Source organism: Gymnogyps californianus, unplaced genomic scaffold (assembly GCF_018139145.2).
Source record: "Gymnogyps californianus isolate 813 unplaced genomic scaffold, ASM1813914v2 HiC_scaffold_60, whole genome shotgun sequence".
Taxonomy (NCBI): domain Eukaryota; kingdom Metazoa; phylum Chordata; class Aves; order Accipitriformes; family Cathartidae; genus Gymnogyps; species Gymnogyps californianus.
In genome coordinates this window covers 297,490-369,458 of record NW_026114453.1, presented here as the reverse complement: position 1 = coordinate 369,458, position 71,969 = coordinate 297,490, and the positions used below count along the sequence as shown (strand labels likewise).

The window sequence follows — 71,969 nt, the reverse complement described above, 5'->3', positions numbered from 1 at the left end:
TACTAGAATTTTGCATTTCTAGTGGAGAAGTAGTATTTGTGGATACTACAGCCACTGTGCATTATGTTCACACCATAGTTTATTACATTCACATAGTTGACTTCACAAATAATATCAATGAGTCACCATGGCCCAAGACAAAGAGTTATGCCCGTATTAGTGGTAGGAATGCATTAAGATCAGAAAGCAAAGTTGTGATTCTTTTGCCTGTTTGATACTGGTTCTCCAATAAATATTTTGTCCATGCCTTTAAATTGTTATTGAATCAGGTTTTTTTTTGTTAATATATTTTTTTAATGTACAGTAAAGACTATTTGATTTATTTCCCACAGAATCATGAAAAACAGAGATGGAAAAGAACTGCTCATTCATCTGTTAATTTTTTTGTCAAGGTGTGACTGTTCATCTGTGGTGTGATTTTTTGGGGTGTGTGTGTGTTTTTCTGTGCTTTTTTAAAAATTATTATTATTATTATTATTTTTAAACTAATGCTCTTTCCAGTTTAGTGCTAAATGACTCACGTGCTGGAACTTCCCTACTTGCCTTTTGAGACTGTTCCATAATTTAGAAAAAAATTAGGAAGTGTTTTCTGATAATTACCTTCCATGTTTTTTTGCCTTTGTCCTGGTTTCGGCTGGGACAGAGTTAACTTTCTTTTTAGTAGCTGGTACAGTGCTGTGTTTTGGATTTAGTGCGAGAATGATGTTGATAACACTCTGAGGTTTTAGTTGTTGCTAAGTAGCGCTTATCTTAAGCCAAGGACTTTTCAGTTTCCCATGCTCTGCCAGCAAGCAGGTGTGCAAGAAGCTGGGAGGGAGCATAGCCGGGGCAGCTGACCTGAACTAGCCAAAGGGGTATTCCATACCATGAAACGTCATGCCCAGTATATAAACGGGGGGGAGTTGGCCGGGCGGTGCGGATCGCGGCTCGGGAACTAACGGGGCATTGGTCAGCGGGTGGTGAGCAATTGCATTGTGCATCACTGTTTTTTTTTCCTTTCCCCCCCTTCCTTTTTTGGTTGCATTCCTTTTCATTACTATTATTATTATATTTCATTATTACTATTGTTAGTATTATATTTTACTTTAGTTATTAAACTGTTCTTATCTCAACCCACGAGTTTTACTTTTTTCCCTTTCCTTTCCTCCTCCTCACCCCACTGGGAGGGGGGAGGGGGAAGCAGCTGCGTGGTGCTTAGTTGCTGACTGGGGTTAAACCACGACAGCCTTATAGCTTTTCCTGTAAATTATATATTCATTTAATTTAGGTTAAATTGATTAAATCTGTGTTAGAGAAGGAAGGGGCTCTGGAGGCTGAGTGTCAGAATACAAAAGTGCTCATTTGCAAATGTATCTTCAGAAGTGTAATTGCCCAGTTATGTTAACAATTTGTTTTTTATTTTTGGACATAATAAGCATTCTTCTAATTAAAGGTCTATTTTATGCTTCCATCTATCTTCTGAAAGTGTGATCATACAAAGAAAAACTTTTTGTATTTGATACATGTTCAGTAAATAAGCTAGATTAGTTGATCTCATTTATTCCTTGTTATTTAACTTGAATTTTCATTCATTGGTGAAAACACTGCATTGGTGTCTTAGCTGCTATCAGTGATTAAAAATATTGACTTAATAGGTGTGTGTGGGGTTTAGCTGGCATCAACTAAGTAAGAAATTCATATCTATAGTAAGCATAGGCACCTATCTTTCCCCTCTAAAGACAATAGAATCTTTCTGTGAAATTGAAACAATACTGTCATACAGAAAAGTCTGAGTTGCCTTTGAGCTTTTCTTGAGGTAGTATATGTTGATTATTGGTAAATAAGTAAATGTTTTGTAAAAGCACAGTACCCATTGGTCATTTCATGCATGAAATTCCTAGAATAAAAAGGGGGGAAAAAAAGATTCCTTTAAATCCAGGATTTTTTTATTACAGGAACCTAGATATAGTTATTTTAGCTTTGACATGATGCAGCTTTGATTCCTTTATGAATTAGAGCAATGCACAGCATTTTAGGGTTTCTTAAAAACAAGGATAGTTCCAACTCTTGGTGCCATAGTGCATAGACACCCTTTACACGAAGATGCCCATGCAGAGGGATGAGGTAAAAAGCACATGAGAGGCAGGTGGCAACATCAGGTGAAGGATTGTGCTCTGAGGTTAGGTGAATCTGGGTGATGTCTATATATGGAAGATGCAATAACTAGTCCACACTAATTCTCTGTAGTGTGCTCAAATCATCTCTGGATTGGGTACCCTATACTAATTGTGAAAGTTAGCTCCCTTGCACATGGACACCCTCAGTGCTTCAGAAAGTGTCCGCATGGGAGGCAGATTAAGTGCAGAGTTGCTATTATGCAGTGAAATCATATCTCAGATGACAGTGCACCAACCTCCTTGTGTAGACACAGCGTATGTGATGAAGGGCTAATCCAGTTTCATATCCAGAACATTTCTGTTTTTTTTTTAGAACAGGTTTTCTGATTTCTTTAATAATGTAGTTTGTTCTTAATATAATTCACAGATGGGAGTCTTTCAAAGGCAAAAAATATAGTGTAGGAACATAGCTGTAACTGAAAACTAATAGGAAATAAGTAGCAAATGCTATCTGGCTTTGAGCTAACAGTTTCAGAAACTTTCAGATGTAGGCATTTCTTCAGTCTTCTGAAGCTACTATCTAATTAAAAACTGAACTCTCCAGTCAGTCCTGTGAAAGAAGTCTGATAAGAAGAGCTGGAGAACTTGTTAATTTTTGTGTTTAATGAAATAAGACCCTAGTTCAGACTCCAGAAAGCACAAGGCCTGTGGTTGATAATGCGTTGGCAACATCTGTTTCTGAACACCTGGTAGTGAGGTAGAAGGTATTGTTTCTTAGACTGCTTCAAATTAAGAAGCAGATAGCTTTGCTATGACTTAAATTTTAGTGTACAAGAAAAAAAATTCTACCACCAGCGAGATTAACAATTAAACTAATGACTGTGAAGGTAAATTGAACAAAAATGTCATGCTATTCGAATCTTCTTTATTGCCCCACATAGAAACATAGAGCAGATTTACAACTCTGTGTGCTCTTCTCTTTAGAATGGCTTATTTTTTATGCTGCAGAGTTGTATGTTAAGCAAAGTAATTCTCAGTGTAGCAGATGTAGCGTTGAGAACTGCAACATGGTGAGAAATGTCAGTGGCAGTCTGTACCATCTTTGCTGTTAGATGCACTGGATGAATTGAGATTGGAGCTTGAAAGTCATTTTCCTTTCATGTGACTCTTAGTGTGTTTTGATGTACTTTTTTCCTCCCTAAGCTTATGTTTTTTAGAAGGAAAAAATACAGTTCTGATTAATTTTCAAGTAGGTCACATTGAATAGCTGACATGACTCTACAAATTTCATGTAGTAGTTCTGCCTCTTAATGAACATAATTTTTATTATGTGACAAATTTAGTCTAGTATGTATTAGGAAGAGAATAGGAAGGGTGTTTCTAGTGCAAAATATACTTAAGAGCAAATAAAAAGCAGTGGTTTTAGGGAAGAGAATTAACAGCAGCAGATGCATGGGTACATGGAAGCCAACTGGCTGAAGCAATTTTGCAGTCAGAATAAATGAGTAAAATGTGCTGTAGGTGAATCAGTTTTTTACTGGGGAGTAAAAAGGAAATGTTAGTAATCTAAGTATCCATCTGTTATCTTCTCCAGCTTTTAAAAAAGCTGTCACTTATCTAACACTTAGCTAACATTAAACTGAGTAGTTCTTGAAGCTAATTGCAGATATGCATGGCATCAATGAGGCCTTACCCAGGGGCTAAGAAGCTGAGTGTGGGGAGGGAGACAGAGCAGAGTTCCTGCTCCAGGGCTTGCCCCACAGGGCAGGCTGGTCTGCCTGCAGCAAGCTGGGTGCCTGGTGGCTCCTCCCACCAGCCTTCCCACTTATTTGGCAGAGAAGGTGCTCCAGATCTCACCAATTTACCTGGTTGTCTGGTGCCGTGAAATAGCCTGTCTTAAAACACTTCTATTTCTCAGAAAATTGTCAAATGGACAGTGAAATGGACACAACTGAGAAGGTGAGTAACTTGAGGCAGAAGAAGGGCTGGGAATGAACAGGCAAGAGACTACCCACTGAATCCAGATATATCCAGAATAGTTTGTCTGACTGTGTCTCGAGTAACAAACTGAAAGAGGCTAGGTATGATGTCTTGGTCCTCTCTTTGCCATCTCCTATACAGTTGAAAGAATTGGTTTTGTCTTTATGGAATTTGAAAATACCAATTTATTTTTAATAAATAATTTTAATAAATAATTCCCAATGGGGAAAACATGTCTTTGGCCGTAAGCTGGCAGGACTGATCGAGAGCTTTAAATTAGAATCAATGGGGGAAGGGGATACCAACAGGATTGCAGTAGGTAAGCCAAGGGTTGGCATGGCATCACCTGAGGGTGGCAATGCTAGTGGGAACATTTACACTGCTCCTGGGAGCACGGAGGGCTCAGGAGCACATCTGAAATGCTTGTACACCAATGCACGCAGTATGAGAAACAAACAGGATGAACTGGAAGGGTTGGTCAGCTCCCAGAGCTATGATATCATTGGCATTAGTGAGACTTGGTGGAATGAGTCCCACGATTGGAGTGCTGGGATGGAGGGCTACAGGCTGTTCAGGAGGGATAGGCAGGGCAGGCGAGGTGGAGGTGTCGCACTATATGTAAGGGAGAGGTTTGGCTGTACAGCCCTTACAGTTAGTGATGATGTGGTTGAGAGCCTCTGGGTGAGGATTAGGGGGATGGAAAACAAAGGAGATGTTGTAGTGGGTGTCTACTACCGATCGCCCAGCCAGGATGTAAGCACTGATGAGTTATTCTGTAGGCAATTAGGAGAAATTTCAGGATTGGTAGCCCTTGTCCTTATGGGAGATTTCAACTTCCCAGACATCAACTGGGAATATCGTACTGCTGTGACAGGCAGGTCTTGGAAATTCTTGAAGTTTGTAGGAGATGATAGATAACTTCTTGTCACAGGTACTCAGTGAGCCAACTGGGAAAGATGCCCTCCTAGACTTGCTATTTGTGAAAAGAGAAGGACTCGTGGGGGATGTGATGGTAGGTGGCTGTCTTGGCCACAGTGATCACGAAATGGTTGAGTTCAAAATTTTCAGTGTAATGAGAAAAAAGGACAGCAGAGTTGCTACCCTGGACTTCAGGAGAGCAAACTCTAAGCTATTCAGGGAGCTACTTAGCAGAGTCCCCTGGGAATCTGCTTTTGAGGGCGTAGGAGTCCACGAGTGCTGGTCAGTCTTTAAGAACCACCTTTTAGAAGCACAGGAGCAGGCGATTCCACTGTGTCATCAGTCAAGCAAGTGGGACAGAAGACCAGCTTGGCTGAACAGGGAACTCCTTGTGGAGCTCAAGAGGAAAAAGAAATTGTATGATCTCTGGAAGCAAGGTCAGGCTTTGCAGGAAGATTACAGAGCCATGGTTCGTATACGCAGGGAGAAGACACGAAAGGCCAAAGCTCACTTAGAGTTGAAACTGGCCAGTGTTGTGTCAGATAACAAGAAGGGCTTTTTTATGTATGTCAATAGCAAGAGGAGGTCTAAGGAAAACATTGGACCAATACTTGATGAAGATGGTCATCTGACTAATAGGGATGAAGGAAAAGCAGAGGCATTCAATGCTTTTTTTGCCTCAGTCTTTAATAATACTGATAGACCTTGGGCTGCCCGGTCCCCTGAGTCAGAGGACCACGAGTGTGGGAACAGTGATTTTCCATTTGTGGGCACTGAAATAGTAAGGGACCAGCTGTATCAGCTGAATGTTCACAAGTCCACGGGGCCGGATGTGATTCATCCCAGAGTAGTGAAGGAGCTAGTGGATGTTACAGCAGGACCCCTCTTGATCATCTACCAAAGGTCTTGGGAGTCTGGGGAGGTCCCCACTGACTGGAAGCTAGCCAATGTTATTCCAATCTACAAAAAGGGCATGAGGGAAGACCCAGGGAACTACAGACCTGTTAGTCTAACCTCAGTTCCTGGAAAAATTATGGAGAAGATGATACTGGGTACTATTGAAAGGCATTTAAAGGACAATGCAATCCTCAGGCACAGTCAACATGGGTTCACAAAGGGAAAGTCCTGTTTAACTAATTTGATATCCTTCTATGATAAGGTCACCTGCCTAGTGGATGAAGGGAAGGCGGTGGATGTAGTCTTTCTGGATTTTAGTAAGGCTTTTGATACTGTCCCTCACAGCATCCTTCTGGACAAGTTGTCCAACTGTGGGATGAGCAGGTACGCGATGCACTGGGTGAAGAACTGGCTGAAGGGCAGAGCTCAAAGGGTTGTAGTGAATGGGGCTACATCTGGCTGGCGACCAGTCACCAGCGGTGTTCCTCAGGGTTCAATTCTAGGGCCAGTTCTGTTCAATATATTTATCAATGATCTGGATGCAGGAGTTGAATGCACCATTAGCAAGTTTGCTGATGATACCAAACTGGGAGGTGCTGTTGACTCTCTTGAGGGACGAGAGGCCTTGCAGAGGGATCTGGATAATTGGAGCATTGGGCAATGGTTAATGGGATGAAATTTAACAAGTCCAAATGCCAGATTCTGCATGTAGGACGGAGTAATGCCGGGCACAAGTATAGATTGGGAGAGGAGTGGCTGGAGAGCAGCCCTGCAGAAAGGGATCTGGGGGTGCTGGTTGATGGTATGCTCAATATGAGTCAGCAGTGTGCCCTGGCAGCCAAGAGGGCAGACCACATCCTGGGGTGCATCAAACACAGCATAACCAGCTGGTCAAAAGAGGTGACTATCCTGCTGTATTCAGCATTGGTGCGGCCTCACCTTAAATACTGTGTGCAGTTCTGGGCCTCACAATTTAAAAAGGATGTTAAGGTAGTTGAATGTGTCCAGAGGAGGGCAACAAAGCTGGTGGAAGGGCTGGAAGGCATGTCCTATGAGGAGCAGCTAAGGACTCTGGGTTTGTCTAGTTTGGAGAGAAGGAGGCTGAGGGGCGACCTCATTGCTCTCTACAGCTTCCTGAGGGGAGGGGAAGTGGAGAGGGAGGTGCTGATCTCTTCTCCCTGGTATCCAGTGACTGGATGTGTGGGAATGGTTCAAAGCTGCGCCAGGGGAGGTTTAGACTGGACATTAGGAAGCATTTCTTTGCCGAGAGGGTGGTCAGACATTGGAACAGGCTTCCTAGAGAGGTGGTCGATGCCCCATGCCTGTCAGTGTTCAAGAGGCCTTTGGACAATGCCCTTAATATCATGCTTTAACTTTTGGTCAGCCCTGAAGCGGTCAGGCAGTTGGACTAGATGATCATTGTAGATCCCTTCCAACTGAACTATCCTATTCTATTCTAAATGTTATTCAATGTATTACAGTATGTGTTGTGTGTATGTATATACATGCAGTAGAATGTTATACATGATATAAATATATTTAATATGGTATAATAATAGTATGCATATGTGAAAAATATTTCCTGTTCAGAACAGAAGGATCTTTAGTTTGAGAAATATTTAGCACAATACATTCCACTGGAGCATTTTTGAAGTTTTAAGAAATGGTGTTATAAGCTAAGATGATTTCTCAGAAATTACAAGAGCAACAAAATTAACTGTTTACATTGTGAAATGTTTTTAAAGACATTTTGTTAGCATACTTTTGGATAAGATTGAATAGCTAGTGACACAAGTTTACCTATACATTTTATTCATGAAAGTTCTTTAAATTGTTGGCAGACGGAGTTTGCATCTTGAAAATCATATCCTATCTGTGATGTATCCTGTTTTTAAGAGGATGTGTAGAAGTGTAATTTCTAACTACATGCTATATAGATATTTTCTGTCTGTTGTATGCGAATAGAATTTTGAATAGCTGTAGTTAATATTAACTAGAAGTTCATTGTTGGGTTCAAATACTGGTTATTTGGGGTCAGAGTACACTTGTCATGTGGCCTGTGTACTTCCCTATAGCAAGTCACTGACTAAGAATTGAGATGTATAAAGCTTCTTTCACATTTAGTAGATAAGCATTGCAAGTTCCTTATGATTTTGTCAGCAGCTTTCAGTTTGAGGAGCTGAAATGAGCCTGTTTCGCATTTGCAGGTGTGTACAATTTGTCTTAAAACTAGTTGGAAAAATAACTCATAGCATCTAAAATTGACACCTCTCTTCTAGGCTTTTTCTCCTCACTGGATACCTATCAATGTAGGTAAGCCATATGCCACTGTATACATGGGTCATTTCATAGGAAAGCCAAATCATTTCAAGTTTGCAATGGTTGTATTGGCAGTAAAACTCTAGATGGCTTAGTCAAGATTGAGGTCTGACCCATAAGGCATTTTCCAAATGGGCATTTTTAGCAATAAATGCCTTGAACTTTTCATAGGTACACAGGGGATACAATTTGGTGTTTCTTGGTGTGATAAGCAGGACATTTCTGAAGAGACAATTTAACTTCCTGTATATTCAGATTTTAGAACAGTAGTAACTGTTCTGTTGAGAATACATACTTTGTTATAATAATGTTTCTGGAACAGTTTGAAACTGCCTATGTTCACAGCAGTTTGTATCTTAACTAGGTCAATAATACCGATATCTCCATTGAAGTTGCATTTCGGTGTTGGATATCTTTTATGCACCATGTGCTTTTATTTTAAGCTAACTCTATGTTTGCTTGGCTATTTTTCTATATATGTTATGGAGTAGTCTTTTTTTCCTGAAAATATTTGTTTTAAAATAATAATTAAAAAAAAAAATCTGGTAGAGATGTGTATTTTTTATTTGGTAAAGTTGTTCTTTCCTTGTGTATAAAAGGATATCCTGCTGCACCATTTACAGTATTCTTTGAAACTTCATTCAGAAGCAACACATTCTCATAATATGATGGTCCTTCATGGCTATGAATTTGTTTTGAGCTTAATTTGAAGTACAATCTATTCTCAAGTTACTTAAGGAAATAATGAAAACTATTTCAATATAAGTAGGGAGGAAAAAAAAATTACTCCAAATGACCAATGATCTCAAAATAAAACCCTTATAAGAAAATCTCTAATTAGAAGTAACTTCAGTCATAATGTTCAAAACCTTATCATAAAGGAAAGGACATGAATAAAATGGATCACTGTACAGAATCAAGACCTATGCTTTTAGTGTTTAAAAATGCACGAAAAAGTATAACTTAAACTTTGAAGAAGTTTCTTCAATGTTTTTATTCTTAACTTGAAACTAAACATGGAGCATTTTAGGGGAGCTATGGGAAAGTTATGAGGAAGTGAAAAAAGGTTTTCAGCCTTATTTAGCCTATGTTGTGCTTTGTCTGGCAGAGTTACTTGCAAATCGGGTTTCTTGGGATCTGAGAGTACAAAAGAGAATTGGTGCATTAAAAGCATTGCCAAAGTTCCTAGAAGTGCCTGCCCTGCTAGGGGGAAGGGAGGAAGAGGGCTTCTGCAAGTGCATCTGGCCTGGTGAGATAAACATGGCTTTCAGAGCAGCTTCAGTAAGTAGTTTGAACCCCTCCCTTCAACTTTTCAAAAATGTCACCATTATTTCAAAGAATACCTATCAGGGTACTTCCAACAATGATTTCTGGAAAATCCCTAGTTCTAGTTAAGGTGTGAAGTTTTCAGAATATGGAGATGCTTTTTTCTCTAGATTTAGAAAAGCATCTTTGCTTGACAGCTGTGCTACAGGACTGTGGTCAAATAGTATTTAAACCTTGCTACCTTGCTCTGTAAATGGACTGGGTAATTTTTCCATTGAGAAATATGAAGTGTCAATAAGCAGAATTCCTTAAGAAGTTAAAGGGGTGTATGGTCAGTTGTCATTTTCCATTAAGACAGTGAAAGTTAGGAATAGATCAAACATAGATGGCTGCTGGAAAATTGGATGCCAGTTCTTGATGCTGGTTCACCTAACAGAAGTTAGAGAATTTCAGCCTCACTTGAATTTCTGGTATACGCCATTTTCACTAGTCACTGTAGAATCATAGAATCATAGAATATCTCAAGTTGGAAGGGACCCATAAGGATCATCGAGTCCAACTCCCTGCTCCTCGCAGCACTACCTAAAACTAAATCATATGACTAAGCATCATCCAGACACTCCTTGAACTCTGACAGGCTTGGTGCCGTGACCACTTCCCTGGGGAGCCTGTTCCAGTGACTGACCACCCTCTCAGTGAAGAACCTTTTCCTAATGTCCAATCTGAACTTCCCTGAACGCAGCTTCATGCTATTTCCTCGTGTCCTATCGCTGGTCACCAGAGAGAGGAGATCAGCACCTCCCCCTCCACTGCCCCTCTTGAGGAAGTTGTAGACTGCGATGAGGTCACCCCTCAGCCTTCTCTTCTCCAAGCTGAACAAACCAAATGACCTCAGCCGCTCCTCCTAAGTCTTGCCCTCGAGACCTTTCACCATCTTGGTCGCCCTCCTCTGGACACACTCTAATAGTTTGATGTCCTTCTTATATTGAGGCGCCCAAAACTGCACACAGTACTCGAGGTGGGGCCGCACCAGTGCAGTGTAGAGTGGGACAATCACCTCCCTCGACCGGCTAGCTATGCTGTGCTTGATGCACCCCAGGACACGGTTGGTCCTTTTGGCTGCCAGGGCACACTGTTGACTCATATTCAACTTGCCATCAACCCAAACCCCCAGATCTCTTTCCGCGGGGCTTCTCTCCAGCCTCTCATCCCCCAATTTGTACATATAACCAGGATTACCCCATCCCAGGTGCAGAATCCGGCACTTGCTCTTGTTAAATTTCACATGGTTGGTGATTGCCCAGCTCTCTAGTCTATCCAGATCTCTCTGTAAGGCCTCTCTACCCTCGAGGGAGTCCACAGCTCCTCCTAGTTTAGTATCATCAGCAAACTTACTTTATGTACATTTGATTCCTGCATCCAGATCATTTATAAAAACATTAAAGAGCACTGGCCCCAAAATTGAGCCCTGGGGAACCCCGCTGGTGACTGGCCACCAGCCTGATGGAACCCCATTTACTATAACTTTTTGAGCCCGACCCATCATCCAATTGTTCACCCAATGTATTATGGACTTGTCTAGCTGTATGCTGGACATTTTGTCCAGAAGGATACTGTGAGAGACAATATCAAAAGCTTTGCTAAAATCCAAAACCCCCACATCTACTGGCTTCCCTTGGTCGACTGGATGGGTGACCTTGTCATAAAAGGAAATTAAGTTGGTTAAGCAGGACTTTCCCCTCGTGAACCCATGCTGGCTATGACCAATGACTGCATTGTCTCTCAAGTGTTTTTCAATAACTCCCAGAATAACCTTCTCCATAATTTTACCAGTCACCAAAGTGAGACTGACAGGCCTGTAATTACCAGGGTCTTCCTTCTTACCCTTCTTGAAAATTGGGACAACATTTGCCAGCTTCCAGTCAACTGGGACCTCTCCAGATTCCCAAGACCGTTGAAAAATAATGGAGAGGGGTCCCGCGATAACATCAGCCAGCTCTTTTAGTACCCTGGGATGAATCCCATCGGGCCCCATAGACTTATGTGCATCCAGCTGGAGCAGCAAGTCTCAGACTAGTTCAGAGTCAGCTGGGAGTTTATCATCCCCCCAGTCACGGTCTTCCAACACAGGGCTCCGGGGGTCCCAGGGCCCATCATCGGTGTTAAAGACAGAGGCGAAGAAGGCATTAAACATCTCCGCTTTGTCTATGTCCCTATTTGTGAGGTGACCGACCTCATCAAGTAGCAGACCAGTGTTATCTCTGATCCTCCTTTTGCTGTTAACATATTTAAAAAAGCCCTTTTTGTTGTCCTTCACAGTGCTGGCCAGCTTGAACTCTAATCGAGCTTTGGCCGCACAAATTTTCTCCCTACAGTGGCGAACAGCATCTCTGTAGTCCTCCTGTGTTGCCTGTCCTTGCTTCCAATGTCCATACACTTTCCTTTTCCACCTAAGTTCTAGAAGAAGAAGATCCCTGCTCAGCCAAGCCAGTCTTCTGCCCCCCTTGCTTGACTTCCGATACTTTGGAATTGCCTGCTCCTGTGCTTTTAAGAGATGGCTCTTAAAAAGAAATAAGCGTGTGACTTGTTTGCTAGTGTCTCTCCACTCTGTAGTTCAAGATATTATCAAGAAATCACTGGCTTGGGTGGCTGGCTGTGAGTATGAGATTCTGTATCTTCTTTCTTTCTGATGTAATGTACTTCTTTCTTTTCAGATTCACATAACGCTAGGGATCAAAGAAGCATATGTAACACTTGTGTGGTGCTGGGACCAGTCTTCTGAAAGAAGACTCCAAAATAAATTATCTTCAACCTGTTTATCCTGGGACTGACTTTTCTTTGGAGAAAAGCTCGACAGAGAAACTTTTCACACTGGAACCATTATAAATAAATCTATTTAAAGAACTTGCTACCTGGAGACACTTTTGCAGAGATTGAATCCTGCTTTTCATCTGTGTTCGCACTTCAGACTGTAAACAATGAGTGAGTTCTGGTTGTGTTTCAACTGCTGTATTGCAGAACAGCCTCAGCCTGTAAGTATGAGTATTGGAACTGTTTTGTGTATAATTCAATATATTGTTCAATTTTTCTTTTTTTTTTGTTTTAGCTTCTTAAATTAGTGCTGTTGGACTAAGCCCAGTGAGAATTAAGGAATTAACTACCATCTTGGTTTAGCTGTGAAAGAAAAGAGTCTGATCTAGACTGTCATAGAGAGATTTTCCTGTCTTTAAGCTTAAATCTGTCTGAAGTCTTTGAAAAGAGCCTTTATATGTTTGAACTGTAGAGAGGGAGAAAGGAAGGGGAAGGGGAGAGTGAGAGTGAGGAGGACCTAAACTTGCTCTAACATCTGCCAAAAAGCAGGTGGAAATCTGGAAATGTCATGACGTCTGATACTGTTTAAGGCTTATTTTCCTGTGTGGCTGGACAATGGTGAAGGAAAGAAGTATTGCTGTTAAGAAATATAGGGTAAAATCCATTCCTCCTCTGCCTTTCTTAGCATTCATTTAAATGAAGTCAGAGAGAGGGCGGGCGAGAGGGAGAGCGAGAGAGCGAGGAGGCGGGTGGGTGAGAGAGCGGGGTGGGCGGGAAGGAAGGAGTGCAAGCCAGGGAGAGCGGGCGAGAGTGAGTGAGCAGGCGAGAGTGAGTGGGCGGGAGTGGGAGGGAGCGAGAGCAGGTGAGCAGGAGAGGGAGCGAGGGGGAGGGAGCGAGGGGGAGTGAGAGCGTGAGAGAGGGGGAGCAAGAGTGTGCAGGCGAGCATGAGCGAGGGAGCGCGAGGGGGCGAGAGAGGGAGGGAGAGAGATCGAGGGAGCGAGTGAGGGCGAGTGTGAGTGCAAACAAGGGGGAGCGGGAGCATGGGAGAGAGTGTGGGCGCATGCGAGGGCAAGCGAGTGAGGGCACGAGAGAGCGAGAGCTAGAGAGCGAGCAGAAGCAGATGTGAGAGCAGGAGAGCGAGCATGGGCAGGAGAGCGAGTGAGTGCGTGAACAGGGGAGTGCGGGTGGAGAGATCAAGAGTGAATGAGAGCAAGAGTGAGCGGGAGAGCGAGCATGTGGCAGGAGAGATTGTGGTTGCACAAGATCGGGAGCGAGGGAGGGAGCAAGCACGAGCGAGAGAGCGAGAGCGAGGGTGTGAGAGGGAGGGCGGGAGCAAGAGGGCGAGAGAGCAGGGTGAGAGAGTGACAGTGAGTGAGGCGGGTGGGCGAGCAAGTGAGTGAGCAGGAGGGTGAGGGCAGGCGAGGGGGGGAGAGTGAGGGAGGGTGAGAGGGTGCGAGTGAGCGGGAGGGCGAGGGCGAGCAAGAGAGTGAGGGAGAGGGAGGGATGAGGGTGAGCAGGAGCGTGAGGGTGGGCGAGAGGGCGAGGGAGGGCGAGAAGGCATGAGTGAGTGGGAGGGCGAGGGCAAGCAAGAGAGCAAGGGAGAGGGAGGGTGAGAGGGCAAGCGAGAGGGGGAGGGCGAACGAGAGAGGGGGCCGAGGAGGCAGGGAGGCAAGTGGGGATTAGGGGATGAGCAATCACAAGGGGGCAGAGGGGCATGAGGGGGCAGGGGATGAGGAGGTGACCGAGGGGATGAGGGGTTAAGTGGGGGCAAGTGGGCGAGGAGGTGAGTGGGAGCAAGGAGGCAGGCGAGGAGCCAAGCGAGTGGGCAAGGAGGCAGACGAGGAGGGGGGCAAGTGGACGAGGAGAGTGGGAGCAAGGAGGCAGGTGAGGAGCCAAACGAGTGGGCAAGGAGGTGGGCGAGGAGGCGAGCCAAGGTGAGGAGGCGAGCAACGGGGGCGAGCCGAGTGGGGGCGAGGACCAAGCGAGACCAAGGGCAAGGGGCAAGGAGGTGAGTGTGAGGAGGAGATGGACTAGTGGGATGAGGTGAGCACGAGGAGGTGAGTACAGGCAAGGGAGTGAGGAGGTGAGCATGGGACGGCGAGCGTGGGACAGCAAGCGTGGGGTGGCAAGTGCTAGGTGATGAGCGCCAGGAGATGAATGCGAGCATGAGACTTGAGGAGATGAATGTGAGGATACAAGTGTGAGCAAGAGTGTGAGGAGACTAGCGACAGGGAGGGGACGAGCACAATTGAGAGAGGGAGGAGATGGGAGAGGAGACGAATGCACGAGGGAGAGGAACAAGACGAGCACAAAGGAGAGCACGAGGATACGAGCATGAGGGAGAGAGAGAGAGACAAATGTGAGAAGACAAGCTGGAATGAGAGAAGGAGGAGATGAGCACGTACTGGAGAGCGAGGGAGGGGGGAGAGACTATCGAGAACGAGAGCAAGGCAGCTAGAGTGAGAGACCAGGAGGCAACAGGCAAGAGAGGGAGGAAAAGAGCACGAGCAAAAGAGGAAGAGAGGGAACGTGAGATGGCAAGAGCGAGTGAGGCAGCAGTTGTGAGACAGAATGAATGCGAGACTGTGGGAGCGAGTGAGTGCGAGTGAGCGAGGGCAAGAGAATGAGATTGAGTGAGATGGCAAGTGCAAGACTGAGTGAGAGAGGGTGAGACAGCAAGCGAGCACGAGACAGCGAGTGTGAGACAGCATGCAAGAGGAGGCGAGCACAAGTGAGAGACAGTGAGCAAGTGTGAGACTGCGGGAGTGAGCTGGAGCGAGTGCAATTGGTCAAAACAGTGAGTGAGACGAGAGCACACGCTTGAGTGAGCGTAATAGATGGAGAGAAAGATAGTTATCACTAGATGGAGCAAGAGTGAGGCAGCAAGAGAGTGACACAGTCACAAGCATGAGAGTGCAACTGCGAGCAAGTGCAAGCAGGTGAGAAAATGAGCACAAGGTGTCAGTAGCATGCATGAGAACAAGTGCAAGATGATGGGAATGGGCACGAGATGGCAGGCAACACATTGAGTGAGCACGAGACAGAGAGAGCAAGTGAGTGCAAGTGAGCAAGGTAGTGAGAACGAGAGAGACAGTGAGATGGCATGAGTGAGCCAGAGAAAGATAGATATGGAGGGAGAGAATGAGGGCCACAGATTGAGCAAGAACTAGAGAGAAACTAAGAGACTGAATGACTGAGAGACAGATGGGGGGAAGAGAGAGAGAGAGAGAGAAAGAGGGAGACAGGGAGTGAGACAAAATTCAGAGAGGGAGACAGAGGCGGAGAGACGGCGAGAGAGTGGGGAGCGTTAGGGAGATAGAGCGAGAGAGGGAAACAGCGAGCAAAGGCGCAAAAGATAGTGAGAGAGAAGGGAAACTCAGAGAGAGACAGTGAGAGAGACAGAGAAGATTAAGATGTTAATTGATCTAGTGGTTCAAGCAGAATACCTGAAGGTTATGGGGTTTACTGCAGGCTGCAACACTTAGGTGTTTTCTAAATAGCAAATAGGTACAAACTGTAGTCCCTGGTTTCTCTAATTTGTCAAGTATGTGTTTTGGATAGTGAGTTGTTGGTGTTTTGCATGTGAGGTTTTGGGGAGGGGGTTGATTTTTTGATTTGGATTTTTTTTTTTGTGAAGGGAAGAATCTGCTTCATTGTTGCAAAAACCGATCAACTTCTGGAATATTTTACTTAGATTAATGCTTGCCCAGGATGCTGTTAACTGCTTTGACATTCTCTGAGGAAAGGCACTACAGAATACTGTAAAATACAGAGCTCTTGGACATTGATAAGTAGGTCTTCATGGGGCATGTGTATAAGCACCGTGACTTTTTATTGAATGTAGTGCAGCTTAAATGTTTTGGCAAACACTTATTCTAGCTACATTTTAAATTAGATGATGTTAATTATGTATGAAAACTATCTTATTTTTTAAAATTGACGTCAAGTAAGTAGTTTAGATATGGAAAAGCTGATTAGACTTAAGAGATGTATTAAAATACAAGAGGAATTTCTGAAGTGCATAATACTTATGTGAAATTACTGCAGTGTAAAATCTGCAGTAATGTTTTAAAAATATGAGGGCCTCTTGATTATCCTTTGAAGACAGTAAAATTGGTCTCCTTGTATGCTGCTCGTATCATGCTTCATTTCACCAAAATGATCTGCAGTATTTAGATCTCTCTTGCACACTCTCTCTCTTTGAACTTTACACTGGTTTAAATATTTATTTCTATTTAGTCTGTTTGATGTAAGCCCTTCTGTTCACACTATCTGAACCATATTGTTTTAAATAATAGGAAAAGTGATCAAGTACTTAGGATATCTTAAATTACATAATAACTTGTTGTGGGTTAACCCTGGTAGGCAGCTAAGCACCACACAGCTGATCACTCACTTCCCCCACAGTGGGACAGGGAAGAGAATGGGAAGGGTAAAAATGCGAAAATTTGTGGGTTGAGATAAAGACAGTTTAACAGGTAAAGCAACAACTGTGCATGCAGGCAAAGTAAAACAAGGAATTCATTCACTACTTCCCATCGGCAGGCAGATGCTTAGCCATTTCCAGGAAAGCAGGGCTTCATCACGTGTAACGGTTACTTGGGAAGACAAATGCCATAACCGCGAATGCCTCCCTTTCCTCCTTTCCCCCAGCTTTTTATTGCTGAGCATGATGTCATATGGTATGGAATATCCCTTTGGTCAGTTGGGGTCAGCTGTCCCAGCTGTGTCCCCTCCCAACTTCTTGCACACCCCCAGCCTACTCGCTGGTGGGGCAGCATAAGAAGCAGAAAAGGCCTTGACGCTGTGTAAGCACTGCTCAGCAGTAACTAAAACATCCCTGTATTATCAACACTGTTTTCAACACAAATCCAAAACATAGCCCCATACAAGCTACTATGAAGAAAATTAACTCTATCCCAGCCAAAACCAGTACACTTATGTTCTAGAATCAGTCAGGTCATATTATTTCTCAGTGAAAAGAAAGAAAAATTATAAAAGGAATGAGAAGATTTTGTTTGGTTTTGGTGTCCTTGTAATTTTTTATGTAATCAGACAGATAAAACTTTTCCTTTGAAGTTTACTGTGAAATACAACCTTAAAATCTCTTTTACCATATAGTATTTTGTTGCTCCATAAAATGTACATCAAATGATTACATTTTACAAGGAAAAGCCTTTTAAAATAAGTAAAACTTCCAGTTTCCAGGGCTACAAACTCAGTCTGCATTCAGAGAGTTCAAGCAGGGTCTTTTTCCCACATTGGCACAGTATGTTTTCTGCTATTAATCCCTTTGCTTCAGCTCATTGGAATTTAGTAAATAATTTGGTCATAGAATCATAGAATAGTTTGGGTTGGAAGGGACCTTTAAAGGTCATCTAGTCAAATCCCCCCTGCAATGAGCAGGGACATCTTCAACTAGATCAGGTTGCTCAGAGCCCTGTGCAACCTGACCTTGAATGTTTCCAGGGATGGGGCATCTATCACCTCTCTGGGCAACCTGTTCCAGTGTTTCACCACCCTCATTGTAAAGAAATTCTTCCTTATATCTAGTCTAAATCTACCCTCTTTTAGTTTAAAACCATTACCCCTTGTCCTATCGCAACAGGCCCTATGAAAAAGTCTTTCCCCATCTTTCTTATAAGCCCCCTTTAAGTATTGAAAGGCCACAATAAGGTCTCCCCGCAGCCTTCTCTCCTCTAGGGTGAACAACCCCAGCTCTCTCAGCCTTTCCTCATAGGAGAGGTGTTCCAGCCCTCTGATCATTTTTGTGGCCCTCCTCTGGGCCCGTTCCAACAGGTCCATGTCTTTCCTGTGCTGAGGACTCCAGAGCTGGATGCAGTACTCCAGGTGGGGTCTCACCAGAGCAGAGTAGAGGGGCAGAATCACTTCCCTCGACCTGCTGGCCACACTTCTTTTGATGCAGCCCAGGATATGGTTGGCTTTCTGGACTGCGAGCGCACATTGCTGGCTCATGTCCAACTTTTCATCCACCAGTACCCCCAAGTCCTTCTCCGCAGGGCTGCTCTCAAGAAGGAATAGAAATCAACTTAGACTCTTAGCTATGTTGGCTCTGCAGGCAGTACAGGAGTGAATATTACTAACAATTTAGTTTTTGTGACCAAACTCAGCAGACGTTTATATTTGCAATGTTTAAGGGAAGAAATGCTGCAGGAGGCGCTAAATGTGGTACATTTTATGCTGTTGCTGTTACTGTTCCCCAGGTAAACAAACAACCATATCTGTTTTAGATTGTGTTTATGCAAATTTACTTATTTCAATTTCTTAAACAACAGTGTCCTGTAATTATGCAGTCTCAGATAGCTCAAAGAAGAGTGGTCTGAAAATGAAGCCTGCAGCGAAACAGAACTGGGAAAGGCAGAAAGGTAGATACCTGGGAGTGGGTTTTTCAAAACTTTTTTCCTTAATGATTCCAAAGAGGGAATATTGAGAGTCTCAGTGATAATGTATGTCTTTCAATTTTTTTACTTTTTTAGTTTTGCAGCTGGAAAACAAAACCACTGTCATGTTCTTAGTGGGGAAATTTATATGCTTGCACATCAGCTTTAGAGACACACTAGATTTATAAAATGTACTTAAAGTTTATTTGATTTTTTAGTACAATATGTTACAATTAACACTTTAAAACTTAAATGGATGTTTAAAATTGTCTAGAATGATGTTACAGTTAGAGACCTAGGGTCACTTCTGAAGCTGTAATGTTTCTATTTCTACTTAAAAGCAGCTGGAGTATAAACCAAGTATACATTGCTTTTATAAAAAATAAGGGGTTTTTTAAGCTTCTGAAAAGCTGTATCAACTTCCTTTTCAGGAAGGATTTTAATGTAGCTGCTGCAAATAATTTAGGACAAAGGAAGGTGAGGGAATTGACAGAAGCTTGAAGTGATAGGATTCCTTAATATCATTTTATATCATCTTCTAGTTATCCAGTCTTTGAGGTCCTTTACAGAGGTAACTTGTAAATCCAGTAAGAATAACCACCATCATTTGGGGGAAATTCCTCAATGGTTATCAAATGACAAAGTTTACAGATAGCTTTAGGGGACCAGGACAGAGATAAAAGTTACTGGAATAGAAAAGGAAAAGGATCAAAGACAGGGAGTGCTCCTTATAAGTATGCTGTGGGCTACAGATATCAGTTATCTGGAAGGATGAAACTTTTTTGGACAGGGGTGGGTGGGAGTGTACATTCAGCAAGGCAGTGAAGAGAGGGATATGGAGTGAACACTAGAGAGATAGTAAGAAAGATGTGAAAAGGAACACCACAGCCTTCTCATTTTCAAAATTGTTTCTAATGCGTTATTTCCAAACATTTGACGTGAAAGAGGCTCTAGGAAGCTCTCTATAGGGCAACTATAAAGCGATAGCCTGTCTTTTACTAATTCCATATTAGACAATTCAGATTCTCCCCATTAAAGTGAGACATTTCATGTTGATTCATTTCTTCTTGTCCTAAATTATTTTGATATGGTATGCAGCTGTCCTTAGTGTAAAATTTTGAAGCTATCAAGAAGCACATAGACCTAAATGACTTGGACAGCAGTTGTAGAAGGCTACTCTATAGCCTGTGTCCATGAATCTTTGGGCACTTTATACCCAGAACTTTGGGGAATTTCAGTGAAACGGAGAAGTGTCTGTAGATAGAGGTGAGGCACAGAGACCATGCAGGAAATCTGGGAAGAGACAGATGCATATTCTGTGCCTTGATTGTGGAAGCATGCTTCTGAGTGGTATAGTCTGATGACACTGTGGTACAGGGATCTCTTAAAATCATCTGATAAGATCAGAATTTGGCAGTTGTCATGTTGATGAACCATCTGTTCAAAACCAACTTGTTTTATTAGCATAGCTGCAAGAGTCCACTGGAGACCCATCTGTTGGTAAAAAGGTATCTGACATTCAGGCTATAAAACGCGGAGGGGTGTGTGTTTTTTATTTTAGCTTAGTTTTATTTTTTAAATTTAGGAACAATAGATGTTCTCCTATCAGTGATTATGATTGAGTTCTGTGTCCATAGCTCTAGTTGATGGGGAAAATGGAGTTGTCTGCCTATCTTTTTAGGTTTTATATGGTTCCATTTTCTGAAAAGTACAAGGAAAAATATTTACTATAAATAATCTACCCATTATTATGCACCCAGTTTGCAAATTCCCAGTTTGCGATGCTTTAGAAAACTGTTTTTGTTCTGTTTTGTTTATTGCTTTTTCTCTTCTTCATTCTCTGATTTATTTTTTTTAACTGCTTGTGATTGTAAATCTGTAGCCAATAGCTGATGTTGGCTGTGTTGTCTTTTTGATAGAAGCTAACTACATTCATGGAACTGGGAAGCAGTTGCCTTGAAGTTACCAGTAATGCAGGAACCTGGAGGAGTTTGCGATCTCTGTGGTGCTTCGTGTTCCAATGCCAAGCTTCATTTCTTTTGCTGACTACTAAAGAACCATCTTTTCCTATTCCATCTTTCTTAAGAAGCTCTTGAATATAGGTTTATTCTGGCAAGACCAGTAGATCTGACATACTAGGAAATCCACTAAACTTCCTGCATTTCTCCAATGGATCCAACTTCAGAATTACCAGTATTAGATTGAGAGAATGGTGTCCAAAAGAAGTATGCAAATAGGAGACATTTACACAATAGAAATTCTGCCATCACAGTAATCAGTTAATTATAGATTAGTTATATCCGTTGAGTTCATAATTTGTTAAAACTTGTTACTAAACCATGGAAAGACATGAAACTTGTGGAATAGGAAATGAATTTAGCTCATTAGCTGGACTAAACTGATAGTTGAGGTTTCTTTTTCAGTGATGTTGAAGTTTTGTTGAAGACAGACTATTGCTGTTGAAATTGGATCCATTTCTGTTGCTGGAGTGGGGAAGAACTTATTTGTATTCCACAGCCTCATTACTTGCATGCTGTGTGGGGAAAATGTTGGTCAGTAATAGCTTAATGACTGCTGTATAACATGGTATGGAATCATGACTGAGTACTTATTTCCTTTGCACTTTGCTTTCTTTTTATGTCTGAGTTGAAAATTTAACTTTGAACTAATGGAGGAAATTCAGGCCCTCCAAAGAAATAGGGAAAGCAAGTCTAGTTTGAGGATGCGTCTTCCCAGACATGTTAGATTAGTGTGTTTGCTCTAAGGATAATGAAATAACTATATTCACACAGAGAGTTGTCATGATAGTCTGCCATGACTACTTAAGATACTTCCCTGGGAAATCAGTGTACTTGCTGCGTTTTTGTACTTTTATTTAGTTTATCATATAGTGTCCTACACAAATATAGCACAATGTTTTTATTGCTTCATTCTCCCCTCTCCCTTGAAGTAACTGAAAACTACAGAAATTCTGAACTTCTTAAGCCAGCAGATTTCCATGCTTCATTCTTCTGAATTCCCATAATTTCCCCTATATTTGATTAGTGCCATGTACTGGGTCTGTCTGGGATGAAGTTAATTTTCTTCATAGCTGCCCATATGGTGCTGTGCTTTGCATTTGTGGCTAAACAGTGTTGATAACACACCAATGTTTTAGCTATTGCTGAATAGTGCTTGCACAGCATCGAGGCCTTCTCTGTTTCTCACTCTGCCCCTGCAGTGAGTAGGCTGGGGGTGGACAAGAGGCTGGGAAGGGACACAGCCAGGACAGCTGACCCAAATTGACCAAAGGGATATTCCATGCCATATAACATCATACTCAGCATGATGAGGGGGTAGTCTTTACAAGGTTGCCATTGCTCAGACACCAGCTGGGCATTGGTCTGCTTGTAGGAGGTGGTAAGTGATTGCCTTTACATCACTTGCTTTTTTTCCTTTTTTTTTTTTGCCCTTCACTTATTAAACTGTCTTTATCTTGATCCATGAGGTTTTCTCTCTTTTGCTCTTCCCATTGTCTCCTCCATCCCACTGGTGGGGTGAGTGAGCGAGTGGCTGGTGGGTGCTTAGTTGCTGGTCAGGGTCAACCCATCACATGCCATTATCAGATTTCAGCTAAAACTGTAAAGAATGCTCTGTGAAGAACTGATCATGAAGCAGTAATTGCAGAGAGGTGCATACCTTTTGAAGAACAAGCAGTGATAACAATGTTGAATGCTTCTCAGTGTTGTGCCTTATGTAATGACTGCTTGTTATATTTTGCAGAAGACCTGCAAAACAGGTTATAGCCTTGTCAAAGAGATGGAAAAGAAGGCGGAAAGACTTTCTGAACATTATGAGCAGCCAAAAGCGCCTCTGAAAATGAATGTGTAATATATTTTTGATCCTACTTCGAGACTGGTGGTGAATTCTGAATAATGAAAATATCTGAGATTTTGTCCGTAACAAAACTTGTGTATCTTATAAGTGCAGCTAATGAAGGAGTAAGGAGCTATTGCTACTGTTCCTGACTACTTTTCACCCAGACTGTATTTAGAAGTGTAAAATTGAACAAATAAATTTGTGTTACATGTGGGCTCAGTATCTAAGCAGCCCTAAAATATCTACTGGATCATCTGTTGCTAAATTGTCTTGCATGCTTGTCTTGTCATACATCCCTCACAGCATCCTTCTGGACAAGTTGTCCAACTGTGGGATGAGCAGGTACATGGTGTGCTGGGTGAAGAACTGGCTGAACGGCAGAGCTCAAAGGGTTGTAGTGAATGGGGCTACATCTGGCTGGCGACCAGTCACCAGCGGTGTTCCTCAGGGTTCAATTCTAGGGCCAGTTCTGTTCAATATATTTATCAATGATCTGGATGCAGGAGTTGAATGCACCATTAGCAAGTTTGCTGATGATACCAAACTGGGAGGTGCTGTTGACTCTCTTGAGGGACAAGAGGCCTTGCAGAGGGATCTGGATAGATTAGAGCATTGGGCAATGATTAATGGGATGAAATTTAACAAGTCCAAATGCCAGATTCTGCATGTAGGACGGAGTAATGCCGGGCACAAGTATAGATTGGGAGAGGAGTGGCTGGAGAGCAGCCCTGCAGAAAGGGATCTGGGGGGTGCTGGTTGATGGTATGCTCAATATGAGTCAGCAGTGTGCCCTGGCAGCCAAGAGGGCAGACCACATCCTGGGGTGCATCAAACACAGCATAACCAGCTGGTCAAAAGAGGTGACTATCCTGCTGTATTCAGCATTGGTGCGGCCTCACCTTAAATACTGTGTGCAGTTCTGGGCCTCACAATTTAAAAAGGATGTTAAGGTAGTTGAATGTGTCCAGAGGAGGGCAACAAAGCTGGTGGAAGGGCTGGAAGGCATGTCCTATGAGGAGCAGCTAAGGACTCTGGGTTTGTCTAGTTTGGAGAGAAGGAGGCTGAGGGGCGACCTCATTGCTCTCTACAGCTTCCTGAGGGGAGGGGAAGTGGAGAGGGAGGTGCTGATCTCTTCTCCCTGGTATCCAGTGACTGGATGTGTGGGAATGGTTCAAAGCTGCGCCAGGGGAGGTTTAGACTGGACATTAGGAAGCATTTCTTTGCCGAGAGGGTGGTCAGACATTGGAACAGGCTTCCTAGAGAGGTGGTCGATGCCCCATGCCTGTCAGTGTTTAAGAGGCCTTTGGACAATGCCCTTAATAACATGCTTTAACTTTTGGTCAGCCCTGAAGCGGTCAGGCAGTTGGACTAGATGATCATTGTAGATCCCTTCCAACTGAACTATTCTATTCTATTCTATTCTATGCTTGTTGTATTGTCTTTTTTATTTTGTGTGTAATGCCATCATTTTCACGTGCACTGGTAGGATCACCTTTTAAATGTGTGACTTTTTCATAGTATGAGTAGAATATGAGAGACTGTTCCTGCTTCCTTTGTATTGATAATAACTCCTTTTTGCTTTGACTTTATGAGAGCAAGCAAAGACCAACTAGATCATAATGTATTGTGGGATGTGCTTGTTCCAGTGACCTACCTAAATGAACTGGATGAACAGTTTTCCAAAGATGACAAATTTGGGAGCTTTGCAGAAGTCCTTACAGGAGTAGGAGGTGAGATGGCCACTGAAGCAAATTTGTGATTCCATGCTTATGAATGTTTCTCCATGCTGTGAAATGGAGTACCTGAGACTGTTTGTCAGCGCTTACATTCCTGACTGCTGACTTTTCTGGCAATCCTCCCATTGGTATTTCCTTGCTATGGTATTTTTCACCAGTATGAACTCATCATTATCTCTGGGTTCTCCTTGCTGCTCCAAAGGCATCCTGACCAGTTACTTCATCAGTATGTATCTCATGAATTTATTCTGTAGTGGCAAACAGCAAATGTTTTGGAGATAATAAATGTAAGTGGTCATTCTCTGACTGCAGAAAGTCTTTCTGCAAAGGAGCCCTTTAGAGCATCTAGCTGGATCATTCACTTCTCTGTTCACCAGGGAAAGTTTCCCAGTAGGGAGTTAGCAAGTAAATTGAACCAGTCTTCAAAGAGGAATTATATGTTCTTTAGTTGCCTTCTTGCGGAAAGTGATGATAAGCCTGTTTTATGAGAGTAATAATTTAATAAAAGGAAAAAACTATTTTTTGTCTTAGCTAGGCTTCTGATCCTGCAAGCCACTAGGAAGCTCAGTTAAAGCAATCCTGCCAGATAAATGTGACCCAATTTAGCCTCATGTGCTGCTGGGATACTAAATTCTACAATGTAATAGTATGGATACCTTGGTTTCCATAATCTGCATTCCTTTTAAGGGTTGATTTAATGGCTTTTTTAAAATAGTCTTAAAATTAAGGGAAAGACTGGTACAAGACTGGAAAATTAATCTCAGGAAGTTGATGTTTTTACTGTGCATCAGTTAAAGTGCCAAAGCATGATTTTATTTTTTTTCTTGATTATGTATCAATGTTGTTTGTTAAAATATAAAATATGCTTCTCATTATTTTATTCAGAAAGGAAGATTGTAAAGCACAGGTATTATGCCTCAATAAATGTAACTTTTTAGCTTTTCTGCATGTGTGTGTCTGTGGCAAGCTTACAAATTTTGTATTGAAATATCTTAACAATCTGTTATTTTGGCTTTTCTGTTATAAAGACTAATAGAGATATTCTTGCAGAGTGAGCAGAAATAATGACAGAGTTCTACAGATAATTAGACAGAATGAAAGACAAAGAACTGTGTCAAAAAATAAAGATGCATCACATTATTCATGGATCACTTCATATTGATTTGGACCTGGCTGGAGACCTGGTGTTCTGGATTAGACTAGATCAGATCAGCATGCTATTTCCTTTCTAATTTAGTTTACTGTGCCCTACACAGATAAATGTTTAAGTCTAGTCTGTCTTTGATGTTAATTTGTTGTTAGCATTGATATGCTCCATTCTTTCTCTTTAATAGACTCATGTTGGGGGCAGTGGGTGTTCTGTTGCTTAGTTTCTTAGTTTACTTGAAATTACTGCAATCTTAGAATCACAGAATCATTTAGGTTGGAAAAGACCCTTAAGATCATCAAGTCCAACCATTAACCTAACACTACCAAGTCCACCACTAAACCTAAGCGCCACATCTACACGTCTTTTAAATACCTCCAGGGATGGTGACTCAACCACTTCCCTGGGCAGCCTGTTCCAGTGCTTGATAACCCTTTCAGTGAAGACATTTTTCCTAATATCCAATCTAAACCTCCCCTGGCGCAACTTGAGGCCATTTCCTCTCGTCCTATCACTTGTTACTTGGGAGAAGAGACCGACACCCACCTTGCTACAACCTCCTTTCAGGTAGTTGTAGAGAGCGATAAGGTCTCCCCTGAGCCTCCTTTTCTCCAGGCTAAACAACCCCAGTTCCCTCAGCCGCTCCTCATAGGACTTGTTCTCTAGACCCTTCACCAGCTTCATTGCCCTTCTTTGGACATGCTCCAGCACCTCAATGTCTTTCTTGTAGTGAGGGGCCCAAAACTGAACACAGGATTCGAGGTGTGGCCTCACCAGTGCCGAGTACAGGGGGACGATCACTTCCCTAGTCCTGCTGGCCACACTATTTCTGATACAAGCCAGGATGCCATTGGCCTTCTTGGCCACCTGGGCACACTGCTGGCTCATATTCAGCTGGCTGTCGACCATCACCCCCAGGTCCTTTTCCACCGGGCAACTTTCCAGCCACTCTTCCCCAAGCCTGTAGCGTTGCATGGGGTTGTTATGACCCAAGTGCAGGACCCGGCACTTAGCCTTGTTGAATCTTAAGATATAAAATGCCAGGACAACATATAGCTGGGTAAAGAGCATTGCTGTGTGGGAAGAAGAGTTGACAGCCTTTCTTGCATATAAAGTAGACATGATGAAATGATAAGTGACAGCAAAAAAGTGTCATATGAAGGAATTTCAATAAAGAAGCATTGTTTTCAGAAACTGTATGTTTGCAGTACAGCAGTAACTTCTCCTTGAATTGCTTTAGTTTCTACTTTATGTTTAGAAAGCACCTTCCTAATCTGCACCTGCAATACCACTTTCTTTTGAGAGCTGATAGAGGCTTTTGTAGAGCTGAGATGGAGGCTTCAGCAATTAAAATCACCATAGGCTTTGGTAGTAAGAGAGCGGATCATTTGAAGTGGTGTGCATCAGTTATATTTCACTCAGACCTGGATTTAGGGTATGTACCTAGATGATATCTTTTAAAAATCTGGTGTAGATTAAGCAGAACATGCTTTTCTCTCTGCTAAACAGGAGACACTTCTTTGCCCTTGATCCCCTGGGTATATAGGCTACTACTTGCAGTGAATTCAGGATATCTTTGTATGCTGTTCTGTGTTTGACTTCATTTAGGACTTCTACTTTTAACAGCTTCCAGAAAAATAATTATCAGCCTGCTTGGATCTAAGTGACATAATTTGAGTTTTTTATTATATATTTGAGACCCTACACTACTTGATGTTAATCTGCATGTTTTTTGGGGGTTTTGTTTGTTGGTTTTTTTTGAGAGAACTTCTCATGAAGGGCAGAGAGGAATGCATAACTGCAAAGGAGAAAATTAAATTTTCTTTTATATATATATATATTTAAGTGGGCAGAGAAGTTGACTAATTTAGAACTGTTGCCATCACTATGGAATGACTTGAGCTAGAGAAGTGCAGCCCAAACTCTGGACAAGATTTGGAGGTGATCAGAAAAGATAATTTCTCTGAAAGCCAAAAATTAAAGGGAATAAAAAATAAAAAGGAAATTTTACATGGCTCTGGGACCATCAGTGGCAATTCTTTGTTTAAAGAAACAAATTTCAGTTTTGAGTTTCTAGCAGTAAGTAGCTTTTTAAACTATTAAATAGGTGTTTTAATAAAATGCTTGTGGCTAATGCTAAATGGTAGGTTGAATACATGGTATAATTAGATTAATTTTTTTAAGCCTTATCAAAAGCTTCAAGAAACTTACAGGGTTAAAATAATTTCTAAATCATGCAAATGTTGGTGGCTTTCAGAATTCTGATTTGTACTTCAAAAGAGATGCTACCCTGTGTGAATACAAAACATCATTCACAGCTTAAGAAGAGACATCAGTTCTTTACTTCATTACTATGGTAATGGAAATGTGATACAGTTTCAGTGCATCTACTGTATGTGTATAAAGCAAAGCTTCTGAGATAGGTCCTCAAAATGCTTCCGCTCCCCTCAAATGTTTAATACACAAACCTGCATCTCCTGTACTTGGACACTGTGGGACAAGGAAAGAAAAAAATCTCAAATAACACAATTCCAATTTGAATTTTTTTTTGCCTTTGATATGAAATGTTTCAGTAACTTGACCCAAACAAACAAGAAAGATAACAGACATTTAACAAGTTAATCATAATGTGAGGGTTGGGGTGTGTGCATGTGTTTTGGGGGGTGGTGTGTTTCAGTTTTCCCCCTCCCAAGAAAGCATCCTCAAGAAACACAGATACAGGAAATAGGATCTCATTGCAGTTAGGTTGTCAGTTAGGACATACATGTGTTCTGTCAGAAACATCTTCCTTACTTTAAAACAAGCCTTCAGATGTTGTAAATACTCAGTTGCTTGTATATTGAAGTCCTTTCCACTAGCATCATACAAATGCAAAGCTGTTTTATAGATCACCTTTATAGTCAGATCTCATTATTGGAATGATTAATGGTATTTATATTTTAAGGTTAATTTATGGTAAATTACCAAATGGAGTTTGGGGCATGGATGAAGGCTAACTGGAATTTATTTCAGCTGGGCTTATCAGCTTGGGCACATGACTTGCATTAGAAACAAGCACAGAATAGGCACAAATGATACACTGAGGGAAATTAGCATAATTGTGCTATTAATTTCTTCTAAAGCGAAAGATGAATGTGCTGCTTCCGTGCTCCTTTCAGTTTAAATATACTAAATTTATTGAAGAACCAATCTATGTGTCAATTCCTATTGTTTACAGAACAACAGTACTGCATGTATTCTTTCAGGTACAGGGTCTCAGAAAATACAACTTCAGAATAATAATGTTTGTAGTCTCATCTGTAAAAGTTTTGTAGCCTTTCTAAGCATGCTCCTCCACTCCTGTCTCCTATGTTATATCCTCCTAAAACAGGTGACTTCTTACAATGCTCTCCATATCCATTCATCCACACTAGTCAGTCTTTTTAGTTCTCTGAATGAGTCTATGTCTTCGCTAAGAAGTAGCACATCTTAACAGGAGCAGTTTTGTAGAGCAAAACAGTTGGTGTTGAGGAACCAAGGTGAACATTAGATGTGTTTCAGGGTTTAAGTCAGACTGGCTCGCCTAGTCCTCTGGCCTCAATGTCCATTAGCAATTGGAGTATATCAGCTAGGAGAGTGTCTTCCAGTTCAGCTTCATCCAAAAGAAATCCAGTTTATGCACTCTAAGATTACCCTGAAATTCAAATTGAAGCATGGTAGACAGGGACTGGCAAAGTCCCTTCAAAAACATGCTCCTGATCCAAGTTAAAACACTAATGTAAATGCAAACTGAGTGCTCCTGCAACAAAAAAGCATCAGTTTCATTTGCTTTTAGAGTGAACTGCTTTGGGGTCTTTGTTTAGCAGAGCATTTAAATATTGTTCCATTGCTTCAAAGAGATCACATCAGTGGGCACATGCCAAGATGTAACTTGCTTCGATGGCCTCTGATAAGAAACTTGCTTAAGAATCAGGGTTTGATGGTGATTAACTAGTGGTTACTGGTTGTCGTGGTTTAACCCCAGTCAGCAACTCAGCACCACGCAGCCGTTTCCCCCTTCCCCCTCCCAGTGGGGTGAGGAGGAGGAAAGGAAAGGAAAAAAAAAGTAGAACTCGTGGGTTGAGATAAGAACAGTTTAATAACTAAAGTAAAATATAATACTAACAATAGTAATAATGAAATATAATAATAATAGTAATGAAAAGGAATGCAACAAAAAGAGGGGGGGGGGGGGGGGGGAGAAAAAAAAACCAGTGATGCACAATGCAATTGCTCACCACCCGCTGACCGATGCCCAGTTAGTTCCCGAACCGCGATCCGCGCCTCCCGGCCAACTCCCCCCTGTTTGTATACTGGGCATGACGTTCCATGGTATGGAATACCCCTTTGGCTAGTTCGGGTCAGCTGCCCCGGCTCTGCTCCCTCCCAGCTTCTTGCACACCTGCTTGCTGGCAGAGCATGGGAAACTGAAAAGTCCTTGGCTTAAGATAAGCGCTACTTAGCAACAACTAAAACATCAGAGTGTTATCAACATCATTCTCACACTAAATCCAAAACACAGCACTGTACCAGCTACTAAAAAGAAAGTTAACTCTGTCCCAGCCGAAACCAGGACAATATCCACCCCTTATTCTATACCATTTACATCATGCCCAGATCCCACACTTTCTGATACATTTCCAATTAATCACCATCACCTTTCCTGTCTTTTAATATATACACACAGATATCATTCCCGCGGTCTATGGGCCATCTCTATCAAATGTCTGTTGAGTTCATTCAGTCCATGACTTTGAGCTCCATCTATCGTAACAGTCTGTCTGGGCAGGAGGGATGATGCAAAGTCTGCTCAGTCGGCAGAACAGGATTGGGCTTCGGTGTGATGTGGCAGGCAGGTGACATTGGGCGCAGCAGGAGGATGGTGTGTGGTGTCGGATTGTTGCATGCTGAAGTCAGTCCTGGTTCCATCACTACTGCACTTAGTTTTGTCAAAGTTCATTCTTCATTAATCTAAGTAATTCTTACTGTAATACCATTAATATAGCACATAATAATTATAATAATGATGACATACAGTGGCAGGATTATATAGCAATTAATAGCATACAATTTAATCTATTGGCTGTTCTCACCTAAAATCACATCCCCTTGAGGCACACATCGGACTTCCCCATCCTTCCGCATCACCCACCAAGTGCACCCAGGCCCTTGAGCAAAAGGAATCCCACGAATGGGTTTGCCTTTGACTGAGGCAGGAGTAACCCAGACTGTCTTCCCTAGCATATTTTTTATGTGCACTACAGGGACCTTATCCCCTTCTACAGTACGTAAAAGTTCTGATTGGGCAGGGCCAGCTCGATTGGCAGATCCTCTAGTGTTGACTAACCAGGTGGCCTTTGCTAGATGTGTATCCCAATGTTTGAAAGTCCCACCACCCATTGCTCTCAATGTAGTCTTTAACAGTCCATTGTATCACTCAATTTTCCCAGAGGCTGGTGCATGATAGGGGATGTGATATACCCACTCAATGCCATGCTCTTTGGCCCAGGTGTCTATGAGATTGTTCCGGAAATGAGTCCCGTTGTCTGACTCAATTCTTTCTGGGGTACCGTGTCGCCATAAGATTTGCTTCTCGAGGCCCAGGATAGTGTTCCGGGTGGTGGCATGGGGCACGGGATATGTTTCCAGCCAGCCGGTGGTTGCTTCCACCATTGTAAGCACATGGCGCTTACCTTGGCGGGTTTGTGGGAGTGTGATATAGTCAATCTGCCAGGCCTCCCCATATTTATATTTCAGCCATCGTCCTCCATACCAAAGAGGCTTTAACCGCTTGGCTTGCTTAATTGCAGCGCATGTTTCACATTCATGGATGACCTGTGCGATAGTGTCCATGGTCAGGTCCACCCCTCGATCGCGAGCCCATCTATATGTTGCATCTCTTCCCTGATGGCCTGAGGTGTCATGGGCCCACCGAGCCATGAATAATTCACCCTTATGCTGCCAATCCAGATCTACCTGAGCTACTTCAATCCTAGCAGCCTTGTCTACCTGTTGATTGTTTTGATGTTCCTCAGTGGCCCGACTCTTAGGTACATGAGCATCTACATGATGTACTTTCACAACCAGATTCTCTAGCCGGGCAGCAATATCTTGCCACAATGCAGCAGCCCAGATGGGTTTACCTCTGCGTTGCCAGTTACTCCGCTTCCATTGCTGCACCCACCCCCACAGGGCATTTGCCACCATCCATGAGTCAGTATAGAGATAAAGTATTGGCCATTTTTCTCATTCAGCAATGTCTAAAGCCAGCTGGATGGCTTTCACCTCTGCAAACTGACTTGATTCACCTTCTCCTTCTGCAGTTTCTGCAACTTGTCGTATAGGACTCCACACAGCCGCCTTCCACCTCCGATGCTTTCCTACAATGCGACAGGACCCATCAGTGAACAGGGCATATTGCCTCTCATTTTCTGGCAGTTTATTATACAGTGGGGCCTCTTCAGCACCCGTCACCTCCTCCTCTGGTGATATTCCAAAATTCAAAATCTTTGCCTTCTGGCCAGTCCGTGATCACTTCCAGAATTCCTGGGCGACTGGGATTTCCTATTCGACTTCATTGTGTGATCAGTGCAACCCACTTACTCCATGTAGCATCAGTTGCATGATGTGTAGAAGGGACCTTCCCTTTGAACATCTAGCCCAGCACCGACAGTCGGGGTGCTAATAGGAGATGTGTTTCAGTACCAACCACTTCTGAAGCAGCTCAAACTCCTTCATATGCTGCCAATATCTCCTTTTCATGTGGAGTATAGCGGGCCTCAGATCCTCGATATCCCCGACTCCAAAACCCTAGAGGTCGACCTCGGGTCTCCCCAGGTGCTTTTTGCCAGAGACTCCAGGTAGGGCCATTCTCCCCGGCTGCGGTGTAGAGCACACTTTTAACATCTGGTCCTGCCCGGACTGGCCCAAGGGCTACTGCATGAACTATCTCCCGTTTAATCTGTTCAAAGGCTTGTTGTTGCTCAGGGCCCCATTTAAAATCATTCTTCTTCCGGGTCACTTGATAGAGAGGGCTTACAATCAGACTATAATTTGGAATATGCATTCTCCAAAAACCCACAACACCTAAGCAAGCTTGTGTTTCCTGTTTACTAGTTGGTGGAGACATAGCTGCTATTTTGTTGATCACATCCATTGGGATGTGACGACGTCCATCTTGCCATTTTATTCCTAAAAATTGAATCTCCTGTGCAGGTCCCTTCACCTTACTCTGGTTTATGGCAAAACCGGCTTTCAGAAGGATTTGGATTATTTTCTCCCCTTTCTCAAAAACTTCTTCTGCTGTGTTGCCCCATACGATGATGTCATCAATGTACTGCAGGTGTTCTGGAGCTCCACCTTTTTCTAGTGCATTTTGGATCAGTCCATGGCAAATGGTGGGGCTGTGTTTCCACCCCTGGGGCAGTCGATTCCAGGTGTACTGGACGCCCCTCCAAGTGAAAGCAAACTGTGGCCGGCACTCTGCTGCCAAAGGGATTGAGAAAAATGCATTGGCAATATCAATTGTGGCGTACCACTTGGCTGCTTTTGACTCCAGTTCATATTGAAGTTCTAGCATGTCTGGCACAGCAGCACTCAGCGGTGGTGTGACTTCATTCAGGCCACGATAGTCCACTGTTAGTCTCCATTCTCCATTAGACTTTCGCACTGGCCAAATGGGGCTGTTAAAGGGTGAGCGAGTCCTGCTGATCACTCCTTGGCTCTCCAGTCGACGAATCACCTTATGGATGGGAATCAGGGAGTCTCGGTTGGTGCGATATTGCTGCCGGTGCACCCTTGTAGTAGCGATTGGCACCTGTTGTTCTTCGACCCTCAGCAACCCCACAACCGAAGGGTCCTCAGAGAGACCAGGTAAGGTGGACAACTGTTCAATTCCCTCTGTCTCCAAGGCAGCTATACCAAAGGCCCACCGGTACCCCTTTGGGTCCTTGAAATACCCCCTCCTGAGATAATCTATGCCAAGAATGCATGGAGCCTCCGGACCAGTCACAATGGGGTGTTTTTGCCACTCATTCCCAGTTAGGCTTATTTCAGCCTCCAATATAGTTAACTGTTGAGATCCCCCTGTCACTCCAGAAATACAAATAGCTTCTACCCCTTTATAGCTTGATGGCATTAGAGTACACTGTGCACCGGTGTCTACTAGAGCTTTATACTCCTGTGGATCTGATGTGCCAGGCCATCGAACCCACACAGTCCAGTAAACCCGGTTGTCCCTCTCCTCCGCCTGGCTGGAGGCAGGGCCCCTCTAGTCCTGGTCATAGGATTCTCCACTCACTTGTTGTAAAAATGGATTAGAATTCCTTTTCATAGAATCAGGAGTAAGATCAGCCCTTCCACTCTGTCGGCCACACCGCTCGCAGTGCTCACTGGAGGCTGAAGCAACCATTTTCCTGGAAGAACCCTCATTTGTAGTTGTTTTTCCTCGCAATTCCCGTACCTGTGCATCTAGGACTGAGGTAGGTTTTCCATCCCACTTCCTCATGTCCTCTCCATGGTCAAGCAGGTAAAACCACAGGGTACCCCGTGGTATATACCTTCTCTCTCTTCTCTCTTGCCCAGAAGGATACCTTCTCCTAATAGCTGAGGTATTGGTCCGTATAGGTGGGCAGCCAAACTTATCCTCAAATCGCTGGAACTCTTGGGACCATTTCTCGGCTAGCGTGTCTGGCAGTTTCTCCACAGCCGCAACGAGGGAGGAAGTGAGACTTTCTTTGTATTGCCGAAGTCGGCGAGCCAATTCATCTACTGTTGGTCCCTCCTCGTCTTTCCAGTCCACTACTGCCAATGCACTGGCATACGATGACGGTGCACTTCGTACAAACTTCCGCCACATGGGTCGTGCACATTGGACTTCATCTGGATCTGTGGGTAACCGCCCATCGTCTGGGTCATAATAAACCACCTCCCACATGGCTAATTCCCTCAGGTACTGGATACCTTTCTCCATGGTGGTCCACTTGCCTGGGTGACATACAACATCTTCCTTGAAGGGGTACCTTTCCCTCACGCCCGATAGAAGTCGCCTCCAGAGGCTGAGGGCTTGTGGGTTTTTCCCAATCACCTTGTCAATGCCCCCTTCCCTAGAAAGGGATCCCAATTGCTTGGCTTCCTTACCCTCTAATTCCAAGCTACTTGCCCCATTATCCCAGCATCGGAGCAGCCAGGTGATAATGTGCTCTCCCAGATGACGGCTGAAGTCTTTTCGCATATCTCGCAGCTCACTCGGGGATAGTGACCGGGTGATTATCTCTGGTTCTGCCTCTTCCTCCTGTTCTCATGATGGCCCTGCTTCACCTTCATCCTTTGTTAAGCGAACTGATTTTTTTGTATATTTCTTCTTCTGTATAGGGGCGATTGATATTGGCACCGGTTGATTCTCTAGTTCAGCTGCATCATCCATTGCCAAGGTCTGAGTAGCCACAGTGCCTGTTGCTGGGGTTTGAGTAGCCACAGTGCTTGTCATAGGGATTAGAGTAGCTGCAGTAGCTGTCGCCAGAGTTTGAGTAGCCACAGTGCTTGTTGCTGGGGTTTGAGTAGCCACAGTGCTTGTCATAGGGATTAGAGTAGCTGCAGTAGCTGTCACCAGGGTTTGAGTAGCCACACTGCCTGTCGCTGGGGTTTGAGTAGCTGCAGTGCCTGTCGCCAGAGTTTGAGTGGCCGTAGTGCCTGTCGCCAGAGTTGGAGTAGCTGCAGTCATGGGAGCTGATCTCTGGGTGGTATTTTTAAATAGTTGTTTAACCCTAGGCAAGATCTGAATCACATTCAGGAACAGGCTGATTCCTAGCAGTACGACCATACTAAGTTCAACATCCCAAGGATATTCAAAATTTACAAACTCCTTCAATGCTATTGCAATTAACCTGGCAAAGAAAAGGAAGATGTGGGAAGATGTCTCCCCAATAGGTTGGCTCCCCGAGGAGAAAAGGTAGAAAGTGCAGTTATTAATATTCTCTGGGAGATAGCACCCGAAGTACGGAGATCTCTCCTCCACAGATTGGTTCCCAGAGGAGAAAAGGTAAAAGGTACAATTATTAATAGTCTCCCATAGGCAGCTCCCGAAGTACAGAGGTGACAACAATGCCGAGTACAAACACCCGATTAGTTTCACGGCTTGCACTTCTATCATATCATAAGCCAGTGTTACAAACAACAACAACATGATAACTCTAGCCCGGTTCCCACAAATGATAAACAGCACAACAGGGAGCATATACTGCAAGTAGGTCATTACATAATGCAATTTCAAGAACCACAACACCAACTCTGAGAGCAAACGAACCCACATTGTAACCAGTAACTATCAAACCAATACAATGAATACTTATAACAAGTTTGTTTTAACACACTCTGATCAGATCTGTCGTTATCTCAACCCTTCGTGCCCCACGTTGGGCGCCAAAAAGGCTGTCGTGGTTTAACCCCAGTCAGCAACTCAGCACCACGCAGCCGTTTCCCCCTTCCCCCTCCCAGTGGGGTGAGGAGGAGGAAAGCAAAGGAAAAAAAAAGTAAAACTCGTGGGTTGAGATAAGAACAGTTTAATAACTAAAGTAAAATATAATACTAACAATAGTAATAATGAAATATAATAATAATAGTAATGAAAAGGAATGCAACAAAAGAAGGGGGGGGGGAAGGAAAAAAACCAGTGATGCACAATGCAATTGCTCACCACCCGCTGACCGATGCCCAGTTAGTTCCCGAGCCACGATCCGCGCCGCCCGGCCAGCTCCCCCCTGTTTATATATTGGGCATGACGTTCCATGGTATGGAATACCCCTTTGGCTAGTTCGGGTCAGCTGCCCCGGCTCTGCTCCCTCCCAGCTTCTTGCACACCTGCTTGCTGGCAGAGCATGGGAAACTGAAAAGTCCTTGGCTTAAGATAAGCGCTACTTAGCAACAACTCAAACATCAGAGTGTTATCAACATCATTCTCACACTAAATCCAAAACACAGCACTGTACCAGCTACTAAGAAGAGAGTTAACTCTGTCCCAGCCGAAACCAGGACACTGGTTCACTAGCTGATGAGTGGAGAATCATTTACAGTCATTCACAAGATCCAGCATTTTAATACTGTTACTGCTATACCAGCATTCTTAGCAACAAGTAAAGAAGAAAATAAGTTGAGTTGCTCAAAGGAAGAGTTCAGTTCTCTGCATATCAAAACCCCAGCATTTCAAAACTCCATTAAAACCAACAGATCATGGATGTATTATTTGTACACACAAATGCCTTTGGCTTTCTGTTATTCTACAAAAAAAGGCAATATAAACTAAACTTCTACAAAACTGAAACAATTTTAAGTGTTTTAATTGAGGGAGTTGTGTGTTCCAGTAGCATGTGACTTTCCAGAGATTCTTCCCACTTTAGAACGAGGACTACAACACAGACAAACTGTCCCAGCATTTTACAATATTATATTGTGTAAATATAGTAACTATGTATTTAAAATAATCATTATGCCTGGTGGAGATGCTCCTAATACTGAATATTTTAGATTAGGAGTTTTCATCCAGTGTAAACATAAACTGGGTTTGAGATGTCTCCACTCAAGTTAGTCACATATGTTTTGCTATCTTATATCATGCATAACTTAAGAGTTAGCTGTATATATGTGAGTTATATTTCTAGATTGAAATATTAATGCATTGGGACATGGCTAGAGATTCTTTTGTAACTATTTATGTCTCTATGAAATATATCAGTTTTCTGTATTTGAGACATCTAAATTCATTTCCATGAATGCTTTCTCTTTGAAAGCCCTTGGAAACTACATGACAATGTTTTTATAGCTATGGTTATTTCATTTGGTTGATCCTGTCAAATTAGTTGGGGATAGAGAATTCACTAATAGTTTAGGTATAGAACAGGTCATTTTGTTTTGCTATTCCTGTGTGAGTGGTTTTGCTTCCCCCCACCCCATGGCTGTTAAATACTGATGCAATAAGGAATTGAAACCTGCTTTTAACAATAGCAAAAAGGTACAGGAAAGGATTAAAAGTGTTTTTTACTTGCTGGCTAAGCCCCGTAATGTATTCTCATAGCTGCAGGCTCTGATTCATAAAGATTCATTTGTGGCTGTGTTTCAATAGCAGTGAGTCCACTCAGGCATGTACCTTCCTGTCTGAGTCTGGGTGTTCTGAAGATCTTATTGCTGACTAGAAATGGACATTGAGCAGACTTTAAGACAATGGGAAGCTTTTAATTGTTCTTAAGTAGTTTCGTGACTATTAGACTGTATTTTGTTTAACATACTGTAAATTGAAATATTCATATTGTGCTCCATGACTGTTCTCATCTTTTAAATACAGGATACTGACTTGTAGTGGTTGCAGGCTGCGTGGTTCACTCTACTCAAGCTTACTGCCTCTGGCCTAAAAGATGAGGATAGTATTTTCCATTTTATTCCTCTAGATGCAATGCTCAGCTGGAGGCAGAGCGCCAAAGCGACTTTTACTAGAGGAAGTCCTTACTGCCTCTAATTTCTCATTTGCCTGCTATCACATGAATAAAAACTGAAGCCATGACTCTGACAAAGGGGAGACAGAAGTTAAGCTATTCTTACATTATGTTTCATGGCACAATAATCAGAGTATCCTTAGGATCTAATGTGGCATCCTGTCTTAATATCACACTACATCTCTGCAGCGCTCACACTACAACCATGCAGAGTGAAAGTTATCTGAGTATACAGGCTCCACTAAGGATATGGCTGTGACTAAACCTGATCAAATTCAAGGCATTATTCTGCACATCACAGTGAAGTATGTTACTAGAAAAATGGGCATAAGTTCCTACGGCAAGGCAACACAAACTCTGTAAGTTAGCTGTTTATTACACTCTACTAATGCTCTTTGACCCTTAATTCTTGTTTTGAATGATTAAACCTCAAATTTGACCTATCATGTTTAAATACATATATAGACAGAAGTCACCATGTGGAATGTTACAGATATTGTTACAGTGAAATGTAGTAAGGTTATTTATGAACGTTTGGTTGGTTTAAATGTTAGGAGTGATATCAGTCCTGGTCTAACAATCTGCTATAGTAAAAACAAAGCATATTGGACTCTGCCTTTTGACTCCTATGAAAATATCCTATGGTGTATGAAATAATTTATGGACAGAACTTCTACATGTATGTCATCATTGTTTTTTTAAATGAATCTGAATCAGATGGTTTCTTTATCTGCCTTTCAGAAAAGACGACGGCGGATTGACCGAAGCATGATTGGGGAGCCAACAAACTTTGTTCACACAGCTCATGTAGGATCAGGAGACCTATTCAGTGGAATGAACTCGGTAAGTATGAGTGGATGAAGAATATTTCATCTTTGATACAATATGGGAACATGACTATTGTGGCTGAAGCAATTAGTTGAAGGAGTGGTTCTCAACTGAGTTATAAGAGTTTCTGTAAAGCTGAAAAACAACCTGCTAGTGTCTTAATTACAAGCCTTAACCACTTGCGTTCAAGATTATGGAATATCATATTAAAAATTCCTATGTTTATTGACAATACAAAGTACATTTTTAATAAATTGTACAAGGTATATGTAGAGTACTTCTTAAATTTATTCCAATAACATGTATGAACTAAAATAGAGGTATATTTTAAAATATACTAGAGTATTTCAGAAAAAAATCCTTTTAAAGTATCTTATAATTCCGATTAGATTTCTTAATTTTTTTAAAAAATGTTGTTTATATAAAACTCTGTAACTTTCCTTAGTTTATGGTTCACACAAATATTCTTATTATGTGTACTTATTGAGATTCTCACTATTTGCAATGTGAATTATTTCCAGAGCAAGCAACGCTGATGTCACAAATGGGGTTTTGTGGCTTCCTGTAGATGATAGGAACTATAAGTATTTTTATACCTTTGAAAGTGAAAAACAGAGGCTAGGAGTGATGGGTTAGCCTTTGCCAACAGCCAAACTCCCACCTAGCCACTCACTCACTCCCCCTCCTCAGTGGGACAGGGGGAGAAAATACGATGAGAAAGCTCATGGGTTGACATAAAGACGGGACATCACTTATCAATTACTGTCATGGGAAAAACAGACTCAACTTGGGGAAAATTAATTTAATTTATTGCCAATTAAAAAAGATTCAGATAGTGAGAAACAAAAAGACAAACATTAAACCAACAAATTTTCTCCCCCCTTTCCCAGGCTCAACTTCATTCCTCCTTGACCTGCCCCGACGAGCTCTGTGTGTGTGAGGGGGGTTTTATGGTCAGTACATAGTGGTTTCTCTCTGCTGCTCCTTCCTTTTCACAGAATCATAGAATGCTTTGGGTTGGAAGGGACCTTCAAAGATCATCTAGACCAACCCCTCTGTCATGGGCAGGGACATCTTTCACTAGATCAGATTGCTCAAAGCCCCGTGCAACCTGACCTCGAACACTTCCAATGATGGGGCATCCACAACTTCTCTGGGCAACCTGTTCCAGTGTCTCACCACCCCTATTGTAAAATTTTTTTCCCTATGTTCAATCTAAATTTACCCTCTTTCAGTTTAAAACCCTTGCCCCTTGTCCTGTCACTACAGGCTTTGGTAAAAAGTCTCTCTCCATCTTTCTTATAAGCCCCCTTTAAGTATTGAAAGGCCACAATAAGGTCTCCCCGGAGCCTTCTCTTCTCCAGGCTGAACAACCCCAACTCTCTCAGCCTGTCCTCATAGGAGAGGTGTTCCAGCCCTCTGATCATTTTTGTGGCCCTCCTCTGGACCCGCTCCAACAGGTCCATGTCTTTCTTGTGCTGGGGACCCCAGAGCTGGATGCAGTACTCCAGGTGGGGTCTCACAGGAGCAGAGTAGAGGGGGAGTCCTTCTCTGCAGGACTGGTCTCAATCCCTTCATCCCCCAGCCTGTGTTGGTACCGGGGGTTGCCCCGACCCAGGTGCAGGACCTTGCACTTGGCCTTGAACTTCATGAGGTTTGCACAGGCCCACTTCTCCAGTCTGTCAAGGTCCCTCTGGATGGCATCCCTTCCCCCTAATGAATCAACTGCACCACCCAGCTTGGTGTCATCTGCATACTTGCTGAGGACACTGTCTATGTCATTAATGAAGATATTAAACAGTACCAGTCCCAATACGGACCCCTGAGGGACACCACTCGTTACTGGTTTCCATTTGGACAGTGAGCTGTTGACTGTAACTCTTTGGATGTGGCCATCCAGCCAATTCCTTATGGATCTAATAGTCCATCTGTCAAATCCATCTCTCTCCAATTTAGAGGCAAGAATGTTGTGGGGGACCATGTCAAAGGCCTTACAGAAGTTCAGATAGAGGGCATCAGTTGCTCTTCCCTTGTCCACTGATGCAGTCACTCCATCGTAGAAGGCCACTAGATTAGTCAGGCATGAATTGCCCTTGGTGAAGCCTTCTTGGCTGCCTTCAGTCACCTCCCTGTCTTCCATATGCTTCGACATGTCTTCCAGGAGGATCTGCTCCATGATTTTCCCAGGCACGGAGGTGAGGCTGACTGGTTGGTCATTCCTAGGTTCCGCCTTTTTAAAAATGGGTGTGATATTCCCTTTTCTCCAGTCACTGGGGACTTCACCTGACCGCCATGACTTTTCAAATATGATGGAGAGTGGCTTAGGAACTACATCTGCCAGTTCCCTCAGGACCCTGGGTCCCATGGACTTGTGTATGTTCAGGTTCCTCAGGTGGTCTCGAACCGGATCGTTTCCTACAATGGGAGGGACTTTGTTCCCCCAGTCCCTGCCTTGAGGTTCAGGGACTTGAGAGATGTGAGAACAGTGATTGCCAGTGAAAACGGAGGAAAAAAATCGTTGAGTACCTCAGCCTTCTCCATGTCCCTTGTTGCTAGATCTCCTGTCTTCTTTATCGGAGGGGGGTGGGGGTGGTGTACGTTTTCTTTAGTCTTCCTTTTCTGACCAACGCACCTGTAGAAGCCCTTCTTATGGTTCTTCACATCCCTTGCCAAATTCAGCTCCAGCTGTGCCTTAGCTTTCCTGATCCCATCCCTACACACCCGGGCAGCATCCCTATATTCTTCCCAGGATGCGTGTCCCTGCTTCCACTGCCTATGCATTTCCTTCTTGCGCTTCGGCTCGACCAGAAGGTCCTTACTCAGCCATGCCGGTCTCCTGCCTTCCTTGCCTGATTTCTTACGCGTGGGAATCGAGAGCTCTTGTGCTCCAAGAAAAACGTCCTTAAAGAGCTGCCAGCTCCCTTCTGCTCCTTCTGCACAGTGGCTTCCAACTCCTCCTGTTTGTTACCCGTGCATTGGTATAGAGGCACTTCAGTTGGGCTGTCGACCGTGTCACCTTTTTGGAGGATCAAGCCCCAATTCCTCTGTGGCATTTCTCAGGTGTTCCCCTGTTGGTTCCTAACGCATCAGCAGCCCCTGGCTCTTCTCTGTTGCTCAAAACTCCATCCCATCCCCCTGCTGAGTCTAGTTTAAAGCTCTGTTTGGTGTGGGTCCTCCACAGGCTGCAGGGAGTATCTGCTCTGGTGCCTGGAGCACCTCCTCCTTCTCTGACCTTGGTGTTCCCTCTGTTGTTTCTCACTCTTTTTGTTCCCTCCCCCTCTCTCTCCAACGGTTTTGCCCTTTCTTAAATATGTTTTCACAGAGGCGTCACCAACTTTGCTCATGGGCTCAGTTTTGGCCTGCAGTGGGGCTGTTGTGGAGCCTGCTGGAACTGGCTGTATCTGGCACAAGGCAGCCCCCCCGCCCCGCAGGGGTGGCCTCTTCTCACAGAGGCCACCTCTGCAGCCCCCCTGGCTACCAAAACCTTGCCACATATACCCAATACACTAAGATAGATATTGAAAGTGACCTTATGAGAATAGATTTATTTTGTACTACATATTTTCTGTGAAATGTCAATATATTTTTAAGGTCAGTAATACGCGATCTAAGAAAAGGGTGGCATATAAATAATGATGAAAAATACTTCTTGACCTTAATAATCCCCTTTAAAGGAAAAAAATTGTTTCTCCATGGCAAATTTTAGCAAAGGGGAAGACAGAGTTCTGTCAGGGGTATTAGAATAAAGAACAGACCTGTAAAGAAAAAAAGTCAGTTTTAATGTAGGCAAGTGAGGTCATTTGTAGCTTCCTAGAAACTAGTTTGATTTTTTACAGCTTATTGCGATCAGAAAAAAACCTTAGTAACTCAGTAGTCATTGGGGAAGGGCAAAGATGGGAAATCTGACATGGCAAAGATGGGAAATCTGACATGGCAAACAAAGTACCAGGTTTTCCCTGAAGCAACATTATGTTTTGGAAGTAATTTGTACTAAAACATCTGTAAGCAAGTTAAATTGACAAGCACAGTTTCAGCTTGATAAAATTAAATTAAAGCTAATTATATATTTAATGCAATATATTGCATTAATATTTAAAACTATGTGTAAATTGAAATAATGAAATGAGTGAGTGGTGTTCTTAAAATTTAAAAAATGCATGGCTTTTTGCTTTTTAGATATTTGCTGCCCTTCCTGTGAGAACCTTTCTCATTCTCACAGCTGAGCAGCCTCATGGGAGGCTTGTGTTGGTTGCCTGAAGCTTTACTCTCTCACCTCAGACTTTTTCCCCTACTTGCCCTCACCTTTGTCTTGCATAATACCCAACTCATCTCCAGATAGTAGATAAACATTATTATCTCTCTACATGGACTTTTTCTTTCATTTTAACACTCATAACTGGTTGTATCTCTTTCTCTTTTTTTCTTTTGGATAATGTGCTGCATCAATGACTAGAGTGATTTTTCTGAGCCCAGATAAGAAGAGACAATATGCAAAAAATAATCATTTTCTCTCTCTTTTTAGAATCACAAATCTCTACTTTTTCACATTTGCCTATTTTCCTGCCTCTTCCTTGGTGGCTCACTGTGGTAATATTTCATCCAGTCTCTGTGTTAATTCTTGACAGTGTAAATTCCAAGATCACAGTCGTCTTTTCATGCGTTTTTCTGCTGCTTAACTTCCTTTATAGTATGGACGTTATACTACTTCGTGAACTTACTTCTGCCTTCTCTCTTCTGAATACCTTAGGAAGACCTCCTGCAATTTCATTAGCTTTTTCCCATATAAATTTGGGAATAAATTCAGTATCTGCTCTGCACCTTTTTCATCAGCATTGTTATATATCCTCATGCTTCTGAGTACAGTAGTTTTCTGACTACTGAAATATTTTGGTTTTGTTTGCCTTCTCTGTAGAGAACCTTGCTATTTTGTCAAAGGTGAAATTATACAGTAGGAACCCTCTGTGCACTGTTCCCTTCTCATTCCCATCACCTTCTTTCTATTTTATCTTTGTATTCCATGGTGAAGTCTCTCACTTTTCTTTTTCTGCTTTATAATCCTCAATTTATCCTTTGATTTCATGTATTCCGTTCTTTTCTTAGTTTTTCTCTTGTTTACTTAGTTTTCTCTTGTTTACTCTCTCAAGGACCATCTTATTTCCTGATTTTAAAGGTGAGGGAAGAAATTAATTAGCTAGATATGCAACACAACAAATTGTATGATCTGTAATTGGTGTGATCCCTTCCAAAATTCTTGAATCCTTATCCTATCTAAATTAGACATAAAACAGAAAAGAACCTTTGTTATTATGTATCGTCATAGGGAAGGCAATGGTATCTTTGAAGAAAAAAAAAAAAGCATTTCATTGTGCTTGTTCTTGTATTTTAGACTGCCTAAAAAGGAGGGTGCTTCAGAAAGAGTGCCACCTTGTCAGCCCACAATTCTGTTAGACCTGCTTTTTGGTCAGTGTTTTTGACATTGTATGTATCCTACATAAATTTTCATATAGAAGATGGCCACTGAACTACTAATGTAGTTGAGCTTACATTTGCTGGAGTTTCTTTATTTTAGGTGCAACAGCCTCCGTATTTTAGGCTGATACTTCTTTACTTGCTAACACAAACATGCATATGGGGCAGCAGGCGAACCCCCTCCTTGCCCACCTCGCCTTCCCAGGTGCCTCTGTACAACAGGTATGAGGCTCTGGATGTGGAAGGCCAGTCAATGGATGATGTGGATGATGGTCCATCTCCACCAGAGGTGTTGCCAGGGTCAGAAAGGCCTACCCCCTGTATCACGACCACCTCCACGAGGAAGAAAAGATGGGTTATAGTTGTGGGTGACTCCCTTCTGAGGGGAACAGAGGGTCCAATATGCCGGACAGACCCTCCTCTTAGGGAAGTCTGCTGCCTCCCTGGGGCCCAAGTTAAGGACATCACTAGGAAACTTCCTAGCATGGTACGGCCCTCGGACTATTACCTATTATTGCTCTTCCATGTGGGTGGCGATGAAGCTGCAATGTGTAGTCCAAGGGCAATCAAAAGAGACTTCAGGGCCTTGGGATGGTTGGTAAGGGAATCTGGAGCACAGGTTATTTTTTCCTCTGTCCTTCCAGTTGCGGAAGAAACAGACAGACCCAGTCTATTAATACATGGCTCCGTGGCTGGTGTCACCGCCACAATTTTGGGTTTTTTGATAATGGGATGGCCTACACGGCACCAGGCTTGCTGGCGTCAGATGGGATTCACCTTTCTCAAAGGGGGAATGGGATCTTTGCTCACGAGCTGGCGGGGCTCATTGACAGAGCTTTAAACTAGACTTGAAGGGGGAGGGGGATAATATCAGGCTTGCCCGTGACAAGCTGTGGGATGACACGCCAAGGTTAGAGGGATGGGATGCTAGCGAGGGCCCTCAGCCTGTTGCTGTGAGACGTGCTGGGTACACTGCAGCACACCTGAAGTCTTACAAAGATGAGCCAGGGGCTCCTGAGGTAATAGGAGCCAAGAGGGAAACACCGGTGAAATACCTCAAAGGAATTAAGGGGTGTTCCTCTAAGAAGGTGACACAGCCAACAGCCCAGCCGAAGTGCCTCTACACCAATGCACGCAGCATGGGCAACAAACAGGAGGAGTTGGAAGCCACCATGCTGCTAGTAAGCTACGACCTAGTTGCCATTACTGAAACTTGGTGGGACGAATCCCATGACTGGAGTGGGGCTATCGATGGCTACAGGCTGTTCAGAAGGGACAGGCGAGGAAGGAGGGGCGGAGGGGTTGCCCTCTATGTCAAGAAATGGATAGATTGTGAAGAGCTGTCTCTGAAGAATAGCCACAAGCAGGTTGAAAGCTTATGGGTAAGAATTAGAGACCGATAAGAATTAGAGACCGAGGCAACAAAGGGAACCCTGTGGTTGGTGTTTACTACAGGCCGCCCAATCAAGGGGAGCCTATGGACGAAGCCTTCTTACTCCAGCTCCAGGAGGCATCGCGCTTGCAGGCTCTCATCCGGCTGGGGGACTTCAACCACCCCAACATCTGCTGGAAAAGTAGCACGGCGAGCTGTAGGCAGTCCAGGAGACTCCTGGAGTGCATCGAGGATAACTTCTTAAGCCAGGTAATAGACAGTCCTACCAGAGGGGGTGCAATACTGGACCTGATGGTCACCAATGCAAGTGACATCAAGACTGGAGGCATCCCGGGCTGCAGTGATCATGCATTGGTGGAGCTCGCAGTCCTGAGGGATATGGGTCAGGTGAAGAGTAAAGTCAGGACCCTGAATTTTAGGAAAGCAAACTTCCAGCTGTTCAAGGAGTTAGTCAATGGGACCCCCTGGGAAACTGCCCTCAGGGACAAGGGAGCAGAACAGAGCTGGCAGATCTTTAAGGATGCTTTCCATAGAGCGCAAGAGCTCTCGATCCCCAGGTGTAAGAAATCAGGAAAGAAAGGCAAGAGACCAGCATGGATGAGTCAAGACCTGCTGGTCAAACTAAAGGGCAAGAAGGAAATGCACAGGCAGTGGAAGCAGGGACAGGTATCCTGGGACGAGTACAGGGACGTTGCCCGGTTGTGTAGGGATGGGGTCAGGAAGGCCAAGGCGTGGCTGGAGCTGAACTTGGCAAGGGACACAAAGAATAATAAGAAGGGCTTCTATAGGTATGTCAGCCAGAAAAGGAAGGTCAAAGAAAGTGTATACCCCCCGATGAACAAGACTGGCAAACTGGTAACAACGGATGAGGAAAAGGCTGAGGTACTCAACAACTTTTTTGCCTCAGTCTTCACTGGCAACCTCTCTTCCCACACCTCTCGAGTGGATGGACCTCAAGGCAGGGACTGGGGGAGCAAAGTCCCTCCCACTGTAAGAGAACATCAGGTTCGAGACCACCTGAGGAACCTGAATATACATAAGTCTATGGGACCTGACGAGATGCATCCCAGAGTCCTGAGGGAATTGGCTGATGTAGCTGCCAAGCCACTCTCCATGATATCTGAAAAGTCATGGCAGTCACGTGAAGTCCCTGGAGACTGGAAAAAGGGAAACATTGCAGCCATTTTTAAAAAGGGTAGAAAGGAGGACTCTGGGAACTACCGACCTGTCAGCCTCACCTGGGAAGATCATGGAAGAGATCCTCCTAGAAGCTATGCTAAGGCACATGGAGGACAGGGAGGGGATTGGAGACAGCCAGCATGGCTTCACCAAGGGCAAGTCTTGCCTGACCAACCTAGTGGCCTTCTATGATGGAGTGACTACATCAGTGGACAAGGGAAGAGCTAAGGATGTCATCTATCTGGATGACTTCTGTAAGGCCTTTGACATGGTCCCCCACAACATCCTTCTCTCTTAATTGGAGAGATATGGATTAGATGGGTGGACTGTTTGGTGGATGAGGAATTGGTTGGATGGTCACATCCAGAGGGTAGTGGTCAATGGCTCAATGTCCAGATGGAGATCAGTGACAAGTGGTGTCCCTCAGGGGTCCATATTGGGACCAGTCCTGTTTAATATCTTCATCAATGACATAGTGGGATCGAGTGCACCCTCAGGAAGTTTGCAGATGACACCAAGCTGAGTGGTGCGGTTGACATGCCTGAGGGATGGGATGCCATCCAGAGGGACCTGGACAAGCTCGAGAAGTGGGCCCATGTGAACCTCATGAGGTTCAACAAGGCCAAGTGCAAGGTCTTGCGCCTGGGTCGGGGCAACCCCTGGTATCAATACAGGCTGGGGGATGAAGGGATTGAGAGCAGCCCTGCAGAGAAGGACTTGGGGGTACTGGTGGATGAAAAGCTGGACATGAGCCAGCAATGTGCGCTCGCAGTCCAGAAAGCCAACCATATCCTGGGGTGCATCAAAAGAAGCATGATCAGCAGGTCGAGGGAAGTGATTCTGCCCCTCTACTCTGCTCTGGTGAGACCCCACCTGGAGTACTGCATCCAGCTCTGGAGTCCTCAGCACAGGAAAGACATGGACCTGTTGGAACGGGCCCAGAGGAGGGCCACAAAAATGATCAGAGGGCTGGAACACCTCTCCTATGAGGAAAGGCTGAGAGAGCTGGGGTTGTTCACCCTAGAGGAGAGAAGGCTGCGGGGAGACCTTATTGTGGCCTTTCAATACTTAAAGGGGGCTTATAAGAAAGATGGGGACAAACTTTTTCATAGGGCCTGTTGCAATAGGACAAGGGGTAATGGTTTTAAACTAAAAGAGGGTAGATTTAGACTAGATATAAGGAAGAATTTCTTTACAATGAGGGTGGTGAAACACTGGAACAGGTTGCCCAGAGAGGTGATAGATGCCCCATCCCTGGAAACATTCAAGGTCAGGTTGGCCGGGGCTCTGAGCAACCTGATCTAGTTGAAGATGTCCCTGCTCATTGCAGGGGGGATTTGACTAGATGACCTTTAAAGGTCCCTTCCAACCCAAACTATTCTATGATTCTATGATATGTGAGACTCAGGTACCAGAGAGATTGTTTTAAACTTTAGAAGTACTCATGAAAATTTACTCTACCCTTGCAATTTGTGTTGATATAATGTTCCTTTTTCAAGTAATGTAGGTAAGTTGTCAGCTAGAAGGTGACATGCCCTGGAGATGTGTCTTTCTAGCTCTGTTTCACTAAAGGTAGGGGTCATTCACATGAAATTAATGGAGTCATTAAGTCATTCTTCTAAATACATTTTCCTGCAGATTATTTTCTGAAATAGGTTGATTACATTCAAACATCTTTTGTTCCAAAGGCCAACAGAAGATGCTGTGATCATCAGCTTGGTGAAATGTGGAAGTTTTTAAACTCTGCCCCATGAATGGGGTGGTACACTCCCTCCACATTTCCTTATTGTGTTTGTAGTCTCTGGTGTCAGACCCACTAGAGCATTGCATCTGAACACTTATCCATGAAGAAAAATTTGAACATAACATTGCTTTACTGCAGCTGTATTGCTTATTTGAATAAATCACCAAAGTAGAAGATGGTTTTACATTGTGCTGTTTGAGGATATAAAAAAGCTCAGAGATCTCTTGCACAGCACTGCAATATACTGTACCGTCAAAGACAAAGATCCTAAAACAGGTTCCTTTCACATTGGTTTGAGAAACAATGTGCAGGAGTTTTTCTGATTCATTGTTTGTGTGTGCTTTGCTTTGCTGTGGATGTCTGTTTAGAAGACACTATTTTTTTTTGTCTTTGCAGACAGGGAAAATATGCAAGCTACTTGAAGATATTTCTCCAACACTGTTTTAATACAGCTTTCTAGTGGTGTTTTGAGGTCTCTATGAAGGAGCATACCTGAAATAATTGCAAGTAGTGCCCTGCAGACATAGGCTTCTTACTGCAAGTGCAATTTCAGAAGCTGTAGCTTTAAGTACTTTGTGTTCATTGTGTACTTGTTATGTACACTCTGAGGTGTAAAGAGAAAAAGGCCAAACCTTTAAGATTGGAGCTATCTTCCTGCAGGCACTAGGAGATGATTATTTTGACTCATGCAGCACAAGCGCAAAAGAACTATGCAGTCTTTTCCTTTTTATTGATAAAGACAATGAAAGCCATGGGGGGGGTGTGGAGGGTGTTTTTTATGTATTTGTTTGCATCAGCTTAAAAATGCCTTCAAATAAAATAGTTTCAGAGAAGTTGATAGATTGAATATGGTTTAAAAAATAAATGCCACGCTGATTAAAGGAATAGTATCAGTCAAGGAAAAGTAAGTTCATGCCCTTAAACAAAAAACAAACAAAAAAATCTTCCACACACCAAAAGAACTCCTTTTTTTTAGAAAGCCCTATTTTAAATGTTCTGAAATTAGCCATACAGTTCAGTTACTATGCAGATATTTTATAAATTGACTATTGCATTTTTAATGTAATGGTGTTAACTTCACTGGTTTATCATACTTGGCAAAGAATGTTTTCCATATAACAAGCTAAATTACAGCTTGTCAGATAGAGTGGAGTTGGATACTGATAATATTTGATTAATTTTCTTGATTAATCAAGCAGCTCAATGAAAGCCTGAATCGGCCAGTTTTCTTTGGGATAGAGGAAAAACTTCTGCATCAGCACCAGTTCTTCCATGTCTCCTGCTGAGCTGCCTGCAGAAGTGAAAATTCCAGAAAGCCTACTCTGCGTATGTCCTCATGCAAAAGTAATGTAGCTTTAATGGTGAGAGAGCACTTGAAAAACAAAACAAAAAATAAAACCAAAAGCAAGAAGATGCCATAGTTCATTTCTGCCTGCCTGCCTTGTTTTCTCTGACCCCCTTTCCCTTCTGTCTCCAGGTGAGCTCAATTCAGAACCAAATGCAGTCCAAGGGAGGCTATGGAGGTGGCATATCTGCAAATGTTCAGATGCAGCTTGTAGACACTCAGGCAGGATAACCTTGGGGAAAGCTTTCCAGTAAGTATTACTGTCTGCTTTTTAGGCACTGGTAGAGTAGTGAGGAAGAACATCCTGCCACATATCATAATTAGCTCCCTATAAACAGCTGCGTCCTTATGATGCACAATTTTAAAATGCACTTCTGGGTAGAACATTCAATATTGTGTGAGCATGTTGATTTTTATTATGTAATGAACAAGACGTTAATAATTCAATCCTGACTGCAAATCTGTCCTTAAGCCTGTTTTATGTCTAAGATATTATTGTAGGCAAATCTTTGCAAGTGAACTTAGTTGTATACAAAATTTCAGAAGAATTTTGTGATATAATTAGGATACCATTTTTGCAACAGTTCCATTTAATTAAGCAAAATATGTGTGGTGTTAAATATGTTATGGTAGGAAAATCATCACTATCAAAATGTTCAAAACTCAGTTTAATGGGTGTTTTCTGTGTTACAGGTTTATGTGAGTTCCTGTATCTTCTTTCCTCTTTTGCCTTGGTGACTGCTTTGTGTTCATGATGAGAGAAATGATGGCTCATTGTTCACATTTTGTGATTACTCCAGTGAAAAGTTGCTGTTCTGCTCTGATGATGCCGTTTATGAGATTGGTCCTACCGTGCCTTTCACTGACATGCACACATTGGCCTCCTACCAGTACCATGGACATAGAGGTGTTTAGGATTGGTTTTAGCTGTTTGTTAAAGCAAATTAAAGCACCAACCTTAGCTTCCATCATCAATACCTAATGCACAGCATTCTGTTACTCTTTATTCTTTAAATATTTTCTCCAATCAAGTAATTTAGAAATGAGTAAGTTTACATTAATATTTTTAATCTCTCATTGTTCATATTCATTTTTGAAAGGCCTGGGCCCTGCAAGCACAAATTATTATTTCATACAAAATCAGCAGAATAGATGACCACATGCTTTGTGGAGTTGATTTGTATGGTGGCCTGTTTGGTGCCAGAAAAAAATTAAATTGCTTACTGCAGACTGATGATACTGTTGTTGGTGAAAAATTTAGTTGTGGCACGTGTCATGCCTGTTTCTGAAAAAGGACTTGTATCTTATCTGCTTCAGAGTTAGGTCTTTATTTTAAGTTTTATCCAACTGGTCTTGAAATAATAAAGAGAAAACTTGCATTCATAAGGCATTATAAATGTTCAGTATATTTATTTTGAAAGAGCTGACCTCAAGACTGTAAACCAGTGTAGTATCTAAGTATTGTGGAAGCGCTTTAGTCTATTTAAAAAATAAAATAATCATGTTTGGCTGCTTCTTTCTTTTTACAATTTTTCTTAATTTTAGTCTGTATGGTCATTTCCAGTAGCAGTATGTCAGACCGCCTGCAATATTAGCTGAAAATTTTAGTAGCCCTCTCTAAGTAGTTGGCAGTTTCTGTGTACTAAATATTTAGGGGCCATGGAAGTTGCTAAGAGCAACATACTAATCTGGCAGAACAGATGCCAGTGAAAACAACATACAGGGTGACTTTTTACAAAGTCAGCAAAAAGCCTTTTGCTCAGGTTCCAAAGCATGTTTCTCTTTCACACGTTGTGAAAATTGTATTTTGATATTGCACTGTTTTCGAATTATCTCTGTAAATCGTCCTTTTTCTCCTTGTTGGTGGTTTGAAACAAGTTGGTGGTTTGAAACAAGTTAATGGTTTGAAACCTGACTGAGTTAAATTTTTATGTGGAAAAAAATTATCCTAACAACTAAGGCATAACTGAGCCTAATAGTTTCCATTTTTATACATAAACACACATGTGTGTATAAATAAAGATTGCTTCATAAATGAATCTTTATTCTCTTCCTCTGCTTTCCCTGATTTCAATTTGCAATAGTTGTCCAATTGATTTAAACATTTATGAACCTACCTACTCTTCTTCTCAGTTCACAAAGAGCATGCAGAATACAAGGGCTATGGAGGTAGCTGGCCTTCCCTAAGTTGTATTCCAGTGATAGGTGTCAATTATCTGGTTGAATAGTTCCAATTAAGTTGGATAGCCTTCACTGATAAAGGTACTGATTCTTGATGACACAAGATCAGACGTTCAGTTGTCTAGGGTGCATAAACACATAGCAATGCAGTGACATTTTTAGGGGTCAGCATTTCTGATGCCGCTTGATCAATGAGTCTTAAATATATTATGATTACAAAATGATTTGAACTTTGTCATCAGTAACTGCAGCTTAAATTTACTTGCCAAAACTATCTTGCATTCCTCAAAATGTCTTCAGATCAATAGCCAGAAAAAAATTGACATATTTTTATGACATACTTTTTTGTACATTGTGTTCATTCTTTAATAAAGTCAGTTCAGTGCTGGCTTGTAGATATTAAAAGGAAAGTATTTGATTCAATAAATGTTTTTCTTTCAGTTGGTGGCCTACCCTTTTTCTTTTTCATTAGTTACATTATTTGCATTAGAAAAAAACTTGCAGCCTACAGACAAATTTGTGGTGAAAATTCTCTGAAGAGTAACCTGTTAGTATGAGAAGAAAGTAATTTTCAGGCTTGAGTTTTTCATGCCACTTGATCCTTTTGTTGCCAAAGGAATTAAACCTTAATTTTATTAGCAGTTTTGTTTCATTGATTGTATTGGGTCTGGCTGAGATGGAGTTAATTTTCCCCATAGCAGCCCTCATCATAGTGCTGTGCTCTGTATTGGTAGCTAGAAAGGTGTTGATAACACACCAATGTTTTGGCTACTGCTGAGCAGTGCTCCCACAGCATCAAGGCTGTCTCTCCAACATTGCCCCCCTCACCCTCAAAGGCCAGTAGGCTGGGGGTGGGCAAGATCTTGGGAGGGGACATAGCCAGGGCAACTGACCCAAACTGACCAAAGGGATATTCCATACCATATGACGTCTGCTCAGCAATAAAAGCTAGGAGAAGGAGGAGGAAGGGGGGGCATTGGTTATTTACATTTGTCTTCTGGAGCAACTGCTATGCATACTGAAGCCCTTACTTCCTGGGAAGTGGCCGGACATCACCTGCTGATGGGAAGTAGAGAATAAAATCTTTTGTTTTCCTTTGCTTTTGCGTGCGACCTTTCCTTTTGCTTTATTAAACTGTCCTTATCTTGACCCACGAGCCTTTCTTTATATTTTCTCTCCCTTGTCCAGTTGAGGAGGGGGAGTGATAGAGTGGCTTTGGTGGGCACCTGGCATCCAGCCAGGGTCAACCCACCACATCATTGATTTAATATGTTTACCAGGGGCCTCTGCAAGGATCTGAGAGAGGTTTCTTACTAAGAAATAAATTGGAAACCTTCCTACAGGTTTTCTTCACTTTTGACTTCAACTAGTATGTGTGTTTCCTTGCTTACTCTTGATTGTGATGCAGATTATTTCACCGTGGGGATCAGTAGAAGACCAATTAAATACATCATCATAGCAATATGTACATCTCCATTAAATATACCTGCAAGTGTATTGGGTTTGTGTGGCAAGGTTTTGGTAGAGGGTGGGCTACAGGGGTGGCTTCTGTGAGAAGCTGCTAGAAGCTTCCCCTATGTCCAATAGAGCCAATGCCAGTCAGCTCCAAGACGGACCCATCGCTGGCCAAAGCTGAGCCAATCAGCGACGGTGGTAGCGCCTCTGTGATAACATATTTAAGAAGGGGGAAAAAAAACTGCAGGAGAGCAGCAACTGGAAGAGAGGAGTGAGAATATGTGAGAGGAACAACTCTGCAGACACCAAGGTCAGGGAAGAAGGAGGGGGAGGAGGTGCTCCAGGCACCAGAGCAGAGATTCCTCTGCAGCCTGTGGTGAAGACCATGGTGAGGCAGGCTGTCCCCCTGCAGCCCATGGAGGTCCACGGTGGAGCAGATATCCACCTGCAGCCCATGGAGGACCCCACGCCGGAGCAGGTGGATGCCTGAAGGACGCTGTGACCCCGTGGGAAGCCCGCGCTGGAGCAGGCTCCTGGCAGGACTTGTGGACCCGTGGGGGACCCACACTGGAGCAGTTCATTCCTGAAGGACTGTACCCCGTGGAAGGGACCCACACTGGAGCAGTTCATTCCTGAAGGACTGCACCCCGTGGAAGGGACCCATGTTGGAGCAGTTTGTGAAGAACTGTAGCCTGTGGGAAGGACTCACATTGGAGAAGTTCATAGAGGACTGTCTCCTGTGGGAAGGACCCCATAGTGGAGCAGGGGAAGAGTGTGAGGAGTCCTCCCCCTGAGGAGTAAGGAGCAGCAGAAATAACGTGTGATGAACTGACCGCAACCCCCATTCCCCATCCCCCTGTGCCGCTGGGAGGGGAGGAGGTAGAGAAGTTGGGAGTGAAGTTGAGCCCGGGAAGAAGGGAGGGGTGGGGGGAAGGTGTTTTAAGATTTGGTTTTATTTCTCATTATCCTACTCTGATTTGACTGGTAATAAATTAAATTAATTTTTTTTCCCCAAGTCGAGTCTGTTTTGCCCATGACGATAATTGATGAGTGATCTCTCCCTCTCCTTATTTCGACCCATGAGCCTTTCATTATATTTTCTCTCCCCTGTCCAGCTGAGGAGGGGGAGTGATAGAGTGGCTTTGGTGGGCACCTGGCATCCAGCCAGGGTCAATCCACCACAGCAAGGCACAGTATCTACTCCTGTATTTTGCTCGAATGTACTTTTTACATTTGACACTCTCAAAGTTAATTCTTTAAGAACCAATTTATTACTTAAAACTTCATGCTAAATTGTTTTTAAGAATGGTACTGAATTATTCACCATGTGACAATCTGTTGAAGTTGCCAGTTAAGGAAAGAAAGATCAAGAGAAAACCATGAGATGAGGATCAACTAGAAGACCATTTAATAGTTAAGGTTATAGAAGATTTTTACTGTGTAAAAGGATTTGTATTGAAAAGGAGATGTTTTAATATAACCATCTATAAAAATAATTTTTTACTTGACCTCTTAAAGGGAGTCAGGCTGTTCACACTTAGTCTTTAGCCTGTTTAGCTGTGAAGGGGAAATTCAAATTGTAACTAACTACTCAGCAGTGGTAATTTGTGACTGAGGAATGATCTGGCATGGAGGGCAGGAAGGCCCAACTGCAAGAAGGGGTTAAACTGTCTGGAAGCAGGAATGCCAGAGACAGAACACTTCTTGCAAGCCTCAGCATTGTCTTGTAGACCATCCTGGAATGCGAGTGCTCAGGACCCAAGCTCAAGGGCCACCTTTGGGCAGCAGAGCTAGGCTGGGCGATGGACCCAGGGCTAGGCTGAGGTGTCCCCTGCAACCGCTCTCGGGATTGGTGCTGGTGCAAGTGTATATAAGGAATCTGCTTGTGACACATCTTTGCAGACTCCATGTAGAACCGCTTATTGCGGTAACACTGCCCAATGCATTGTTCATTAAATTTTTCTTTTATATTTAAGCACAAACATGTGTTTAATTTGCCTCGAGGGGTACCATAAAAATTCCCCAACAGCTGTCTAGAGCAGTTATATGAGCCAATTAATCCCTTCTGTGTTTTTTTTGTATGAGAAGATGCTGCATTAGCAGCCAAATCTCTGAACATAGTCTTGGTCCTAAGTAGCACTGTACTCTGCCTTTTTGAATGATATACAAAAAAACCCCAACCCTCCCCAGACTCAGAAAATTAGTAGTTAAGGAAATCCATACACCTTGCCCTGTCTACATAAGGACACCAAGTGCAGTACATACAAAAGTAATACAAAGTAATATTTTTCAACTTCATGGGGATTAGATATGTCTATCAGTGCCTTACTCTTTTTTTCCTGATCTCCATCTTTGCAGATCTCTGTTATGCATACCACTCACACGATTTCATAAATTGGCGATATTTTCTATCTTTGCGTACCTTGAAGTACAATGTCCCAGTCTGAAACTAGTGGAAAGCAGTACAGGTTTACCAAAGTTTATTAGTTTTTATATTTGTGAAAACAATTTAATGGAAGAGGTAAGACAAGGAATAAGGCTCGGGTAGTACACATTCCCACAGATCAAAAGCTTTTAATGAGGATTTCAAACAAATGATTATGTCCCTGGATTGTGGGGTTCCAGTTCATAGTTAGAATATTGTATCTACTTGAAATTTAATGACAAAATTTTATCTCCTCATTCCATATCCCTTTTTCTATCATCGTGGCTTACTGCAGAAGACTATGCACAATTAATTTATTCTTTTTATTATTCCTCAGAAACAGCTTTTAACATGAGAGAATGATGAAGTCTGGTCTAGATTTACAATTTTGTGGTTTAATACAATTTCCTTGAGCACAGACAGTTACATCAGAACACAAAACACTTTCAGAGTAAAAGACTAAAGACTCAGTATTTAGGATGAGAGTTTGAGGCTTTGTATGAAGTCTATTAAAACATGCTGGTTGCAGCCACAGGCTAGAATTTAGCAATGAAAGTATTTTACTAAAGGTAAGAATGCTCTTAAGTAACTTTAAGATGTAAAAATTAAAATCAGCACAGCAATATCTTATTTCTAAAGGAGTTATGGAGTTCACCTGCCTGACCAAGACTGATACCACATGCAACGTGTGCCATTGAGAAGCTAAGAAATGCTGAGCATGACTGACTGATGGAATTGCCATGTAGTGAGAAAGATTCCCCAGAATGAGGCTTAAAGAAAATTTTAATTTTTTTCCTACTGATAGCAGTCTGTACATTGAAGTAACAATAGAAGAATTTTAGATGGTTCTTTCAATGTTTGCTGTTAGGCAATAAGGAGACATCTCTGCGCACAGACGCAATGAACCAATGTAACTAGAGATCATCACAAACTTGAGCAAATGCCACTGTTAAGTGTAAGCTGTGTTTCTTGAATCACTACTATGAATGTATAGCTATGGCTAGATTGATTGAAAACCAACAACATGCATGACCACACAAAACATGGTGGAATATTCTCACTCTTGAACGTGTTCTACCTTATGCAATATTGGCAGATACTAAAACAGTATCTGGTGAGTATATTTTTTTAAAAAATCTATGTAATGGGGAAAAATTGCATGTGCTCTTATAATATTTCAGAAGAATAAAAATTTTCACTGTATTCACAGCATGAAGCAAAGTATTCAGCAGCTACAAGTTTACATGGTGTCCTGGTTTCGGCTGGGATAGAGATAATTTTCTTCTTAGTAGCTGGTACAGTGCTGCGTTTTGGATTTAGTGTGAGAATACTGTTGATAACACTCTGATGTTTGAGTTGTTGCTAAGTAGCGCTTATCTTAAGCCAAGGATTTTTCAGTTTCCCATGCTCTGCCAGCAAGCAGGTGCACAAGAAGCTGGGAGGGAGCATAGCCAGGGCAGCTGACCGGAACTAGCCAAAGGGATATTCCATACCATGGAACGTCATGCCCAGTATATAAACAAGGGGGAGTTGGCTGGGAGGCGCAGATTGCGGCTCTGGCATTGGTCAGCGGGTGGTGAGCAATTGCATTGTGCATCACTGTTTTTTTTCTTCCCCGCCCCCTTCCTTTTTTTGTTATATTCCTTTTCATTACTATTATTATTATTATATTTCATTATTGTTATTGTTAGTATTATATTTTACTTTAGTTATGTCGTGGTTTAACCCCAGTCAGCAACTAAGCACCATGCAGCCGCTTCCCCCTCCCCCCACCCAGTGGGTGAGGAGGAGGAAAGGAAAAAAAGTAAAACTCGTAGGTTGAGATAAGAACAGTTTAATAACTAAAGTAAAATATAATACTAACAATAGTAATAATGAAATATAATAATAATAATAGTAATGAAAAGGAATACAACAAAAAAAGGAAGGGGGCGGGGAAGAAAAAAAAACCAGTGATGCACAATGCAATTGCTCACCACCCGCTGACCGATGCCAGAGCTGCGATCCGCACCTCCCGGCCAACTCCCCCCTGTTTATATACTGGGCATGATGTTCCATGGTATGGAATACCCCTTTGGCTAGTTCGGGTCAGCTGCCCCAGCTATGCTCCCTCCCAGCTTCTTGCACACCTGCTTGCTGGCAGAGCATGGGAAACTGAAAAGTCCTTGGCTTAAGGTAAGCGCTACTTAGCAACAACTCAAACCTCAGGGTGTTATCAACATCATTCTCACACTAAATCCAAAACACAGCACTGTACCAGCTACTAAGAAGAGAGTTAACTCTGTCCCAGCCGAAACCAGGACAATATCCACCCCTTATTCTATACCATTTACATCATGCCCAGGTCCCACACTTTCTGATACATCTCCAATTAATCACCATCACTTTTCCTGTCTTTTAATATATACACACAGATATCATTCCCGCGGTCTATGGGCCATCTCTATCAAATGTCTGTTGAGTTCATTCAGTCCATGACTTTGAGCTCCATCTGTCATAACAGTCTGTCTGGGCAGGAGGGATGGTGCAAAGTCTGCTCAGTCGGCAGAACAGGATTGGGCTTTGGTGTGGTGTGGCAGGCAGGTGACATTGGGTGCAGCAGGAGGATGGTGTGTGGTGCTGGATTGTTGCATGCTGAAGTCCTGGTTCCATCACTACTGCACTCAGTTTTATCAAAGTTCATTCTTCATTAATCTAAGTAATTCTTACTGTAATACCATTAATATAGCATATAACAATTATAATGATGATGACATACAGTGGCAGGATTATATAGCAATTAATAGCATACAATTTAATCTATTGGCTGTTCTCACCTAAAATCAAATCCCCTTGAGGCACACATCGGACTTCCCCATCCTTCCGCATCACCCACCAAGTGCACCCAGGCCCTTGAGCAAAAGCAATCCCACGAATGGGTTTGCCTTTGCCTGAGGCAGGAGTAACCCAGACTGTCTTTCCTAGCATATTTTTTATGTGCACTACAGGGACCTTATCCCCTTCTACAGTACGTAAAAGTTCTGATTGGGTGGGGCCAGCCTGATTGGCAGATCCTCTAGTGTTGACTAACCAGGTGGCCTTTGCTAGATGTGTATCCCAATGTTTAAAGGTCCCACCACCCACTGCTCTCAATGTAGTCTTTAACAATCCATTGTATCGCTCGATTTTCCCAGAGGCTGGTGCATGATAGGGGATGTGATATACCCACTCAATGCCATGCTCTTTGGCCCAGGTGTCTATGAGATTGTTCCGGAAATGAGTCCCATTGTCTGACTCAATACTTTCTGGGGTGCCATGTTGCCATAAGATTTGCTTCTCGAGGCCCAGGATAGTGTTCCGGGTGGTGGCATGGGGCACGGGATATGTTTCCAGCCAGCCGGCGGTTGCTTCCACCATTGTAAGCACATGGCGCTTACCTTGGCGGGTTTGTGGGAGTGTGATATAGTCAATCTGCCAGGCCTCCCCATATTTGTATTTCAGCCATCGTCCTCCATACCAAAGAGGCTTTAACCGCTTGGCTTGCTTAATTGAAGCACATGTTTCACATTCATGGATAACCTGTGCGATAGTGTCCATGGTCAGGTCCACCCCTCGATCGCGAGCCCATCTATATGTTGCATCTCTTCCCTGATGGCCTGAGGTGTCATGGGCCCACCGAGCCAGAAATAATTCATCCTTATGCTGCCAATCCAGATCCACCTGAGCTACTTCAATCCTAGCAGCCTTGTCTACCTGTTGATTGTTTTGACGTTCTTCAGTGGCCCGGCTCTTAGGTATGTGGGCATCTACATGACGTACTTTCACAACCAGGTTCTCTAGCCAGGCAGCAATATCTTGCCACAATGCAGCAGCCCAGATGGGTTTACCTCTGTGTTGCCAGTTACTCCGCTTCCATTGCTGCACCCACCCCCACAGGGCATTTGCCACCATCCATGAGTCAGTATAGAGATAAAGTATTGGCCATTTTTCTCATTCAGCAATGTCTAAAGCCAGCTGGATGGCTTTCACCTCTGCAAACTGACTTGATTCACCTTCTCCTTCTGCAGTTTCTGCAACTTGTCGTATAGGACTCCATACAGCCGCCTTCCACCTCCGATGCTTTCCTACAATACAACAGGACCCATCAGTGAACAGGGCATATTGCCTCTCATTTTCTGGCAGTTTATTATACAGTGGGGCCTCTTCAGCATGCGTTACCTCCTCCTCTGGCGATATTCCAACATCTTTGCCTTCTGGCCAGTCCGTGATCACTCCAAAATTCCTGGGTGACTGGGTTTCCTATTTGACTTCATTGTGTGATCAGTGCAACCCACTTACTCCATGTAGCATCAGTTGCATGATGTGTAGAAGGGACCTTCCCTTTGAACATCCAGCCCAGCACTGGCAGTCGGGGTGCTAATAGGAGCTGTGTTTCAGTACCAACCACTTCTGAAGCAGCTCAGACTCCTTCATATGCTGCCAATATCTCCTTTTCAGCTGGAGTATAGTGGGCCTCAGATCCTCGATATCCCCGACTCCAAAACCCTAGAGGTCGACCTCGGGTCTCCCCAGGTGCTTTCTGCCAGAGACTCCAGGTAGGGCCATTCTCCCCGGCTGCGGTGTAGAGCACATTTTGAACATCTGGTCCTGCCCGGACTGGCCCAAGGGCTACTGCATGAACTATCTCCCGTTTAATCTGTTCAAAGGCTTGTTGTTGCTCAGGGCCCCATTTAAAATCGTTCTTCTTCCGGGTCACTTGATAGAGAGGGCTTACAATCAGACTATAATTTGGAATATGCATTCTCCAAAAACCCACAACACCTAAGCAAGCTTGTGTTTCCTGTTTACTAGTTGGTGGAGACCATAGCTGCTATTTTGTTGATCACATCCATTGGGATGTGACGATGTCCATCTTGCCATTTTATTCCTAAAAACTGAATCTCCTGTGCGGGTCCCTTCACCTTACTCTGTTCTATGGCAAAACTAGCTTTCAGAAGGATTTGGATTATTTTCTCCCCTTTCTCAAAAACTTCTTCTGCTGTGTTGCCCCATACGATGATGTCATCAATGTACTGCAGGTGTTCTGGAGCTCCACCTTTTTCCAGTGCAGTCTGGATTAGTTCATGGCAAATGGTGGGGCTGTGTTTCCACCCCTGGGGCAGTCGATTCCAGGTGTACTGGACGCCCCTCCAAGTGAAAGCAAACTGTGGCCGGCACTCTGCTGCCAAAGGGATTGAGAAAAATGCATTGGCAATATCAATTGTGGCGTACCACTTGGCTGCTTTTGACTCCAGTTCATACTGAAGTTCTAGCATGTCTGGCACAGCAGCACTCAGCGGTGGTGTGACTTCATTCAGGCCACGATAGTCTACTGTTAGTCTCCATTCTCCATTAGACTTTTGCACTGGCCAAATGGGGCTGCTAAAGGGTGAGCGAGTCCTGCTGATCACTCCTTGGCTCTCCAGTCGACGAATCACCTTATGGATGGGAATCAGGGAGTCTCGGTTGGTGCGATATTGCTGCCGGTGCACCCTTGTAGTAGCGATTGGCACCTGTTGTTCTTCGACCCTCAGCAACCCCACAACCGAAGGGTCCTCAGAGAGACCGGGCAAGGTGGACAACTGTTCAATTCCCTCTGTCTCCAAGGCAGCTATACCAAAGGCCCACCGGTACCCCTTTGGGTCCTTGAAATACCCCCTCCTGAGATAATCTATGCCAAGAATGCATGGAGCCTCCGGACCAGTCACAATGGGGTGTTTTTGCCACTCATTCCCAGTTAGGCTTATTTCAGCCTCCAATATAGTTAGCTGTTGAGATCCCCCTGTCACCCCAGAAATACAAATAGGTTCTACCCCTTTATAGCTTGATGGCATTAGAGTACACTGTGCACCGGTGTCTACTAGAGCCTTATACTCCTGTGGGTGTGATGTGCCAGGCCATCGAATCCACACAGTCCAGTAAACCCGGTTGTCCCTCTCCTCCGCCTGGCTGGAGGCAGGGCCCCTCTAGTCCTGGTCATAGGATTCTCCACTCACTTGTTGTAAAAATGGATTAGAATTCCTTTTCATAGAATCAGGAGTAAGATCAGCCCTTCCACTCTGTCGGCCACACCGCTCACAGTGCTCACTGGAGGCTGAAGCAACCATTTTCCTGGAAGAACCCTCATTTGTAGTTGTTTTTCCTCGCAATTCATGGACCCGTGCATCTAGGACCGAGGTGGGTTTTCCATCCCACTTCCTCATATCCTCTCCATGGTCAAGCAGGTAAAACCACAGGGTACCCCATGGTATATACCTTCTCTCTCCTCTCTCTTGCCCAGAGGAATACCTTCTCCTAATAACTGAGGTATTGGTCCGTACAGGTGGGCGGCCAAACTTATCCTCAAATTGCTGGAACTCTCGGGACCATTTCTCGGCTAGTATGTCTGGCAGTTTCTCCACAGCTGCGACGAGGGAGGAAGTGAGACTTTCTTCGTATTGCCGAAGTCGGCCAGCCAATTCATCTACTGTTGGTCCCTCCTCGTCTTTCCAGTCCATTACTGCCAATGCATTGGCATACGACAATGGTGCGCTTCGTACAAACTTCCGCCACATGGGTCATGCACATTGGACTTCATCTGGATCTGTGGGTAACTGTGCATTGTCTGGGTCATAATAAACCATCTCCCACACAGCTAATTCCCTCAGGTACTGGATACCTCTCTCCATGGTGGTCCACTTGCCTGGCTGACATACAACATCTTCCTTGAAGGGATACCTTTCCCTCACCCCTGACAGAAGTCTCCTCCAGAGGCTGAGGGCTTGTGTCTTTTTTCCCAATCACTTTGTCAATACCCCCTTCCCTAGAAAGGGATCCCAATTGCTTGGCCTCCCTACCCTATAATTCCAAGCTACCGGCCCCATTATCCCAGCATCGGAGCAGCCAGGTGATAATGTGCTCGCCTGGATGACAGCTGAAGTCTTTTCGCATATCTCGCAGCTCACTCGGGGATAGTGACCGGGTGATTATCTCTGGTTCTGCCTCTTCCTCCTGTTCTCATGATGACCCTGCTTCACCTTCATCCTTTGTTAAGCGAACTGATTTTTTTGTATATTTCTTCTTCTGTATAGGGGCGATTGATATTGGCACTGGTTGATTCTCTAGTTCAGCTGCATCATCCATTGCCAAGGTCTGAGTAGCCACAGTGCCTGTTGCTGGGGTTTGAGTAGCCACAGTGCTTGTCATAGGGATTAGAGTAGCTGCAGTAGCTGTCGCCAGAGTTTGAGTAGCCACAGTGCTTGTTGCCTGGGTTTGAGTAGCTGCAGTGCCTGTCGCCAGAGTTTGAGTAGCCGCAGTACCTGCTGCTAGAGTTTGAGTAGCTGCAGTGCCTGTCACCAGGGTTGGAGTAGCTGCAGTCGTGGGAGCTGATCTCTGGGTGGTATTTTTAAATAGTTGTTTAACCCTAGACAAGATCTGAATCACATTCAGGAACAGGCTGGTTCCTAGCAATAGGACCATACTAAGTTCAACATCCCAAGGATATTCAAAATTTACAAACTCCTTCAATGCTATTGCAATTAACCTGGCAGAGAAAGGGAAGATGTGGGAAGATGTCTCCCCAATAGGTTGGCTCCCCGAGGAGAAAAGGTAGAAAGTGCAGTTATTAATATTCTCTGGGAGATAGCACCCGAAGTACGGAGATGTCTCCTCCATAGATTGGTTCCCAGAGGAGAAAAGGTAAAAGGTACAATTATTAATAGTCTCCCATAGGTGGCTCCCGAAGTACAGAGGTGACAACAATGCCGAGTACAAACACCCGATTAGTTTCACGGCTTGCACTTCTATCATATCATAAGCCAGTGTTACAAACAACAACGTGATAACTCTAGCCTGGTTCCCACAGATGATAAACAGCACAACAGGGAGCATATACTGCAAGTAGGGCATTACATAACGCAACTTCAAGAACCAGAACACCAACCTTGAGAGCAAAAGAACCCACATGGTAACCAGTAACTATCAAACCAATACAATGAATACTTATAACAAGTTTGTTTTAACACACTCTGATCAGATCCGTCGTTATCTCAACCCTTCGAGCCCCACGTTGGGTGCCAAAAAGGCTCTCGTGGTTTAACCCCAGTCAGCAACTAAGCACCACGCAGTCCCTTCCCCCTCCCCCTCCCAGTGGGGTGAGGAGGAGGAAAGGAAAAAAAAAGTAAAACTCGTGGGTTGAGATAAGAACAGTTTAATAACTAAAGTAAAATATAATACTAACAATAGTAATAATGAAATACAATAATAATAATAGTAATGAAAAGGAATACAACAAAAAAAGGAAGGGGGCGGGGAAGAAAAAAAAACCAGTGATGCACAATGCAATTGCTCACCACCCGCTGACCGATGCCAGAGCTGCGATCCGCACCTCCCGGCCAACTCCCCCCTGTTTATATACTGGGCATGATGTTCCATGGTATGGAATACCCCTTTGGCTAGTTCAGGTCAGCTGCCCCAGCTATGCTCCCTCCCAGCTTCTTGCACACCTGCTTGCTGGCAGAGCATGGGAAACTGAAAAGTCCTTGGCTTAAGGTAAGCGCTACTTAGCAACAACTAAAACCTCAGGGTGTTATCAACATCATTCTCACACTAAATCCAAAACACAGCACTGTACCAGCTACTAAGAAGAGAGTTAACTCTGTCCCAGCCGAAACCAGGACAATACTTTCAACAGGACCTTTGCTATTAGGAATTAAGCCAGTAACAGAGAGAGAGAGAGAGAGAGAGATAACTTCTTGTAAAGCATGGTTATAAAGGCTTATTAAAGTATTCATGTAGATCTTTAATTTCCTCAGCGAATAGTTGTATGTATTGGGTTTGCATGGCAAGGTTTTGGTAGCAGGGGGGCTACAGGGGTGGCTTCTGTGAGAAGATGCCAGAAGCTTCCCCAATGTCCGATAGAGCCAATGCCAGCCGGCTCCAAGACGGACCTGCCGCTGGCCAAAGCTGAGCCAATCAGTGATGGTGGTAGTGCCTCCGTGATAACATATTTAAGAAGGGGGGAAAATTGCTGTGCAACAGCAGCAACTGGAAGAGAGGGGTGAGAATATGTGAGAGAAAGAACTCTGCAGACACCAAGGTCAGGGAAGAAGGAAGGGGAGGAGGTGCTCCAGGTGCTGGAGCAGAGATTCCCCTGCAGCCCGTGGTGAAGACCATGGTGAAGCAGGCTGTCCCCCTGCAACCCATGGAGGACCCCATACCAGAGCAGGTGAATGTGCCAGAAGGAGGCTGTGACCCCATGGAGAGCTCATGCTGGAGCAGGCTCCTGGCAGGACCTGTGACCCTGTGGAGACAGGAGCACATGCTGGAGCAGGTCTTCTGGCAGGACTTGTGACCCCATGGGGGACCCATGCTGGAGCAGTCCGTTTCTGAAGGACTGCACTCTGTGGAAAGGACCCACACTGGAGCAGTTCGTGAAGAACTGTAGCCTGTGGGAAGGACCCACATTGGAGAAGTTCATGGAGGACTGTCTCCCGTGGGAGGGACCCCATGCTGGAGCAGGGGAAGAGTGTGAGGAAGAAGGAGCGGCAGAGACAACGTGTGATGAACTGGCTGCAACCCCCATTCCCCATCCCCCTGCACTGCTCAGGGGGAGGAGGTAGAGAAATTGGGAGTGAAGTTGAGCCCAGGAAGAAGGGAGGGGTGGGGGGAAGGTGTTTTAAGATTTGGTTTTATTTCTCATTACTCTACTCTGTCTTTTGATTGGTAATAAATTAAATTAATTTCCCTGAGTCGAGTCTGTTTTGCCTGTGATGGTAATTGCTGAGTGATCTCCCTGTCCTTATCTTGACCCACGAGCCTTTCGTTATATTTTCTCTCCCCTGTCCAGTTGAGGAGGGGGAGTGATAGAGCAGCTTGGTGAGCACCTGGAGTCCAGCCAAGGTCAACCCACCACAATTTATAACTCAAGATTTCTCTGTGCTTAGTATTCTGAGAAATGTTGCTTTCATTTAATCTTTAAATACAATGTTATAGTAAGGGTGTAGGGTTTTTTTATTTTATTTTTTTTTCTATGAAGCAGATTTGGTAAGTGCTTGTTGTGAATTTTTTTTATGTCCTTTCCTATCTAGCAACTATATCTCTGGAGTAAAGAGATCCAAGTGAAATAGCCATCTGCTTCAGCAAAATGTTTTTCTGGACTTATATGCACGTGTCGTGGTTTAACCCCAGCAGCAGCTAAGCACCACACAGCTGCTCCCTCACTCCCCACCCTGTTCCCAGTGGGATGGGGAGGGGAATCGGGAAAGAAGGTAAAACTTGTGGGTTGAGATAAGAACAGTTTAATAACTAAAGTAAAATATAATACTAACAACAATAATAAATAAATATAATAATAATAATAATAATTGTAATGAAAAAGAATATAACAAAAAAAAGAAGAGGGAAAAAAAAAAGAAAAAAACCAGTAATGCACAATGCAATTGCTCACCACCCACTGACCGATGCCCGAGCAGCGATCCGCCCCTCCCAGCTAACTCCCCCATTTATATACTGGGCATGACGTTCCATGGTATGGAATATCCCTTTGGCTAGTTCAGGTCAGCTGCCCTGGCTATTCTCCCTCCCAGCTTCTTGCACACCTGCTTGCTGGCAGAGCATGGGAAACTGAAAAGTCCTTGGCTTAAGATAAGCCCTACTTAGCAACAACTCAAACATCAGAGTGTTATCAACATCATTCTCACACTAAATCCAAAACACAGCACTGTACCAGCTACTAAGAAGAGAGTTAACTCTGTCCCAGCCAAAAGCAGGACAGCATGCAAGGAGATCCTCCTGTTAAGCAAAATATTTATTTTTCCAATTGATATTTTAAATCTTTCTTTTTCTGTGCTTTTATTTAACAGCACAGGGCACTTGTCATGAACTTATGCTAATCAGCCCACTAGCTACATTTATAAGCAGCATCTTTCCTTTAGTATTTAGTAAAGTGTATAAACTAGTTTTATCAGCTAACTTTGTTGAAGACGAGCAGTTGCTCAGTAACGTAACCCTTGCCCACACTCTCTCCACTCCACTGAGTAGGCTGCCGCAGGTTGCCATCTCTTCTTAGAAGTCTGGGAGGAGTATAGGTGTGGTAAGTGGATGAGGATGATCCTGGAGTTACCTTTCTGTTCCTGTTATTCTAAACCTGAGCTGTCCTGCTCCTGCACAGCTGGTGCTTGGCTAGCAGTAGTACTTGGCAGAGTTGAGTGGACATGGCAATAGCTTATAATTATTAATAAATTTCAGTTTCATGTAGAAAAGGAATTGCTGTTTTAAAAACAAAAAGTGGAGTGAAAGATTTCTTCCTTAGTTAAAGAATATTCTTCTCACAGCTTTCATATTGCTCCCACAATTTTCCATGTTGAAATACACAGACAACTTCATGTTGCTTTTGTATGTTGGAAACTGATTTGGGAAGTTTTGTTCAGAAAACGGTAAAAAGAGAAACTTTGACGTAAAGCAATGAACAAAAGAAATTTTATGAAAAATACCATTGATTTAAAAAGTAATTTGGAACCTCACTGGGTAACCTTTTAAGAATTTTCCAGCATTAAGCATTTATAGGTTAGTTTATGCTCAGGCAAGTCAGAAACTATTTTCTGTGATTCAGTGTTGATAAACTGCAGTAAGGGTTAGTGTTTTGTACTTGTTGAGCAAGTGTGTGGAAGACCTTGTATCACCTGAAGCCTTTTGTACATGAGAGCATAATAATGAAATATTTAGTTATTCTTCTAAGCAGTTGTGAACAAAAAGTAAAAAGTTTCAAGATCTGTATCTTAAGAATTTAAATATAATTTAAATAATCTCCTACAGAAATGCCTACAATAGTGCAATATGTAATTTTTAAAAAGCAGAAATGCAGGGCATACTATGCTCAACTGTGGAAACTAGTCTTGATTAATGCATATGGTACTGTAGTGGTTTTTATCTTATGTTACTCTGAAAATTGTTGATAAATTGTGGAATGCTTTAAATTTAAGGTTTCTATTTTCAGTAGGAATAAGAGAATAAAGGTTTATATCACTAACCATATACTGTCTTTTATTATTTTAGTATACAAATGCACGTTTGTTAGAAATTACATAGAAATATTCAGGCATTGTGCATCTTTGTTATTTCATGTATATACCTCAACATCACATTTTATGGATGTTAAAAATGAATTGATAATTCTTATATTTTTTCCCATTTGTTTATTTTCTGGGTAAAAGTTTTGAAGTTATTATTATTGCATTAAGGTAGATCAGTTCATATGTAGAGAATTAGAAAGAACTGATTCCTCTAGGGTGTGAGAAGCGAGGCACTGAGCAGTGCAAGTGCAGTTTTCCTGTTGCTGTGTGTTAGAGTGTCCTTCCAGGAAGGACTCGGGAACCAGTTTGACTACAGTGTGCTGGATCATTGCCACATTTCTGGGATGAGGAAATGCATTAATTAATAGTATCAAATGCTGCAGAGAGTCTAGGAGTATGAACATAGAGTATACTCTCCACTAGATCATTTTTTTTTTAAGATCTATTCTGTGTGCTAAATAAGGTAGGAGTCCTGTGGAAACTTAGTATTAGTATATCATCTAATTGGAAGATTATGAGTATGCCCACAAAGGTTGAATTAATTTTGCATTTATGCTTTTAACATGTGTGATGATTTTTTTTTGCAATTTCACTATTCTTATATTATGCTTCTTGTTGACAGCAAAACAGTCCTACTGCTATTGTTGAGCTTCAGGATGTTTTTGTAAATGGAAACATTACATTCAATTTCAATTTTTGAATAGCTGTTGTTAGAGACACCATTGCTTCCTCATGCTTGTGTCTTCCCTAGCCCCTCCAGTGGAAGAAAGAGCAAGAGGAGGTGTTACGCTGGCTCTGAGTATCCTGTGTGGTGGTGTGGTGCACTGACCCTTCAATCATAGGTGGGATGGGCTCATCCATCTTTGTAACAAGGGAAAGGAACTGGGCAAAAGGAGCAGGAGTTATTTAAACTGATGATGGAGTAGAAGGGGATTTGTGTGACTTTCTTAGAACATTTTGGTTTTGTTGAATGTCCATGGTACCCAACCTAACAGTGAAAGTTAGATCATGGTGTGAAGTAAGACACATCCAATGTTAGTTCCATTAACAGCATGACTTGCAGCCCAATTCCACTCTTTCCTCTTTCCCTTTCTTAATGTGGCCCTTTGCTGCAAGTGTACTCTGTCTCCGTGTTTTTGTGACAACAGATATAAAGAAAAATCTGTTCTCTCTGCACTGCCATATAAAAAAAAGAAACCTTGGATAAGGTGAAAGACCTTGGCAGATATAACAATTTTATTATGAGTTTCTGAGCTCATTTTTTAAGAGGTACTCACTGGCTGTCCTATTTATGAATTTTACTTAAATATGTCAGGATTTTTAGCTGGTGATATAACTCATGGGACTTATTTAGAAGTACAATGTTCTTACGCACAAAAATAAGGTCAGCTATGTGCATAGAGCCATTAGCAGATACGCAGTATTATCTAGTTGTGTTAACATTATGGAAATTATTCATTTAAAGTGCATTTAACTATTAGCAGTATTGATGTTGCAAAGACTATAAATATTCCCTGATTACAAACTTTGTTTTTAATGCTAATTTTATGAAATTGGTTGTTGCATTTTCAAATGCAAAGGCTATACTTCTTAAACTTCAAGCATTATTTATTGAAGAACTACAGTTAAGCCTACAGTAGTTTTTTTCTTGGTTCTGTTTATACTTTAATTTTAGTCATCTTGTCAGACATATCGCATACTGTTAGACTTGTCTTCTGCTATTGAATTTTCTTTTTTAGGATAGAGAATATTAAACTACTGAGTTTTTAAGATTGTTGTGACTCCCTCCCTGCTTCCCCATATCTTGATTGATGGACCTGTAAAACTTTTCTAGTGGAGTACTTACTGGCTGCTTGGAACACTGTAGTAAGCATAACCTATGGACAGAGGGTTGCCTTAAATAATACTTGCAGATTCCTTGGAGTTAGTCTGGACTCTTGCAGAGCCTGCTGTTTGAATACTGTGGCTATGAAGGTAAATTATTCTATATGTCATGATTCTGTCTCAGCTAGTTGACTTGTTTTATAATCCAATAATATTACATATAATGACATTTTCTTACACTTCTCAGACACATAAACACTGTAAATTGAAATATTATGACCTGGATATGTACATGTTTATAAAAGCAGGAAAGAACAGACAAGGGTAAATCTCCCTAATTAGAGATGACGGGGGAGTCTATACCAAGAAGCAGAGAGTGATAGCTAGTTGTAATGTGGACTTTGCACAGAAAATGGATCAAGGAAACGTAATTTAATATGCACCAAAGTGAGAACATAGTCCTCTAGAATTTTCTTCTGTGATGTTGAGAAGAAAGCCTGTTACCATGCAGATATAAATCAAAATCAATTTTCAGAGTTGTGATTCATCTTGATTGCTTCTCTTACATTGGCTTTTCATTCTGTAGACATGTATGCTTCCTTGTGTCTCACCTCTGTCTGCTTCTTTAGTTTTTTTCAGGAACAGAATACTGCATCATTCCCCCTCTCCTGAAGGAGTGACTTTGTTGCATGGTTCCTGGTGGGTTATATGGTAAATCTGAAGATACTCACGCAGTTAGATAAAGGGGAATTAATGGCAAGGAGTTTAGCTTTTAAACTGGAGGAATAGGTAGTTGTACTGTTGCTTCTAGCTCTCAAGTCTGAATGTAAGGGGGAAGCTAGGTCAAATCTGCAAAAATTAGCAAAAGCAATTTTTATGCATGTATAACTGTGTCTAAATAAAGCTTTTACAGCTAAAGAATTATTAGTTCTTTCCTGAAGTTATTCATCTGAGAAAAGCAGTGCTTCTAAAAGACATATTCCCAACTAAATTAGTTCTCATTTTTGCAACAGGAAAGCTCAAGACTACATTTTATAAAAAACAGATTAAATGTAAATTCAGACAGAAGTTCTATAGAGGTACATATTTAGCAGGTTAATGTTTATATTAAATATTCAAACTTTTAAATCTTGATTATTGATCAAAGTGTTCATTTCTTTGTACATATTATACCCAAATACCCTGTAGTTCTGTTGTGTAATGCATTTTTGATCAAACCATATTCTTGATATCTGTTACTACCTGTGCATGAGTTTCACAATTGTCCTGGTTTCGGCTGGGACAGAGTTAATTTTCTTCTTAGTAGCTGCTACAGTGCTGTGTTTTGGATTTAGTGTGAGAATGATGTTGATAACACTCCGATGTTTTAGTTGTTGCTAAGTAGCACTTATCTTAAGCCAAGGACTTTCCAGTTTCCCATGCTCTGCCAGCAAGCAGGTGTGCAAGAAGCTGGGAGGGAGCATAGCCGGGGCAGCTGACTTGAACTAGCCAAAGGGGTATTCCATACCATGGAACGTCATGCCCAGTATATAAACAGGGGGAGCTGGCCGGGCGGCGCGGATCGTGGCTCGGGAGCTAACTGGGCATCGGTCAGCGGGTGGTGAGCAATTGCATTGTGCATTGTGCATCACTGGTGGTTTTTTTTTCCTTTTGTTGTTGGTTGTTTGGTTTTTTTTCCCTTCCTCCCCTCCTTTTTGTTATATTCCTTTTCATTACTATTATTATTATTGTATTTCATTATTACTATTGTTAGTATTATATTTTACTTTAGTTATTAAACTGTTCTTATCTCAACCCACGAGTTTTACTTTTTTTTTTTCCCCTCTTTCCTCCTCCTCACCCCACTGGGAGGGGGAAGGGGGAAGCGGCTGCGTGGTGCTTAGTTGCTGGCTGGGGTTAAACCACGACAACAATCTAATTATGCATTATATGAAAAAGAATTTCCTGCTTTCTAGTTCAATTGTGACTTTTAAATTTCATATAATGTCTTGTTCTTGTATTATGAAACAGAGTACATCACTTATTATATGCATTGTTAAATTTTTAACATATTTTTTTCTTTTTAGGGGAAAAGATTCTTAATGTTTTTATTTTCTCTGTGTATAAGAGTTATTTTAAATGTTCTTCAC

General features: G+C 42.9%; 1 protein-coding gene across 1 annotated transcript; it reads left to right on the top strand.

Moving 5' to 3' along the window:
- The first annotated feature begins 12,232 nt into the window (after positions 1-12,232).
- LOC127029010 (CDC42 small effector protein 2) lies at positions 12,233-51,433 on the top strand. Its single transcript, XM_050914682.1, has 4 exons — positions 12,233-12,508; positions 38,671-38,772; positions 50,020-50,137; positions 50,581-51,433. Exons 1-3 carry the CDS (start codon positions 12,455-12,457, stop codon positions 50,116-50,118), a joined length of 255 nt encoding a protein of 84 aa, XP_050770639.1. The 5' UTR covers positions 12,233-12,454; the 3' UTR covers positions 50,119-50,137; positions 50,581-51,433.
- The last annotated feature ends 20,536 nt before the right edge of the window (positions 51,434-71,969 follow it).

What these genes read in the sequence shown, in the direction of transcription:
- LOC127029010 (XM_050914682.1), top strand. Translation starts at nt 12,455, where the DNA reads ATGAGTGAGTTCTGGTTGTGTTTCAACTGCTGTATTGCAGAACAGCCT. An exon ending in TTGCAGAACAGCCTCAGCCT is followed by an intron (nt 12,509 to 38,670) that starts GTAAGTATGAGT and finishes TCTGCCTTTCAG; the next exon opens with AAAAGACGACGGCGGATTGA. An exon ending in TATTCAGTGGAATGAACTCG is followed by an intron (nt 38,773 to 50,019) that starts GTAAGTATGAGT and finishes TTCTGTCTCCAG; the next exon opens with GTGAGCTCAATTCAGAACCA.